General features: G+C 29.9%; 3 protein-coding genes across 3 annotated transcripts; 1 reads left to right on the top strand and 2 right to left on the bottom strand.

The window, feature by feature from the left end:
* Window positions 1-4,964: 4,964 nt before the first annotated feature.
* LOC129286892 (transcription factor DYT1) lies at window positions 4,965-6,217 on the top strand. Its single transcript, XM_054922983.1, has 4 exons — window positions 4,965-5,401; window positions 5,505-5,702; window positions 5,799-5,975; window positions 6,082-6,217. Exons 1-4 carry the CDS (start codon window positions 5,138-5,140, stop codon window positions 6,151-6,153), a joined length of 711 nt encoding a protein of 236 aa, XP_054778958.1. The 5' UTR covers window positions 4,965-5,137; the 3' UTR covers window positions 6,154-6,217.
* Window positions 6,218-6,472: 255 nt separating this feature from the next.
* Window positions 6,473-7,729, bottom strand: LOC129286893 (uncharacterized). The gene is made up of 2 exons (XM_054922984.1): window positions 7,179-7,729; window positions 6,473-6,708 (listed from the first exon to the last, which is right to left on the bottom strand). Exons 1-2 carry the CDS (start codon window positions 7,609-7,611, stop codon window positions 6,662-6,664), a joined length of 480 nt encoding a protein of 159 aa, XP_054778959.1. The 5' UTR covers window positions 7,612-7,729; the 3' UTR covers window positions 6,473-6,661.
* Window positions 7,730-17,399: 9,670 nt separating this feature from the next.
* On the bottom strand, window positions 17,400-20,020 carry LOC129285279 (DAG protein, chloroplastic). Its single transcript, XM_054920882.1, has 5 exons — window positions 19,593-20,020; window positions 18,367-18,464; window positions 18,204-18,269; window positions 17,924-18,106; window positions 17,400-17,707 (listed from the first exon to the last, which is right to left on the bottom strand). Exons 1-4 carry the CDS (start codon window positions 19,928-19,930, stop codon window positions 17,946-17,948), a joined length of 663 nt encoding a protein of 220 aa, XP_054776857.1. The 5' UTR covers window positions 19,931-20,020; the 3' UTR covers window positions 17,400-17,707; window positions 17,924-17,945.
* Between the last annotated feature and the right edge of the window lie 52,069 nt (window positions 20,021-72,089).

Below are 72,089 nucleotides of genomic sequence, written 5' to 3' on the forward strand. Positions count from 1 at the left end.
GAAATTTGTTGATGCTTCAGATTTGGTAAAAGATGCTAGGACTTTGTTCTCGTTGTTCTATGAAGTGATTGAGTAGGTTGGTCCCAAGAACATTGTTCACGTAGTGACTAATAATGCTACAAATAATGTAGCATGTGGTAAGTTGATTAAGGAAAAATATAAAAATATTTATTGATCACCTTGTGCTGCTCATTGTTGGAACCTTACTTTAAAAGACATAAAAAGCTTCGACAATGTGTCAGTACTTGCAACTAAAGCATTAAAGATAATTGTTTTTGTTTATAATCATATGATCTTCTTGTCATGGCTTAGGAAAAGACCAAGTTGGAAAGAAATTGTACATCCTAGTGTAACAAGATTTGCATAGCATATATATGCATAAGCATAACTTGCAAGCTTTGGTGACTGATAAGCACTTTATAGATCATAAATTGTTAAAGACTCAAGCTAGAATAATTGTTACTGCCATCATATTAGATAATGACTTTTGGGGTGATTGCTTAGAAATTGTGAAGGTTGTGTCTGCTTTTATAAAATTGTTGAGAATTATGGATTTAGATGAGAAGCCTTCTTTGCCTTATGTTTATGAAGGCATGCAAAGGGCAAAAAACGCAATCAAGGCAACATTCAATAATAAGAAAGATTATTACAAGCTTTACACAAACATTATTCAAGCTCGATGGGATAAGCACTTTAAGATAAATATTCATGCAACGGCATATTTGTTGAATCCTGCATTCTTGTATGATGAGAGCTTTATTCACAAGAAAAGGTTAATGGATGCAATGCTTGACGTGTTTGAGTCCAATGAAAGTGAAGAAATTGATTATATTGTGATGATGAAGCAGTTGAGTTTGTATCATGATCGTAAAGAGTCTTTTGACAAAACTTCATGTCAGAGAGCAGCCCAAAAATTAGATCCTTATGAGTATTCATATTTATTATTTAACATGTCCATGGTAATTCTAGTTATTATATGATTAACACCTAACTAGATGTTTTTTATTTGCAGATGAATGGTGGTCATTATATGGAGGTTCTGTTCTAGAATTGCAAACTCTTATAATGCGCATTCTTAGCCAAACTTCTTCTTCTTCTTGCTGTGAAAGAAATTGGAGTTTTTTTGAATGCATACATACCAAAAGATGAAATAGATTACAACATCAAAGATTGAATGATTTGATTTTTACAAATTATAATTTGCGATTGAAGCATAAGTAAAAAATTAGAGTTTTGAATGGCAATGCTTTTATATGTGATGTTTCTTTTCTTTTCTTCTTATTAGTTTTTCCTCTACACCATTAAAAGTGCTCACTTATATGTGATATTTGTTGCAGTGAAGGGGTGGAAGTTTGATGCTGTATCTAGGCATTTTTTCCCCTCTATCTATCAATCAAAATGCTTACTTTCACATGATATTTAGAGGATTTGAACCTTGAGTTATTGATGTTGTTGGATAATGCTTACTTTCATGTGATATTGTCATTTTTTACTTCTTCCCTCTCCATTTCAACTACATCGATTGATGTAATTAAGCATCATCTAAACATTTCATAAAAAAAAAAAGTTGAATGTGTTTATTTTTAATGGCATGGATAGATTATTGTTATCTTAAAATTTAATATGTGGTTTTATGTGCTATTATGGGGAGATGGGTAGCATAACAAATTCAAAATGCATGATACACGGGGAAGGGATTACATGTGCATGTACATATTCACATGTTTTGCACGCATCTTAGTTTCATGCAACTTTTACATAATCTAAAGCAACTTTTAGTAATGCTGTATTTTTATTATTGTTTATCATATTTAATTGCTTTATTTTTTTTCAAGGAGTCAATTGAGGAAAAATAAAAGTTATGATCCCATTGATTATAAATCAATTGACAAAGTTGACTTTTGGGTGGCTGAAGAAGAGGAAGAGCCAGCTCTTGAGTTTGATTCTCAAGATGTTGCAAATCTTGAAAGTGCCATTCACAATGAAACCATAGCTACTCCATCAACCCTTGAGAGGGATTATGAAGGTTTATTAAATCTACCATCATGTCTAATACAAGTATATGAATTTCTTTTTTAAAATGCCATGCATTAGTATTAATTTTTGTTTATTGTAGGTGATGAATATATGAATGTTCTAGAGTCCCCACCTTTGCCTGATGTTGCTAGTGGTTCTGGTTTTTCTCATTCAACTCCTAATGTCTCAATGCCCGGAGATTTGAATGAGGTTAATGATGATTTTGGTGTTAATGAATATAGTTTTAGACTTTTAGACTTTTTAATGATTGAAGGGTTATAATTGTCAGGAATTAAGGATTGATATTTAAAGTTTTGTATTTTGTTATTATTGAACTTTTGAGTGGTTGGATTTGATTGACTTTTTTATAATTAATATCTTTTTATTTAAATTGTATTATTTTAATCATGACCGGTTTGTCACCGGTTCAACCTCCAGTTGAACTACTAACTCGTGACCTAGTGTCGTGATCGGTTCAATGACCGGTTCGGTTTTATATACCTTTCTTTATAATGTCACACAAGGTAGAGTGTGTGCAAGAAGTGATGTGGATCTTTAACTAGCAAACCATGAAATTTAGAAAGTGCATTAATCAAATAGTTTTTCATGTCAAAAGAAACATGATGTGGAGGCACAAAAATAATACCATAAGGATTGGCATTTCAATTAGGAGTAGTGAGTTTTTTTATGCTCCTATCTTCCCTAGGTTGATGTTACCCTAAAACCTTATGATTAATTTGTGCATCATCCTCATGATTTAGCCCATTTCTATTAGGTTGCTCAAGATTATTTTATACAAGAGGTTCTGTTAATATTTTTACAAAAAGTTTAAATTCTTTGTTGTTGTGAAAAAATATTTACATACACTTGAAAAAAAATGAAAAAATTTCTTACATTGAGGTTTAAGATATGTGTGTTTTGATACATATCCAGTGCCAGCTACTCTCATTTTTAAGGTGTGACATTACTGTACATAATGACTCTCTTTTTGGAATAGATTTCTGTTATATATAGATTCATTTGGGACATTTGTATAAACATCTTATAGTTATTTTTTTTTATATGGCTATATCACGCAATCATATTCGAACTTTACCTGATTTAATTATTGGCAGATGTTTTTGCATTCACCAAAACAAAAACCAAAAAAAAAAAAATATTTTACTCATTCTTTTATACACACGAACACACACACAATCTTTTAGTTATTCTTACAACTAAGTAAAGAGTGCACCAACATAAGCCGTCTTAAATATACTAATTGGGCTTCATAGAAGAAATGTCCTTTCTCCGATGCTGTTCTGCTCTGCCAAACCAAACAGCATATCTTCATTGTTCATGGTGTCCTTTTTCTTGCTTCCCTTTGCTCGCCTTTTAAATATTCGTGTAATCATTACATATCCATATGTACCAATGAACGTGAAATTAATATCTAAATTAGTTATATATCTGATTTGAAAACGAAAAGTTACAAGAAAATGTTACATTTTGTGGCTGCATAATTATGTTCTTTAATCACTATGCCCATTTCAACGTAACACATCAAAATGAAGAGCTAGACAATTTTTCATATTCTATAATATAACAAATGGATATTTATGTATTGATTTTATAATTTTACAACTCTATTATAATGAATTTGTAACTTTTATTTTAAATTTTAATAAAAAATAATTTTTTTTATTCTTCAATCATATTAAAATTTAAAAAACAAGTTATAAATTCATCACAATACATTTAAAAAATTGAAATATTAAGTTACAAATTTTTAAAGCTTAACACTGGAAATTTAATTTAAATTAATTGATCCCTTTAAAACCTCTTTGTCATTTTCCCCTTTCTAAGTACATCATATAAGTTTGAACTCTTAAGTAACTTTATGTAACTTTATGTAATATTTTTTAATTTTTAATACTTCATTATTCAGCCTAATACAAAAAAATATAATATAAAAATATGATTATGTATAATGTGATTTACTTTGAACTCTATATTAATGTGTTTTAGTACACAAAATCTATTTTAAGTTTTGGGGAAAAAAAACAAAAAAAGGAGAAAGAAACAAAAAGAAGCCTGACATTTCTGCTTCTCCAACCACCTCGCCCATTTGTGCTATTGCAGTCAACAAGACCGACTGCCAAAGTACTCCAAGGAATCAAACCAAAAATACAGAATAAAGTTTATTTTTTTTATTAAAACATTTTTGTAATTTCTCTAACATTTGGTAGTTCTTTTCTTTTTGTTATATTATGAGAGGTTTAATTCTTTTTTTTATCAACTGAATTCTGAATTGAAAATTCAATTTGAATTTTTTAAAAAATACGATTTTTTTAAAAAAATGCAATTTCTTAAAATGTTTCAGAATAATGTTAAAATAGAGAAAGAGTTGAGAAAGCTCTGCTAATTAGACCCACCTAACAATGCTTAATAACAACTAATTGTGTTTGTAAGGGAAAACAAAATTTTCAGAAAAAGAGAAAGACCAACCACTTTCATTTATATGACTTGACCATATTTAATCTCAACTTTTTTTTTTGGTATCTAACAATAAAATTAAATTATGTTCTAGCATTGTTGAGACTAATTAAGGATGATTTTGCCAAATACATCTGCTTTAATATGAATTTAAACTTAAGACCTCATGTTTAAACAAACCCATCCTACTAGAACCAATGTCTGCTAGTTAATCTCAGATTTTAATAAATATCTTTTGCCACTCTACCCAATATATATATATATATATATATACCTGTATTACTGATATATTTATTTTAATAAAAAATATTAATAGTCCAAAAAAATAAAACTCTCAATCAAATTCAGTGTAATAACATCTTATAACAGAATAACCATATTTATAACAAAACTTTGATTCTGTTATGAAATATTCCAGCATGTTGCAACCACAATAGAATGGCCAATCTAGACTCTCTCTCCCCCCCCCCCCTCTTCTCATAACAAACTCACTGTCTCTCTCTCTCTGTGACATGATGCTTTTGTGAGAAGTACTTAACTACTTATATAGGTTCCAATCACTCTTCAATTTACAAGTTTTCTTGCTTCCTCTTCCTCCTCCTCCATCTCCATTCCCTTCTGCTCATATCCATTATTCTCAGCAAATATGGATTATGCAGAAGAGAATGGGTTCTGTACTACTTTTGAAGATTTTTGTGACCTTAACAACAACGAAGGAGGCAGCATCAGAAGAAGCATGATCCGGAAGAGAAGATATGGAGATAATGATAATAATAATAATCATGATGATGAAGAAAATGACGATGGCACAAGATTCAAATCCAAGAACCTCCAGACTGAGAGGAAGAGGAGAGAGAAGCTCAGCAGTAGACTCTTGATGCTGCGATCTTTAGTCCCAATCATCACAAATGCAACAACCAAACCCTAATTGTTTCTTCTCTACAATGATTTGGCTTTTGATTACTGATTCTAAACAATCTGATGATTTTCTTTTTTCTTTTTTTTTTTTTTAGATGACCAGAGCTTGCATAATTGATGATGCCATCACCTACATCAAGAAAATGCAAACCCAGGTGGAGAGTCTCACTCAGGAGCTTCAAACAATGGAAGCAAAGGCGAATTCGCAGCCCCTGAAAACAGAAAATCAGCTGAAAATAGATGAATCGGAGGAGGAAGAGGAGGAGGAAGACATGAAGAAATGTGGTACTCAGGTTTATCTATCTGCAGAATTCCAAGCTCTGATTATGAACTTCATCAAATCATTTCCTTTTTTTTCTGTGCAATGATTCAGTGATTTTGATGCATAGGTAGAGGTGAAGGTGACTCAAATTGATGTGAACAAGCTGTGGATGAAGATCATCATTGAGCAGAGAAGAGGAAGAGTGAAGAAATTGATTGAAGCCATGAATTCTCTTGGCATCGATCTCTTAGACATCAATGTCACCACCATAAAAGGAGCTTTCCTCATCACCACCTCCATTCAGGTAAATCCATCATAACTGATTCATCTTATCATATTACTCTTACATATATATATATATATATATGTATACATTTCAGAAACTGATTTTGTGTGAAATAATTGTTCAGGAAAACAATGGTGAAAGGATTGGAGCAAAGGAAACTCAGGAGTTAATGCTTGATGTTATTAGGACTATATAGTATTCTCAGTTAGTATCTCATGAGTTCGATTCTTTTTTGTTACCTCTTCTCTCTGAGTTTGAATTAGAAGTAGAATTTAAGAGGAACATAACATACATCAGTTTTGAATGAAGCAGAAATTTATATATAAGAATACATTAGTTCATATATAGCAGTATGATCAAGAGTACATTTTTTGCAGTAAAAAGGTAAAGGGATTGAATCTATATATATATATGTATGTATGTATGTATGTATGTATATATATAGAGAGAGAGTGAGAGAATAGAGAAAAGATAATATAAAAGAAGTAGCATTCCTCGAAGATCAGATCAGAATAAAAAACAAGAAACAAAATTGCAGGAAGATTTTTGTTTTCCTCTCAGCCGTTTCCTTACACACTCACAAACCTAATTAGATCTATATCCACTTTACTCCATGAAATTACTAATAAGAAGCCAAAACAAAACAAAAAACAAAGAAAGAAGGAAAAAAGAAAATAATTTTATTGAAATGAACAAACAAACTTTCATCTCTGATCTTGGAATCCAATGCTCTTTCTTCTGAAGAAATTGCCTGCATGTCACATTCAGAACAGAATTTCACAAATACAATTCGGATCAGTAGCAGAAGGAGACCGAACAAAAGGAAAGTAACAGCTTAGCCACTGTTTGGCAACCAGGAAAATGAGAAGGAAATTGTCTAACCAAAGCCCAGAACTGAAAACATAGCTCACTAGCTTAAAAATTCAAAACAAACATAGAGAAGGAAAAGTAACCCAGCAGCCAAACCACTGCTTGGTAGTCAGAAAAATCATGGAATGAGAAGAAAATGTTCAGCCAAAACCCAGAACTGAAAACATAACTCACTAGCTTAAAAATTTAAAACAAACACAGAAGGAAAAGTAACCGAGCAGCCAAGCCATTGTTTGCCAGCCAGTAAAAATCACAGAATGCGAAGAAAATGTTCAACCAAACCGCAGAACTGGAAACATAGCTCACTAGCATAAAAATTCAAAACAAACACAGAGAAAGATGGATTTTTACCTTGAGATCTGCAAATGGGGGGATCTTCAAAGAGGGACAAAGAGAATTGTTTAAAAGCGAGGCCAATATCAAAGAGAATGAGACCAGACGAAGGATCATTGACTATAATATCCTTCACAGGAAGCCACAAGAAAAGCTCTTCCTGTGAGAGACCTTCTAACCCCTTAAGCTGTCCGAAGCTGAGGTTGGCTCTCACCACACTTTCAAAGAACACTCTGTTCTCAAACTTGGCCATGCATGGACGATCTAGATGAACCTCTAAACGCCCCGTTTCGTCGAATTTGTAGGACTTGACGCTTTCTGGGAATAGTCCAGATGGTAAGCCATAGTTCCGAAGAAGGTCATGCATAGAAGAAGAAGAAGACGAAATTGTGTAAGGAAGAAGAACAAGAAGAAACATGGTGAGAAGAAAAGATCTGGGTTTTGCAGGCATTGTGAAGAAATTAAGCAGAGATGAAGTCGAAGACGGGGAGGGAGGGAGAGAGAGAGGGGAAAGTGGGTGGTGATTGAGGTTTAAAGTGAGGTTTTCGATTGGCTTTAAGGTTTGGAGTTTGAATACTGTGTATGCGTTTTAGAACACAAAAAGTGGGAAACAGGGGGGATTGTTGGTAAAATTTCAAGGTTCCGGACTGGCATGGAGGTGTATGAAATGACCAAATCACCCTTAAAAGTTCCAGAATTGCAAGTAAGAATCAAACTAAATAATATATAGATTTATTAATAAAGTTTGAGACAAGTTACAGGCATTCAATAACATAAACAATACGATTTGTTAATAATTTTATATTATATATAGATTTATTAATTGTTAATAAATATATCAATTGTCTTTGATATAAGTAAATTATACAATTATTATTATATATCTAACATTTGGAAAAAATAAAAGTATATAGATAAAAATAAAAAATGCATTTTTTGTGTTTAAATTTGGATAAATTAGTCCACTAACAAAAAAAAAATCCTTTACCCAAAAAATATGAAATAAATTTTTAAAAATTTAAAAATATAGTTGGTTTATCATTGAAAATTTGAAAAGTTATGAGGAATTTATCGATATATCAATGACAAATATGATAAACTAGCGATAATATAAAATATAATAAATGTTACATTATATATTTTATTTAATTTTATAACATGGGTTATATCTGTAACAACCCCTTAAATTTTGTATATCCCATCCTATGTAGTTGCTAATTTCATTTATTATGTTACTCTGTTTCTGAATGTATCACTTCATAAATTTATACTTATTAGTTTTTAAAATTTTTTCCTTTTAATATAATAGATAAATGATTATCAGTGAGCTCAATTGTTGAAGAGACTACGTTAAAATAAAGTTCCGTAAATTTGACTTTACTTCAACGTTAGATTTTTAATTTTTGTATTACCAGCTATTTCTTGAAACATCGTACGGCATTAAGTGATGAAAAAGAATCTAACCGTAGAATAAGACAAAGGAATTTGAATATATAAAGTTGGAACAAAGTAAACTACGTTGTATTTTTAATGAATTAATTATATAAGAATGGTATTTGTTGTTGAACACAACTTTGCCTTTACGATTTGTGATTATGATTTTATTTTAAGAAACAAAGATTTGAATGTCTTGATCTTGTCTTTTGGCGCTTTGGCCTTAAGCTGCATTACTATGATTGCGCTGCTTTTATACTCTTTCCAGCATGAACCTAAACCTATGTGATGATGCGTCGAAATTTCTAGACACCAATTATTATTTGATTTTTTTTTTTTGGGTTTGTTCATTTTTTATTCTTTTTGGATTGAAAAACAAAATAGGTAAATTAGGTAAATTATTTCTTTTTGTTTGCTTATTGCTCTATAAACTTTTGTACCTCCCTCCAATTTTTCCTTGGGGTATTATCAAATCTCAAATAATATCAAAACTAGGTTTATAATTTTTCCTTGTTTTTGCAATTCAGTTGTCCCAAAATTAGTTCGATTCTAAGCCTTTTGCCTTGTGATTTATTTTTTTAAAAATCATTTAGAATTTTTTGTCCAGTGATTTATTTCTGTGAGAATTATTCTTGAGTTTTTAATTAAATAATTCATCTCTAAGAATTATTCTATGAGAACATGATCTTATTAGGATTTTTGTAATTTCTTGTTTTGTACATATAGCATTTATTATAATTATTGTAGATTGATTTGAAATTTTTTAAGATATTTTATTTTGTTCTATATAAACCTTCATATAATATACGGATGAACAAAGCATTCTTTACCCCAATAATTATTTCACCCTTGATATTAAGTATGAGATTAGATTTAAACATTATTAGGTCTAATTGAAAGTCGTATATACATATATCTAATTTTAAGGTTTCATGCTTTAACAACCACAGTCCTTTCAATTAGGATCAAAACTTATTAGTCACCCTCACTCTAATCACTTAAGTTCAAGATATTCAAAATTAAATTAGTTATTAAACTGGTCAATATATTGAGTTGTAATTAAACCGTATCAAATCAGTCTTTTTATTACAAGTCAAGATATTAGTTTAACAGTTTAATCGGATAAGTTAATCCAGTTTTTCATACTATAATTGAGTTTCAAAAAGTTGCTGTGGCCATGTAGCTTTTTTTTCCCCCTTAGTATTTCACGAAAGGAAGAAAGAAAATAATTGAGGTTGGATAAAAGGGAAGGTTTATAAGTGGATAACGTAATTGCGTGTCCTATAATGCCAACACATGCATTCATTGATTTCTTCATTAACCAGGAATTTTGCGCAGTTAATGATACTTATTGGAATTTTTTAAATTTCATTCATTCTATATTAAATTTAATTATTTTTCTTTCAATTTAATCATTACTTTTTTAAAACTATTCAAACAAATTTGTAAAAATGCAAGTAATGAATAATATAAATGAAATTTAAATTATTTTTTTGATATATGAAAGTGTAAGCGAGTTGAGTCTCAAGATTCTTGAGAAGTAAGACATGTCTCAAAATATAAAGAATATTCAAGAATCTTTTGAAATTTCGTAAGGCTTTAATTTTTGTTGGAATGTAAAATTATTTAAAATTAATGTTTATTCAAATTTCATGGAGGCTTTATCATTTATTGATAGTTGTAGCTATTAAGATAACTATCTCCTCTCTACAATTACCAAAAATATCAAAAATCTCACCATAAAAGACTAAGTAGTTACTTTTAACCACAACTATAGTGCCCTGATCTATTAGCTCAAAAGACATCATGTGAAGATTTTGACATTTTTATCTTTGATAACCCTCCCCCAACTATAGAAGTTTTATGGTTTTAAACATAACTAAATTTTAGTCTCCTTGTATGGTTTTTCTTGTGACCTTATATTCAAATAAAAAAGTTCAAAGAATACTTACAAAGTACTACTCTTGTCTTTAATATAAAATGAAGATAACTAACTTCACATTTATTAAGAAATATAGTTTTATGTTTAAAAGTTTTTAAAATATTTAACTTTTCAATTTTATCTGATTTTACAATTAATAACAATAATAAATTGTATTCTAGGGATTCATCTAACACTAAATAAACAAGTGGTAAAATAAAAAAAACATTAATTAATCTAACTTTTCTTATATTAAGGAGAAAAAATTTTAAACTTTATCTTACATTGAGGACCAAAGGAAATATTTACAAGTAAGAAATTTAAATTAAATTAGTTAAATAAAAAAGAAAAAATAATAAAGGACATCAATAAACTAATATTTATTAAAAAGGATTTAAAAATCATAATCATATTGGATACAAAAATATTTAATTTACGAATATATCCTCATCATAAATAATTAATCAATATCATTATGCCTTGCGCCTTGGACTACTATCAAAGAGTCCATTTCCCTCTACCCTTCTATGACCCATCCACCAAGCCTAATCAACTCGAACCTTATTACCTCAATGAGGCTTTCATTTGTTGGAGACAATAAATTAAATTAGATATTATACCATGTTTAGTATGATTAAAGTAGTTTTTTTTTAAAAAAATTAGAATAGGAAAATGAAGTAAAGCCGGAATGAGAAAAGAAATGAATTGTTTTAAAAGCAAGTTTTGCATCAAGGCCATATTGGTCTAAATGATTAGATTCCACTCATTTTGGATAGAGCTGATAATTCGAGTGAGTATAGTTTATTTGGGCTGAACTCAATATAGGCCAAAATTATTCAAATCAAGCTTAAAATATCTAAATATATAAAAAAAGTTCATATAGTCAAGCTCAATTGTAATATCTTAGCCCCTCTCATATAGTCAAGCCCAATCCTAATATCTTAACGCCTCCCATATAGTCAAGCCCAACGAGAATTATTATTATTTTTTGAGTTATTTTTAATTTTTACCTTGAGAAATTAACATTTTTCAACCAACATGCAATTATCACATGCCTTTTTCTTTGAAAAAATGACAATAAAATCCTTTCAAATTAAATAAATGATAATATGATCTATCAAAATGTCATAATTCTACTGAAGTCTCTAGAGACTTCTATGTCAATAAATTTTAAAGTGAAAAGATTATTTTACCTTTATTGAGAATAATAAACTCCAATAACTTTTATTTTATAAATCACACGAGTTGAACATGAAGTCACAATTTTCCACATATAATTTATGTTATTTAAAAATAAGTCTCAAAATAATAAATCCTAATCACAACATTTGAGTAAGGAATAATAATTTTTATTCTATGAATCGTAAAAGTTGAATAAGAAATTACAACTTGTCAAGTTAATTTTTATTATTAAAAAATAAATCTTCAAATAACAAAACAAGCCCCAATTATAATTTTTGTTTAAGGAATAACATCTTTTATTCAAAGAATCATAAGAATTGAACAAAAAATTATAACTTGTCAATAAGGGTAAAATGGTCTTTTTAATTTAAAATTTATTAACATAGAAATATTTAAAGACTTTAGTAAAATTACAACATTTTTAGGGACCAAATTGTTAGTTCTATAATTTGAGAGATTTTATTATCATTTTTCCTTTTTCTTTTCTACCTTTATTACAATGAGACCAAGCATTGAAAAGTAAAAATAATAGCACATGAAATAAAATCTTGTGTTTTAATATTTTTAAAAAATATTTAAAACAAATAGTTATTAGAGTATGGGAGAGTGTTTGTGAGTACCAAGTGAAAGATGAAGTAAAGATTAATTTCATTTTATTAATAATAAAAAAATTTAGGTATATGGGCTAAACTCATTTAAGTTTTGGCTTGGTCCAGATTTTTTCGAGCTTGTTTAGGCAATCCAAGTAAGCCTAAAGTAAATAAAATTTTCTAAACATCCAAGCCTATTCTTAATATTTTTTGAGTTTATTCAGACTAGCTTATAAGACTTAGCCCAAATTACCGGTTCTAATTTTAGTGGAATTTAATGTTGGATAGGCTGACACCTAAAATAAGAGGTGAATTAAGTGTTTATTTTTCTAGAAAACTTGAAGGAGAAGAAAATAGATGCAAGAAGTTCAGAGAATAGACATAAGAGATTTATCCTGATTCAATCCAAAACTTAGCCTACGTCTAGTCCTTAAGATTATACTTGAGATTTTCAACTAAAACCACAAGTTTAAATAGGTGCTTGCAACTTCAATACAACTCACAAGACTTGACTAGTCTTATACAAACAATCCAACTTTGCTATACTCAGCAAATTGTTATAAATCACTTGAAAAATAGTTTGTCAAGATTTCAGATTGTTTAATGAAGCAAAGCTGTTGGTAACATTTCTTACATGCAACCAGACGATTCACACTTGAAATGAAGCTAACCATGTTCCAAACATGCATATGTGACAATTCAAACGTAAACACCATGGTGACTCACGCGTGTTTTGAAGGAAAAGAATATGCAAACAATTTTGTGTGACAAAACAAGCATACAGCCTATAGGTTTTCATGCATGAATTGGTTGGCAGAATGCCAAAGCTAATTTTGTGTGACGAACCACGCGTTGGACCAACTCACTATCACACATGGAATGGCTAGTTACAAAACTCAATCCATTCGGAAAGATAGATCATGCGTAAAACACTCTACCACACATGCATGAAATGGATAGGTACAAAACTAGGCCATTCCGAGAAACATATCACATGTGGTACTCATGCATTCAAGCATAGATTGCATGATTGAAAAGATTTAGAACAATAAGTGACAAATTACACAAGTGTACGAGATGAAACAGGCTTGAAATGACTTAGAATTAACTTAGGCTAAATTTGTTAAAAAGACTAAGTGACAAAACACGTGTGAATATATTCCATTTCAGGCATACAATGACACTTCACAATATGCAAGGAAATACAAAGTGACAATTCAAGCATGCATACACAAGGTTAATTTGTGTGAATTGGAGTACAGAAGCTTTATCAAGGCATTATACAAATACAAGTGATAAATCATGTATGGATCACTGCTAATTCAAGCATGGAATGTTAGTTAATGTGCCTAAGGTGTAACTTGCATGAATTGAAATACAGAAACTTTATCAAAGCATCACACAAACATAGGTGATTGATTACACATGGATTATTGCTGCTTCAGGCATGAAACGTCAATTAGTGCGCCTAAGGCAACAAATCATGCGTGGGACCATACTGAATCACACATGAATCATCAGAAGAGAAAAGCTCAACTTCTATGATCTAATTTAAGCTTGAATTGACTAAAATAAGTCCTAATATGCACAAATAAAACTTATGAACTTAAGATGATGCATTCACTTTAAAGATTGATAAATGTAATTAAGCTTTTGAAGTTTTCACATTAAATCTAAAGAAAAATAAATAACTTATCTTATAATTTTTTTTTCTCTTGATTCTTCATATTCTTTAGATTTTATCTTCATCCATGAATCTTTATGTATTTGCACACATAAGACACACCTTTTATCTTAGTTTTGTAATAATCAAAACATATAATTCCACATCTAATTCCATTGAAAACTTGATTGTTGCATACCAAACAAGCAAACAATTATGCACACAGAAATTCATTTCCAATTCCCTTTCCCTTTCCCTGCCGCCTATTCATTCATACGTAGCAAGCGGGAGATAGGTTTCTCTGAAATTTGTGAATTGGTATCTTCTATGATTATTCGTGACTTTTAGAAAAGCGTGCTTCATTTGGCAATGTGTGATTTAAGCATCAAGCAATATGATTGTAATCTAGAATTTGATTCATAAATATAATACTAACTCTCTTTCAAAATAATTGCCTTTTAAGGGTATTTCACATAGATTAAAAGATGTAATTAATTAAAATGTTAAAATATGATATAGTATTTTACTAAATTTGCCCCTCATTTACTGCACACCGATTAAAAATTGTCACTACCAATACTTCAATGCTTTTAAGGATAAAATATTTAAAGTATCATTAAATAAGTATTCAAAGGTAAGCAAATTTTAATCAATTTACATAGTTCTAAAAAAAGTTAATTAGACATAATGGTTATTTCTGAAACTAAAAAATGTAAACTGAAATGTCCTCGTAATTTATTTTTAGCACGTGCAGGAATTGAGTTTGTTTTATGAAAATAAGCTCTAATTTTATTAAGAGAAATTTAAAGAATATTTTTTAAAACGAAGGAGCATATAATAAGATTAAAATAAGGGTGTTGTGTTGCGAAGTTTAGTATAAATAGACTTAAATGTTTTTTAAATTATCAAGAATATATTGTACTACTTATTGTGTTATCCCAATAAATATCAGCATTTTTTTCTTATCCCAACATTGGTCTCCAAACTCCTCTTAGATACTAAACTTCTTATGGAAGCTTTTATTATTGTATTTGGCACATTATGAAAAGGGTTAATGAGCATCCTAGATCTTAAACTATTACTTAAATAACATTTTGAATCTTAAACTTTTAAAATGAGCAAAAACGATTCTCAACTTATAAAGTTTGAGCATATTATCTCACACCATTTATCCGTTATGTAGCCAGGCTAGTATGTCACATGTCAAGGGGGATTAGTATCACATCAACTTTTAACTAAACTCCACAAAGTTAAAAATAACAACAATTATATGTAACTTGACAGTAGGAGGTAATTTATTCAAAATGTATAAGTTAAGGAAAGTTTTTTCTCGTTTTAAGAGTTCAGGATTCAAGATACTCATTAATCCTTATAAGACATATGAATTTTTTTTTTTGGTGAATTAAAATTTAGGTGAGTTAACCTATAAACTTACCGAGATCAGGACATGCTTTCAGGCTCAAACAAGTTTATAGATGTACTTATAGATTATTCACCAATAAGATTCTTATATCAATAATGGGATTTGATCCCACAATCTTATAAGTTATGGGTTAACTTCTTACTAACTAGACCAACCTTAATTAAAAACATGAATAATTTGAATTTCACGTAAGATTGTTCAGAAATGAAGGTGGAAGAGTAATTTATTTGCATTCCTAATACATGTCAAACTAAGCTTTCATCTTTTTAGTTATCATAAAATTCGATTTATGCTAGTAGTTGGGATACGAATATATATATATATATATATATAGAGAGAGAGAGAGAGAGAGAGAGAGAGAGAGGAAATGAACTAATCTTTGGGAGGCTACGTTATAATGTTTTACATGATAGATCAAAATTTCAAAAAGTGTTTGATGATTAAATTAAAAAATTGAGACACGAAAGCCTGGGCAATTTTTTCTTGTCACAAAAAACTGGTATGAAATAGAGAAAATTAGTGTCAACTTGCGCTCACAAATTAAAATTCAAGTATTTTTAGCCACAAGTGTGAAAAAACAAATCAATTGTTCGTATATTTACAGAACCAACTAAAATTTATAGATTTTCCACGAGCCCGAATTGATAGCTTCACTATACTAAATTACCAGCATTAAATGTAATGAAAGCGCCAGGTCCAAAAAAAAAAAAGTTATGAGCGAGAACAAAAATTCAGTGATGTGAAAGGACTTGGATTCCGTGAGAGGCAAGGGGCAGCATGAGCCCATTATGGCCATTCATTCACAATTAAACACATACGCCAAATTGCATAAACCAAAGCACACAATTTTTTTAAAAAAAAAAAATTTGTAAGCTGCAAATAGATTACTGCAATAGACTCCTACAATTTCTAGCTAAATTTAGGGGTGAGCATTGGTTCAGTTTGGTGCTAAATTTTTCAAAAATCTTTAACCGAATTATATAAAATGTTTGGACCCAATCGAATTGAAATGCTTGATTAAACCAAAATAAAACAAAATTGGTTTACAATTATTCGCTTTGTTTGGTCTATTCAGTTAATAGGCTCTAATTTAGTGCATCTAACCGCATAAAATTAACAAAACATTCAAAAATTGCAAAGCATTCAAAAAGAAAGATATTCAACAAGTCACTATTACAACGCATTCAGAAATTGAAGAAATCAAAGGTGACAATCAAGACTTGAAAAACCCAAAACATTCAAACACAAAAAAGTAGAATAAAAAAAATCAGCCAGGTACAAAGAAACCCATAACAAAAGCCCAAATGACAGATCAAAGAGTTGTAAAGGCAGTAAAGTCTAGAGTTGAAGCACAACAACTTGATGAAAAAGAGATGGGCAAGATGGATGGAGCAGAGTCTACAAGAAGCGAGAGATGTGGTGAGTTAATCATCATTAAACTAACAGGGATCAATAGTATTGGAGAAGGAGATCACGTTGGCAAGGGCGCAAGAGATCACGATGACCTGGAGGAAGGGACTTGTCGATAACATTAAGAGTAAATGTCAACTACAGAGGGGTGAACACTAAAGAAAGCTAAAGAGCAAGGGAGGGAGGTCATTGAGCAAGGGGAGAACAAATAAAAGGAAGTACAAACAGGAGGAGTAAGGATTAGGGTTTTATCTTATTTAGTTTATTTATTTTTTAAGTATAAAATTAAAAAGAATATAATAAAATAAAGTAATTATCAAACTATATATATATATATATATAATTATTTAGTTAGTTTGATCTATTCAATTTTAAACTTTACTAATCGAATTGAATTGATCAACCAATATGTTCCTTAAACAAAACACCAAATAAACTAGAATAGACAAAATTTGATTTAATTCAATTTGCTATTTAATTTTGATTTGATTATACTCACCCCTAACCAAATTTGCCTCTTATTGAATCCAAATCCTAAGTTTAATAATCCAGGGATGAATATTTGGCTATATGGGACAGGCCCATTAATTTCACAGTTTCAATCAGTCACTCTAAGTTCTTAAAACACCCATAAAGCTGGATATAATACACTTTTAGTTCTTACACAAATTGGCTGGTGATAATGAATTTCATATTCTGACAGATACTAACTGAACATGCCCCATTCATATCACACTGTCTAAAACCAAATCTGTCAAGATAACTCCTGAAGCTACTCACAAAGCTTGAAAGAACACAAGGCATCTCAAGGGACTCCCAACATAGTTATGCATATGAGCGGCACGTGATGCAGGAAAGATGTATGATAAAAGCCCACTCTCAGCAAATTTCATTTGGGTTTACCATTTTAACAAAATTGTTGACCTGCAACAACAACAAGAAGAACTAATTGCAGCAGCAGCTCTTGATTTAAAATCTTGAATAATAACAACGAAATAAAAAACATGAAAGCTTCCTGTAATATAGGATATCAAACAAAGATGCAAACTGCAGCATTCATTTTAGCTATCAATTTGATTTAGTTATCCGTCGCAAGAAGTAACTAACCAAACAGAGGACTGTAGAACAGAAAAGCAGTACCTCGTGTAGAGCGCTTAGAGTCTCATTCTGAGCTAGCTGCCTCTTGCCTTGGTCTTCTGCGTTCTGGTGGTGGGCCATCTCTCCTTCTCTCATACCTTCTACTCTCACTTCTTGATCCACTACGTTTTGGTTGATAAGTAGGGTACTTGCATGGAATGATCTCACCATTTATATACTTGTCCCCTAAAATTAACATTAAGCATTTAAACATAGCCTTAAGATTATCGGGATGCAGTATGGAACAGATAGATAGTTGGCTTCGAACTAAATAACTACTTACCTCCATAGTCCTTATTTTTAACATCTATGTAGGAGTCTGGCAACACCCAAAGAACCCCAGGCAAACCTAGAAGCAGAAATGCACAAGTGAGACAAAATGAAAGTAATAGCACCGAAGTCGCTAAAAAAATGATAAACAAGACAATCCAAGGATGAGACTTTACCCTTAAATTTCTCAGATGTTGCTTCATCAACAGTGCACTGAAACCCAGTGTAAGTGGTGGTACTAAATGCATACATGTTCTTCTTAGCTTCTTCCATGCTGATACAAAAACGCCAAGATGTAGTAAATTAGCAGTAACACTCAGGCTGACAAGAATTAGAAATACAACCTTCCATCATGAAAGTTTATGTTTTTTTAGCACGGAAGTCACATAAGCAATCATGCCCATGATAACTGTTCCACTGTTCTCTAAATGGGTAAATTCATACAATGGAATGGATATGCGTATACTTGCATACTATACTGTTTGTTTTGTTTTGTGTATATATAAGAATGATACCGAAATTTCTGTTGTAAATTGTTCACAAAAATCGCATTCATAGACATTTTCATCTGCTTTTAATCCTTCACGGAAACTCTATTTTCTTGTTTTGTATGCGATCCTCATTTTAAGATCATTTTTTCAGCCTTCTGCCCCAAACACCTCAAAACAGATAAAAACTACCAAAAGATACAAGCCCAATTTCTAAAGTCTATGTAACTTGTCGTTATATACTATATAGAACATAAACTCTATCAATTTCGATCAGGAGAAAAGGTGTTAAATATAGGTGTTTGCTATTAGATTCACCTAATTGTAATACGTGCACAAACCTTTTTCAACAGTCAATGGTGTGCGCTGAAAAATAGCCACATAACAAACATTGCCTAAGTTATTTCCTGGTAATAATTAGCCATAAGAACAGTAATAAATCCTTCAAAATGATTTATCTATTCTTCACATGAATCCAGCTGCTTTATTTCAAAAATTTCACTCAAAAATTAATTGAGTCACGGTGCCTCGGTTTATTGAGCCTGAGACACACCATATGCCAAAATGAAGATAAAATGAAGGCCAAATCCCATTCTTACCTCAATGGAAACAAAGGTATGTCAACTAACGTCAGACCAACTAGCACTAATTCCAGCTTTCACAACCAACCCAACTAGCAGCTCTCATACAGTGCAAGAACATAGCTAGTCAGGCACTCAAATCTCAGAAATTGTTCATTATTAACCCAAACACTAAAATTCAAGAAACCGCCAGGAAAAACAAATGACAAACGAGCTCACATGTGAAGACCAACTCAGATAAAAAATCCTGCCCTTAAGTCACATATTTCCATAACGCAATCAAAGAAGAGGACATTCATAAAAGGTCGAGGAGAAGGAAATGGTCGAACGAACCTGCCGAGAACAGTGGCGAGAGTATTGAGGTATGTGTCAATCATCTGTTCCCTAGTAGGAGCAGGGTCCTTAGGGAACTCCATCACAATCAGCCAATGGTTGTAGTCACAACCAGGAAGCATAATAGTCTCCCTCTGTTCACCGCTACCGCTCCTCTTCGCCGAATAATCCCCATCGACGGCCGCCCGAATCAGCGTCCGGGCACGGGCACGGGTTGTATTCGAATGCGGAATCCTCCATCCGAATCGAAGACTGGTCACAGTGCTGAAGACTGAGGTTTTAGGGTGAGAATGAAGGGTTAGGGTTTTATGGGAGAAGGACAAAGGCAGTGTCGCCATTAGAGATCAGGAGACGATAGCGGAGAGGAATGGAGAGACAATGTGTTTGTGTCGTGCTCTGCTTGATAAATGATAAGGTTCAGACTTGGGAGAGGTTAGATTTGAGATACTTTATTGACCTCGCTGAGCCGATTCACACGACGTCGTCTCCTTGGCTTTCTACCCTGATATTTAGGTCAGATTTTTAATGCATAAACGATATTCTCTCCGTTTTAAAGGATTAGATATTAAAAAATATAAAATATTTTTAATTTTTTTAAGATATAAATATTATTTTTTTAACAGTACCTCTATTAAATAATTTACTTTATATATATATATATTATTATATATATTTTAAAGTGAAACACATTATCAAATAGGGTAAATATAGAAAGATATGGTTAGTTTGAAGAGTATATCTTAATTTTTAAATTTTACTCTTTTGATCTTATTTATAAGTCATTTTCCAACATGTTTCATTAGTATAAAAAAAACCTCAAAACTTATTAATTTTGTTTTAAAATTTAATAATTTTTTAACTTTATCTTTATTAAATATACACACTTTAATAACATATTTTTTATCTCTAACATTTAATGAAAGGTTAAAAAGAAAATTTATGATAAAATTTAATAACGTGACTTATGAATAAAATAAAAAAAATTTCTCTCTCTGTTCTATAAATAAGACCAGAGAGAGTGGTTTGATCACTTTCATTCTAAATTTCAATATAAATTTTTGAATTGTAATTTATTCGTTGAATTTTTAAATAATATAAAACATATAAAATTAGAACATAAAATATGTATTTATTATAAGGTCTATTTGGTTAGCTACTTTTAACTCTTGAGCTGTAACATTTTACTTTTTAAATGTGGAATGTTGTTTGACTGTTTTGTAAATAAACAATTGAACTTTTGGGAGGTGTATTCAAAAACCAATTAAAAGTGGATTTACAAATATGATCATAGTTTTGAGTTCGTGTATTTTTCCAAGGAGCTCTCAAAGCTACTTATTTCGGCGGGAATTATTTCTTCCAATTACAAGAGTAACTATCATTCATGTCAACTTGAGTTTGAATTTTTTTAATCTATTCTAGTTCAAGTTTATGACTTTGTCATAAAAATAAAAACATCACACACATTCTCTCTAAGAGGGTTTGAATTTTTTTTACTTCTGTTCACATCTATCATATCCTTATCTTGTCCCATAAAATTTTTACTCTCTCTCTCTCTTAATTTAAAAAAAAAAATCTCTTTTAAACTTGAACATCATACATTTGAGTATGCCTCAGTGTGCAAATAAAATTTTCAACTATTTAATTATTATTTGTACTAAGTAATATAAGAATAAAAATAGGCTATGTGGATAATATTGATGACAAGGGTATTGCTAATCATTGTCAATTGATATTTAGGACCCTGTTTGTAAATTTAAATTTAAGAAATTTAGGAACTAAAATATCTTTTAAGGGACATAGCCTAAATTAGAAAAATGTCAGGTACATTATTGAAGTGCTCTCTCAGATCCTATATATAGGTCCTAGATAGCTAATTCATGCAAATTAAAAAAGTAGTTAAATAAGTTTTTGTTCAAAAAAAAAAAAAGATGGGTTGGTTGCCCTAAACTACTCCTCCTTTTAGTTATTCACGTTAGAAATCGCCAGTTTTGATTTCACACATTAATATGTGTACAATCAATAGATATAGTCAAGGAAGATGTCTTACATGTTTTGTGTGATTGCCATGTTGCTTATGAGTGCAATGTTTTTTTATCTAGTCTCGGGTGTAATGGCTCAATTGGAATCTCATGCAACGGGGACAAGACTGGGGGTAGAATGGTGTGTTTGGTTTATACATCTATGTTGACAATTGTAGTTAAACAGAAATGCATGGGTGTTTTAGAGTAAATGCATCGATGCAAAAGGCAACTATAGCTCAGGTTAGTGCATTTCTGAAGGGGTCATAATTAACGTTAGATGGTGATTCCACCGGGAGTACCCTCGACAACAGTGGTTAGCTCCACCATATGGAATCTTGAAGTTTAATGTTGATGGTTTCTATTCAGAAGAAGAATGTTTTGCAATAACTTGTGATATCTAGTATTTGATTAAAGAAATTGTAAACTAGAATGAATATAAGGTTTAGAAGTATAGGAAATTTGAACGTGAAGTGGTCAAACCCTCTACACTGCTAAATAAACAATATTAAATATAAGTCAGACTTTGATAGGCTCTACTAATAAAATCTTTTTACTGTATGAAATTGTTAAAATAATAATTTATTAAAATAAAAACTAAATACTAAAATGAATCGTTTTATTGAATTTATTAAAATGATATTTTAAAACTAAATATTTATTCTTCACAGCCGACTCCTCTTCTCTTCTATATACTAATGAATAAATCCATGAGCTAACAATTCAATAGGACTAAGCCCGTGTGAATGGATTAGTTCAAACTCACTAGTCATGAGAAGTCACTTGGCCAAAGGTGCTACACTCACTTTCAAACCATGGATTCCTCCAATTCTTTAAGGATGTCACAAGTCTCTAGAGAGATTCAAAAAGTCTTACAATGCACCCAGTCTAGGGTGTAACATTCCAAATTATTACCCTTCGAGTTAATTAAGTTAATAACATTTTAAGAAAGTTTAAGGGTATTTAAATATATTGAAAAATGATTTATAATCAATTAGGGCTTGGAAGAATATAAGAAATGAACTTCCTTTGTAATCAAAGACTTTCAAAGTGAAAATGTTAATATTTTTGAGTAATTCTTTTGCATTAGAAATTAGACATCTCAAACTTTCTATAAAGTCCTAATTCATAATTTTTAGAGATTTGTGTAATTAATTATGAATTTTTAAAATTAGGTCAATGAAACTGTACCGTTGGCTATGGCGAGGTGCAATTTTTGGTCACAGCAAACAGCACGTTTTCAGACTTAAATTTTCTATTGCAAATCAAAATGATAGAATTGAGTTTTTGAGAGGTTTAGGATGATTTTTAAAAAGTTCTACTAGAGTTTTGGAGTTCCTAATACTAAGATATGAATTCTAGCTCCTAATTACTCAAGGTAAAACTTCTAATCTTCCTGCTACTCTCTAATCTTCTCTTCAAGCTAGTTTATGTTTGGATTAAGCTTAGGTTTTCATTTTTGTAAGTACCCAATCACTGGGTCCAAATTCTAAAGTAATTATGAGGTTAAATAAGTTTAGTTTAGGTAATTGTGATGATAGTTATTGTAATGGGATGCTTAAATTCGAAAACCCTAGGCTTGAAAGGAGATTTTTATGATGATTTGAAGAGATAGAGACAAGATAAATTATATATAAGTGGCATGATGATTATGGTGATTAAGTTTGAGCTAATGAAAGTTGAAAATAGGATTGATTATTGTTGTATTGCTAATTAGTGTCTCAAGCCTTAATCACAATTAAGAGCTAATTAATGACAATTAGTCCTTAATAATGTTTGATGATGATAAATTATAGATTGACTATCTTTGAAAGTATTTGGGCTTATCAGAGGCTCTCTCAGAATTCAAGTTTTACTCTTAGTAGTAACCCAAGAGTCTACATAGTCAAGAATTTAATTATGGTATATCATTAGTTTTGCAATTGTGGATTATGAATTAGTATTAATATTATGTATTGAACTATATGAGTTTGTTGTAGGGCTTTTTGGCCTTAAATTAATACATAGGTAAGAAGCATGCCTCTTTGTGATAAATTTGTAGTAATTATATTTATGTGAATGCTATGTGATATTGATATATGAAATGTTAAGCCTAGATTGGCCATAAGATAAATGTGTTCATATGATGAGTAGTTGTAATTGATTATGTTAGAAGAGTTGTAATAAGCATGCATATTTGTGATGAAATGCTTGATGACTATGTTTATATAGATGTTATATGGTATTTGAAATATGAATTGTGGGCCTAGGCTGGCTATGAGTTGATCAAATGGCGATCTATTGTAAATTATATTGTTGTGTGAATTGTGATAAGCATGAAATTCTAAAAATTATGAGGATGATAAATTATTATGCTATGCATGAGTTTAGATTCGCATATGTTGATTGAACTTGTATGATAGTAATGGGTGGGAATTTATGTAACGTGCCAAAAATTTAACCTCCAACAATTAAGTAATTAAGCATCATTAATAAGATTTACATGGTGTGTGGTCAGAGGAGACTAATAAGTGTTTTTAGTCAGAATTTTAGGTATAATTTGGGTCCAAAGTGAAATTAGGTCACTCGGTGATCAAAAAGTAGAGAAAAATAAGTATAAAAGCCTCTGTGTCACATGTTGCGACGTGTGCATGGTGCACTGTAGTGCACAATGTAATGACTCAAAGTTTTAAGCAAAAAAAATTATAATTAAATATTTTGATTTGTATTTTAGTAATTTTTGGAGTAGAAGCTACAAGAAGAAATGGTGGCTTAGTAATATCTGTTGTGAGTATTTAAATTCTGATTGTAATAATTTAGGAATTTCATTGGAATCATAAATTATGATATGAATTTCTAAATGTATGATTACTAACCTATGGAACCAATATTCAAAGAGAAATTGGCTATTCAATGGAAAAAATGTTGGCCAATCATCCTCAACATGCGGGTTCGACACTTCTCCACTTCCTATGGACATTTTATTTCTTCTTTAGCTCAACAAAATTACCAAAATATCCTAAAAAATAATAAAATAAAAAAATTGAAGATCAAAAGAACGCAGGCATATATATAAAGCTACATCTCTCTGTCTCTCCTTTTCACTTCCATTAAATTTCTCTAGAATTAGTGACAAAGCCCAATCTCATTCAACGTTCTTCCTTTTCCTCTTCATTCTTCTGTCACCAATAACCATGGTGGTGTTGTTCGCCACTGTGGTGGTTCCTTAAGGTCATGATTTTATCCTCCATTCTTTGCCTTGCATCATCCTATTCGTGCTCTAATTTATCTTCACTGTTTCTGTTTGCATCACTGGTGGAACTTTGGGAGTCAGGTTGCCGAAACTAGGTCACTCTCTCAAGACCTTCTTCTTGGATCAATGCTGGAATCTTCCTTCTCTATCAACCTCATGTGGGTACAATAGACCCTTCTTCTTTTTCCTTTATTCGGGTCACTCGATTCTTCTTCCTCTACTGTGTTCAAGTTGTCAAAATCTTCTTCTCCCTTAGTTCTGCTTTGTTGCTGATCCAACGTGATGCTAGGTTTAAATCTTCCCCCCTTGTCACTTTGTGTGTATTTTTATGTGGCTAGAACTGTACTTTTCCCTTGTTATTTATTCTGCTCCTGTGCATACCTAAGTTAACAGGGGTTTTAAATTAAATAAAGATAGTTTAGGTTGATTTTTTGTTTTCTTGAATTTAAGTTGATTCTTATTGCAGAATTTGATTGGAAAAATATAATGAACCCTATAGTTAAATGGGATATTGTTGGGATGATATTTAAAAAAGAAGAGTTTAGAATTAGAAGCTATCAAGAATTGGGAGTTACGTTGGGAAAAAAAAAACTTGTGTATGATCATGATTGAAGGTTATTTGGATTGTAATTTGAGAATTACAGAAATTAGTTTATAAGTTATAATTAGGATTTCAAATGGCTTACTAAATCTTTGATGATATGAGTGAGACAAAATTTTGAACTATTTAGACAACCAAGAGTGATGAAGGTATCATTGATTACATTATAAAGTAAGTTAATTACCTTCTATGATAGAGCTTGAGAAAATCAAGAGGTTGGCTTAATGGTGTATAAATTAGTATTTGAACATGTTAAGTGAAATTATGAAATTTGTTGGACCTTAAAGCATATGGGAACAAGAAAGAAATTTGTTATACTTGATAACATTTATGATATTTAATTAAAGGTATTGTAAGATCAATTGTGACTGTGTAAGATAAGGAATAGTACTGTTTTGAATAAAGTATACTTTGTGAAGAATTATTGAAAAGCCTTAATGATAAATCACTTGTTGGTTACTAAGGGAAGGAGGTATGATTGAGATGAATATAATATTGTAGATGGGAGGAAGGAATAAGGAATATGATTTTTAAATATGGTTGGTGGGTTAAGGATTAATAAGGGTTGAAAGAACTTTGATATGTTTTAGATTTTGTATTGGGTTCAAGAATGTTAGTTAGAGATATGTGAATTAGAGCTTTTGTTGAAGAAAGTTATTTGTTCTTCTGGTTTAGATAATAGAGTAGCTGGAGGGAAATTGAAAGGTGTTTAGAAAGAGTACATTATTATTGTGGGAGCTTATCAGGTAAGTAGATAATGTCCCAACTGATTTTTACAATCAAAATTTCCTTTACAAAAATATTATGTTTTTCTGTGAATCATTTTAATAGAAATAATGCGATTATTGGATATTTGTTGACTAAAATTACTTTATTTTGAGAAATTAGCTCTATCAAATTTGAAATGTTATTTGATTAATTAAAATAAGTTTGAACTTTGATTATGAGATTTTTATTCTTTCAAATATTGGATTGATACAGAGAATGATTTATGCGAGTTCGACTTTGAAAATGAAAACTTCATTCATTATTGATAATTTTCTCATATATTTGAAATTGAATTTGAAAGGGACTTACTATAGAGCATTGGTTGCTAGTGGCAATTCTATTAGCCCTTGGCATGCCATAATTATAACTGCTAGTTCAACTTTTATGAGCATCGCACTCACGTTTGTTGTTCATGGGTCTAATTCCCACGTTTGATTTCATGACTCTAAGCTGCGTTTGGTTAGCATTACCCTCATAGACTATGTGTCCACATTTGTTTTGTAGCTTATACTGCATTTAGTTATTTATTCTTATGGATTGTGTGTCCACATTTGTAATATCCTCCTCCTTCTAACCCATAATTAAAGCCCAAATCCCAAATAATTAAGAAAATGAGCCAATAGTAATTATTAAATATAGAATTTTCATTGGTTAACAAAATGGGGACCCCAAGATTATAAATCTAAAGTCAAATCAAGTCTTGCAAAAAGGCAAAACAAAGTTCGCAAATATACGGAAGCAAGGGATTATCACATAAGTGGTTACATAGGTGTAAAAATGTGGAACAAGAAAAATTTTGAAAAATTAAAAGTTGTGCGTCGCGGCTCGTTGAACATATGCCACGGCGTGTTCGCCTCTATGACACATGTCGCGACTCGTGACGCCATGTGCCACGGCGTAAATGCACGAACTTTGACAATGAGTTCTGCTATTAATTTGATAGTTTTAGGGCTAACTCTGACGCGCCCCAAATCTCTGTCTGACGTTCGAATGGCTTGAACTAGGAGTTTACAGAAAGCTTTTTCTAGGCTCTAATTAATGGCATTGGTTTCAGGCTCAAAATATTTTTTAAAAAAAAATTGGACACCCTTTTCAAAACTTACACTACTATAATCAATTTCACAATTTTGGATGTCCAAAACACATATCAAGGACCGTAAGTCATGAACAAACATATGGCCACATACATATCATCAAAACTAAATCGTGCAATGCACCATAACATAAGGAATATTTTCAGATCAAATTTTTACTACTCAAACCCTTAACTCAAAATCATAGAAAGGGGGAGTTTACCACAATTTTCATCAAAATTTCCCAAATCATCACATAATGTTCACTACTCTCACTTACATTAGTATTTTGGCCCTATTAACATAACACATAATAATCAACTCTCCCTCTAAGGCCTAAAATACCATGACAATTTACCTTTCTCTTAATGCAAGTAAGTAACAAAAAGGGAAATCCTAGTTGGCAATCGAAATTGTCATACACATAAATTACCTAAAATAAAGAGGCCTATTACAAATTGATCGTGATCCTAAGCCTTGGGTTGTTTTCCTCTGTCCACACTTCTTAAGCTATTCCTTAAAATATTGAAGATAATGGGGTGAGTATAATTACTTAGTAACCAAGGTCCGACTAGCCCATACTAATGCATAACAATTAGTTTAAATGCATGTGGCAGTAAATATTATTTCTTTAAGCCATAAGAAACATTTGAAATAAGAATTCACAGCTTAGCTCACATAATGGCATTCACTTGGAAAAACAATGCTTTTAGCATCCTTCATATAAATAAAATTACTCATATAATTTATTGACAAGCCTAATGGCAAAAATTATTACTCAACTCAACATATCCACATTATGGACTCAATATAGACAACAAGTGCCTTTTCTCACTATATGCATGATCACGCCTCTCTTATATCCTCTTTATTCCTCTGACATGAAACCGTGGGCTATAACTCAATGAGATAGTCTATATTCTTTAACTTCCCTAACCTAAACACTTGTGAGGGGATTACCCAGCTAAGGCATACCTAACTCACTTATATATCACAGTTTCTCCCATTTCTCACACTATGGGGTGTCATACACTCTAGACTAGCTTCCTCATTGAACCGATGGATAGCTAGCTAGGTTCGAGTGTCTCATTGAACCAATGGGATAATCCCTCATTGAACAAGTGGGACGATATGAATAAAATCGATCTAGGCTATCTATCACACGGATGGGGCCTTACCATATGGATTTATCATCTACTCTACTTTCTAGGCAAACTCCCACCTCTCTAGATCATGCCATAGACATTCATGTGATAATTTACACATATACAATTCATTGAACTTCACATTATACAATCATTAGACTTCTCAACACATTTCATGGAACTTCAAAAACAAACAAGTTATTGAACTCCAAAACCACAATCATTATACCTCACACTTTTAAAATCATTGAACTTTCCTATTTTCATTGTACTGTACACTTTTAAAATCATTAAACTTCCCTATTTTTCAAATATCATTGAACTCCTTAAATAAAGATTCATTTTGCTTCTCAATTTGTAGAAATCATTGCACTCCCAATGAACATTGATATGAAAATCCACCGCTATTGTTCTCAAGGAATTTTGCATCATAAGGCACAATACTCACAAATTGATCTAGTGGATTTCTTCATAAATTAAGCTATACTTGCATTTCTTTTATTTTACACATTTCAAATGATAATTCATAAATCAATAAACTAATAGACACACAAGCATAAGATAGAATTTCCCTAATTACCTCAAACCTTTAAGAGGTCAAAGGTTTCACCCCTCAACTATTTGCTCCTGAAGCTTTCAAGAAGTTTGAATGGTACCAATGGTAATTACACTACAAGCATTTACCATGCAAAACATCAATATCTATTTTGAGCTATTTTTCACTAACATTTCATCATTTCTTAATACTCAAGCTTTACTCTAAACTCATGTAGAAGTACCCATAAGGTTTCTTAGCTTCCTTTAACTCTCATTTATAACATTAAACTCTTAAATGGGCATTAATGAAGCCACATTATTCCCAACCACCAATTATGAAAATTTCAAACATTTAATGTCCTCCAACCACCAATCATCATAAAATCATAAATATTAAGTTTATTTAGCTTAATCTACCCTTATTAACTCTATTTAACTTAATGGGTTTGAACCCATAACTTCTATGAATTGAAAATCACCATTAGAAATCAAACTCTAACATCTGCCATTAAGAAAATGAAAGAAGAGAGGAAGATTTAAGCTAGGAAGCTTATCTTGGGTGTTTATGAGCTCCAAATTACTCCTAACAATCAGTTTTTTCAAGCCCTAGCTCAGCTTTTTCGCCACTCCTTCATTCTCTTTTGTTTTCTCTCCATTTTCACTTCAGATTCGTAACTTAATACTATAAAATTCTAGCCATGTGCTGCAGTGCACGGCACAGAGAGCTTTTTCCAGGCGTGATGGCATGCATGAGCCATGGCAGGCCAACCACATGCCACAGTGCGTGGCATAAAATCAGTCCCTTCAAAAATTCTTCCTCTTTTATCCCCGGGTGACCTGATTCTCCTTCAGACCCACGTTTAGAATTGAAATCGAGATCAAACGCACCCATTAGGCCTTTTAGCCACACACCTCAAAGATTCACTTTACTAATCTATTTAAGCTTAATTAATCTGGATTTAAAATTGAGGATGTTACAACATTTGTCTTCGTGGCATAAGCCGTGTTTAGTTATTTACCCTCATGGACTAATCATTTAAGTTTAAAGATTATGAAATATTTTATATGAATTTGTTGTGTCTTTAATTTATATAATCACTGTCATTTGTTCATTTTATCCTTTTAAATTTTATTAACATTGGGACATTATTCACTGGGAAGCATTTGTTTGGTCTCAGATAGGATAATCAATGCTGTATGTCCTGTTGACCTTTGAAGAGTATATTGTTGGATTGATTAAAAGATATTTTAAGGATACCTTTTGATGTAAATATTTAAGTACGGGTTATATTTAAATTATAATTAATTGTCCCACATTAGCTATGGATAGGATTATGATCTGTAATATATTTGCTTGTTTGTTGTGGAGGAGTATAACTCCACATTTTTTATGTGAGTTATATATGTTGTTGTATAGACTTCAGAAAATTCTATTTATAAGGGAAGTTTTGCTAAACTTTGTACTAATAGTTTAAAATTATTTGTATGAAAATATTGCAATGATTTCCAATTGTATTTCAATTAAAATATCAAATTATAGATTTCTTAATTAAGGCTTAAGGGATGTATGTTTTTGCATATATCCCATGCCGATTACCCTTTATTTTTAGGATATAACACACAGGACCACAAGGCGAGAGACTGTCTTCTCTGTATCACATACTGTGGCATGTGGGGACATGCGTTGCGGTAAATAGTGCAAATTCTATAAAAATAAGTTGTGAATTGATGTGAAAAACAGAAGGGAAAGAAAAGGGAAATGAAGGAACTCATATTTGCTTTACTAGGGCATGATTTAGGGGAGGATTTGAGAAGGTTTGGAGCTTCAAATCATCTAATGTAAGATTCCTAAACCCTTTTTCTCCCTTTCTCTTCGACTTTCTCAAATATTTGAGTTAGGATTTGAATGAGGATGATAATTTCGATCCAAAAGGTTATGAGTCTGAACCCATTGATTCAAATGGAGTTAATGGAAATTTTTTAGATTATTTAAACTTAGTATCAATGATTTTAGTGGTTTTTGGATGGTGAGTTCCATAAATGTCTGAAAATGGACATTAAATCTGTAACTGTGATGGTTGTTGAGGTATTAATGGCAATGTGGCTATTCAATGAAATTATATAATGGTAGAGAGAGTGAATAACCCAATGGATAGAATCAAACTCATACAAAGTGGGCATTGGGCAATTTATAAGTGGAGAAATAAGAGTTGAATGTTTGTATTTGGCAATGTTAATGGAGATTAACTTGGTTAATTTTAAATTAAGCTCTTGGACACCAATTTAGTTTGGAAATTCAAGCTTGAAAGCTATAAAATTAAGGGGTAAACCTTTAACCTCTCAAAAGTTTGAGGTAACTAGGGAAACTTTGCTTTAGGTAGTTATATGTTAATTGTGATGTGATGTAATGTGAATTGTGTGTTTATCATGCGAATTATGACTTGTGAAATTGGGTAACATGCATTGAAACTTGGCGTCCATGTAAATTACGTGATGTGTATTAAACATGCAAAAATGATTGCGAAATGAGTTTTAAAGTGGCAAATGTGATGTTCAAAAAGAATTTCTCTTTACAATGTGTTTTGAATGAATAGTTGGTAATAAACATGAGGAAAATAAGTATAAGAGGTTAATAATAATGTGTTTATGTGACATAAGTGGAAATAAGACTTGATTCTCACTTGGGTAGTGCATGATCATGAACCCAATGTGTGATTATGATATTCAATAAACAAAAATGTGAAAATGAGTGAGCAATGTCTATGGCATGATCAGTGGGTGAGAGTTCGCCTAGGGATATGGAGTAGAGAAAAATTCATATGGTATTTAAGTTGCCGTTCGATGCACATAGGTATAGTCTTTTCCTATAATTTATCAAGGGATAGTCTTATAGTTTGTCAAGGGACTAGAACCTAGCTTTCTCCACCAGTTTATCGAAAAGAATAGCTTAGGGAATATAACACCTCAGAGATTTGAGAGTGGGGGAAGCTATGGTTTGAGAGTGAGTACTGTGATCTTTGGCCTGGACATACCTCACAATTAGTGAGCCTAGGTAGTCTAGTCACACAAATGAAGCCCTATTCAGTGTTATAGCCTACGAATTTAGTCAGAGTAAATAAGAAGGGTATAAGGTTGGTTAATCATTGCCTATCTAAGTATATGACGTATCACACAATTTGAGTTATGGCAAGTCATGTGATACACTGGATCATGGTTACATATTTGAGTGTCTTGTAATTATGTACCTAACATGTGTGAGATTAAAATGTATTGACTGAATTAGTAAGTTATGATATGTGCTCAAGCATGTTTTAAGAACTTGATTTCATATACATGTTTTTTATTTACAATGGATATGTAACTGCATAGGGTAGGTTTTACCTTGATTACTGAGTAACTAAACTCACTCCTTTCATTTAACACTTTACAAGATTTAGCTCTAGTGCAGAGAGGAAGAAGGCTCAAGAGGCTAGGAATTAGTTCATTTCTATTGTATGTCTCTAGTTTACATTTATTTTGTGTAATAAAATATTGTTTTCAATTCTAGGTTGCATATAGTTGTACTTACACTATTTTATTGTTACAATTATTTGAAATATGTTTTGAGCCCTAAGTAATTGTGTAAGATGAGAAATATATGTTGATATGGCCAAAATATTAATGTAAGTATAGAAATGATGTTTTAAACATGTCATGATTGATTTATGAGTAAATGCAATGAAATTACTTCCCTATTCTATTTTTGGCAAAAATGGGGTTGAGGGGTAATATTGTGTTAAATTAGTATTTAAGTGCTTGTAATGTGTTGTATTGATAGTCCTAAGTTTAATGGATATGGTCTAGATGTTAGGAATAGCTTTTGCCACTTGCTATGGGTTTTGGACACCCCTTTTGTATGAAAGTTTTAAAAGTGCTAAAAATATGTTTGGGTGTCCAACTTATTGGTGTGACTTGTTTTGAAAGTGAAACCCATGCCATTAGCTAGTTTATGGAAAGAGCTTTCTGTAAACACCTAGATAATGTCATTTGAACGTCGGATGGAGAATCAGGATGCATTGAAAGTTTCTTGATTCTGTTGTCAATTAATTGCCATTTGTGTGCAACACGCTGCAGTACATGACATAGAAAGCAACATGCCACGACGCAGCATGCACAAGCCATGGCACATTGCCCTGTCTCACAGCAAACATGTTATTTTTTAACTGATTTTGATTTCTTTTACTCTTTCAAAGTATCCCATGCTTTTGTAACTTAATTTTGCTCTGATATAAGAGATTATGATTAATTTAAACTTATTTTGATTAAGAAAACTTGGGATCCCTTAACTTTGAATTAAACTTGATAATCTCCTTTATGGGTTAATCCTTTGATTATCATGAGTTTTCTTGGATAATTGTGGTCAATAGTAAGGGATTTTTACAATTTACCCTAGCATAATAGATGAATCATGATAGAAAATCCATATGGCGTGGCCTCTACTGAGTTTACACACAATGGTTAGCATATTTCATTACTATATGTATTATTAGTATATCTTATCATTTACATGTAACCTCGTTTGTAGATTGAGGCATTTTTATTAGAGGCCTCATATGTTCTTTTAATTTAATGCCAAATGTGAAAGTTTGTAATTAAGTTATGATTGTAAAATGAATTAACATGTTGAAGAGTTAATCATGCATAGTTTGATTGTGATTTATGTTATTTATGGTTGTGGTGACTAGTGACTAGTTTTAGAGGAGAGACACTTGGTTGATAATTTATAAGTATGACAAGTATGTTATAGCCCTAAGTATTCTAGTATCCTTATTTGGTATTGAATAAAGTTGTAATGTGAAGCCATTAGTTAGATTTCTTAATTATTTGCATGTGAGAAGCTTAGATCACCTCAATCAAAGGTTTGTGCAATTTATTAGGTGGTTTAGAAGTTAGGATTTTATGTTGCTTAATTTTATGCTATTAGGTTTCCATCGCGGCAGATGTGTTATTCGTCGTGATAGTGTATGGTGTAAGCTGTGGTGAAGAAGGCTATTAGCCATAGTGGGTAGTCTATATCACAAGCCACAATGGAATTTCTCTTTTGGTGGTTAGTTATGGCAGATGTGCTATAGGTTGTGGCAGATGCACCCAAACTTCCATAATGTATATTTTTCCCCTGTTTGAATCTATTTTAAATGCTCAACCAATTCTCTATGTTTTTTCAAACTCTTTTACTTTGATTTTAAGCATATTCAAGAATGGATTCTTTTAAGTGCACTTTTAAATAATTTTTGGGATCCCAATCTTCAAAAATAGTTTTAGGGACTTAGTTTAATTAATCTTAACCACAATTGATCCTCAATTGCAAGGTTTGTTTAATTAACTTAATGTTAATGATGTAAGTCTTTAAACAAGGTTTAAGCAACCTATGCTTACACCTTTTTCTATGTGAGAATGGAATGGGAAAGAATGAGATGTCTAAAAAAAAGATGAAATTGACGTCTTGACTCTCTTGAGGTTTAGTTTGGTCGTTTTGGACTTCTTTTATTTGGCCAACTTTAAGTAATTGAGTATGTCTATATAGGTGCCAGTTGCAAGTTGCATCCAACTATGTGTAATGTTGAATTAATTTTGGGCTTAGTTTGGTTTGTTTATTAGGTTTATATTTATTTTTAAAATCATATTGGATTAGGTATTTCAATATTTGAGTTGAGATTGAGATAGATATTTTATAAATAAATAGTATTTTTTACTTAGACATGATTTTGCTTTAGTTTAAGTTTCTAGCGCTTAAAACCAAAACTTGGACTAAATCAATCGATTAATATGTCATAAAAACTGAAGTAGACTTGATTTTTGATTTTTTTAGTACTTTTTGGTCTAGGTCAAGTTAGTTTGGTTCTTTCAATTTTTCTTAGTTTTAAACACCCTTAGCTATAGATATTCAATTTGCAGTTCCCTCATCACCCAGCCCTCAATCCACTCTACCCATAACTCTACTATCTGTTGTTAACCTACACCTCATGGTTACTGGTGGTGAGGCAAGCATTGTTAAGTCAAAACACCCTTTTATTGGTCTAATCCAAGCAGGAATTGGCAGTTGAACCCAAACCTGTTTCACTAAAAGATGCATTAGCGAAACCTTCATGGTTAGAAGCTACGAAGGTTCAATTTGATGCCTTGTTAAGAAATGGTACTTTATATCTTGTTGTAACATTCTAATTTAAATCTTAATAGTTAATTTGAATTAACAAAAATTTTGAAGAATATTTAGAGCTAACTAAATTAGTAGGAGATGATTATTAGATTTAATTTGAAATATAATTCTAAATTAAGATTTTTAAATATTATTATTATTATTGTTATTGTTATTATTAGTAGTAGTAGTAGTAGGAAAGAAGAAAAAGAAATATAAAAGAAAGAGAGGTTGATAAATTAAATAAAAGAGGAAGAAGAAAAGGGGGTAGGGGGAAATAAATATATATCCATTGGTGTTTGCATGTGTTAGTGTGTAAGTGCATATACATATTATAAAGATGAAAGAGGAAGTAAGATTGTGGGACCCACAATCAATTAAAATAACATAGCCCTCTTCCCTTTTTCATTTTCCCTTCCCTTTTTCATTTCCTCTCCGTGCACCAATAGAGAGAGTGAGAGTGTTAGTTCGTCGATGATAGGGAAGCTGATTTAGAACATAAGGCTTCCTAATAGAATATTTTTGGTGTGATTTTAAATTTTTCAAAACTATGTAAGTACTCTAAAAATTTTTAGTCATCTATCCTCTTTAATTTCTAATTTGATGATAATGAAAAATTTAGGGTTTGAAAAGGGGATAAATTTATAATGAATAAATGTGGTTGTTGATATTATTAGTAGTATAATAATAAATATTCTAGAATATTAATCTGTTGATGAAATTTGGATTTGAGGCTTATAAATTAAACCTAGATCTCTATGGGTAGATTTTTATTAAATATGAACATATAAGTTGATTTGTTGATGTTTAGATAATTATTTAATATGAAAAATATATTATTATGGCTATAAAATGATGATTCTAGACTTGAGACTAAATTTTTTATTTTTGATTATTTTTAGTTGTGAATTTATTGAATAAAAATAAAAATTTTGATAATAGAAAATGGTTTAAAAGTTGATTTTAGTTTATTGATGTTTATTGACTATTAAAAGAAGAGCTAGGGATTTTATTTTAACTCTAGACTTGTATTAATGATGGGATTAGAAATTATGTTATACTCTCTAATTCTATTATTATAGTTATTTTATTAGTTTAATAATTGAAACTAATATTTATTAGATTGTGTTATTGGTGAAAGTTGTAGTAGAAGAGAAATTGTAAAGAATAATTTAGTAAAAAAAGCCACGAAGCAACCATACTTTAATTTATGATTAGTGTTGCTTCATGTTAATTGTGTAATTATTGAGAAAATTGTGAATTGTTGTTGAGAAATTATTGTGTTATGTTTATGGAAAACTTGTGAGATTATAAATATGTGTTTTCAAGTATTTTTGCCAAGTGGGATTCCATGTTGTAATATTGTTGAAAATGAAAAAATTATGAAGATTTTAATTTTGTATAATTATACAATGTTGATATGTAATTGTTTGATTCTTGTGGGAAGTGTTGGGAGACTTCTTCTTCTTCTTCTTCTTCTTCTTCTTGTTATATTTTTGTGCCACATGATAAGCCCCTATTGGAGGCCCAATAGGCGGCTTGTAAGGGCTCAGGCTAATCTATCTTTGGTCGGGTAATCTAGTATTGAGTGAGGGCTACGGCTTGAGGTTAATAGAGAGAGATAAGGATGGTTATTTGTCATACATTACAATATCTCTTGTATTTTGTTGGAATTATATGATTGTTATTTTTTTTCACTTAAAAAGCACACATTTAACTGTTTGCATACATTATCATAAATCGGTATTGGTTATTAAGACTTTTGAGTCTCAATGTATGGTTAACAAGTTTTTAGAGGGAAGTTACGAGTAATGTGTGGAGGAGTCCCTGAAGCATAGTTGTGTAGATTCATTGTTTCTTTTGAGTATTTTTAATTTATGATTTTCAATGTATCATATTGCCAATGCTAGAACTTTTTATTTATTAACAATTATATAAATGTAATGATATAATTATGCCCTTCAAACTATTTCTGCTTTTAATACACCCTAGATGACTGTAATTTTGATGTTTGATTTATTTTGGATGGTTTGAAATGTTATGATTATGGGATCATATAATTGACTTGTTTTGAAAATTGATTAAATTATCTATTTTGATTGTTGGTTTATGGTTTGTACTTATTGAGAGTATAAGATTGAAAAAAAATGTGATTTTGACTTAATGGCATGTGGGAGGTTAAAATTTATTTGAGATGTTATATTATGTAAGCTTGAGCCAATTATTAGATGCTTTTTATATTGTATTTATTTATATAAATTATGTTGGATAGCTATAACCCAACTATGATTGTAGATGTGTATTAGTAGTATCAGACTTTGTTTTGTGTTATTTGAAAATGTTGATAGGTGATTATAAGATTTTAAAACGCATAACTATTTTTATTTTTCTTATTCTATTGTGTTTATCATATTCTCAATTTTAAAGGAATTTTTTGGGCTTTTCACGGTTATATTTTTTAATGCCTAGGATCCCAAACTATGAAAATAACAATATAAGGAGTTTAAATTTTTACTTATCATAATAATACTTATTTATCTAGCTTAATTTTTTTTAACTATGGTAGTCATTTTAAAAGGTGAAGTATTTTATAAAATTACATTTTATGAATTCCTACCATGGTAATGTTTCAAGTTATATAATTGTTTCAAAACATATATATAGAATTAGTTGACCTCTGTTTATTATAATAAATACTTTTCTATCATAGTTAAGTTAATTGTCTTGAAAAATTTTAAGGTGTTACACTTGTCTATTATACAAGCAAAGAAAGTGTTGTAGGTTGTAAATGGGTCTTTTAAAACAATACAATGTTGATGGAAGTTTTTGAAAGGGTAAAACAAGGATGTTAGGTCAAGGTTTCCAACAAAAAATCTTGGTGTGATCTATTATGAAACCTTCAATATAATAGTTAAAGCTTTAATCATTCATCTAATTCTAACTATAGTAGTAGCAAAAAGATGGTTCATTAATCAAATGTATATCAACATTGCTTTCTTTAATAGTACACTAAATGAAGTAGTATATATGCAGCAACCTAAAAGTTTTGTGGACAAATCCGAGCCTCATTGTATATGCAAGTTAAGAAAGGCTTTGATAGTCTATATCAAGCCTTGAGGGTGTTGTTTAATAAACTAAAGGACACCATACTATATTAGGATTTCAAAAATACCAAATGTGATTCTTCTCTTTTCTAGATTGAATAAGTAGGATGCATTCTAGTTGTCTTGGTGTATGTAGATAACATATTAGTGATAGGTAATAACCCTAAATGGATTAAGGCTTTTATTAAAGAGTTGATTAGTGTTTTTGCACTAAAGAACATGGGCCAACTTCATTATTTTATGGGCATAGAAGCTAAACGTGATTGTGGTGGACTATATTTATGTCAAACAAAGTATATTGCATATATTTTGAATTATCGCATGTTACATTCAACATGATGTCCAACTCCTATGGTTTTAGTGAAAATATTGTCTCTATATGTTAAAGAGAAACTCTTTGATTCTACTCAGTAATTTAATGTAGTGGAAACATTATAATGTTACTTAAACTTGCCTAGACATAGCTTTTATTGTTAACAAACTCAATCAATTCCTTCATTCTTCCAACATCATTCATTAGTAGGAAATTAATCGTGTTCTTCATTATCTGAAAGGCACATCAACTCATCGCTTGCACTTCCTGAGTTTAAGATCTTGACATTATTAATTATTTTGATACAAGTTGGGCATCTTGTCTAGATGACAAAATCCATTGTAGGTTATTGCGTTTTTTTTTGGTAACTGCTTAGTTTCATAGAATTGAAGAAAGCAACAAGTAGTTTCCCACTCTAGTACAAAGTCTAAGTATTGAGCTCTTACTGACTTGGCTACTAAACTAGTTTGGCTTCAGTCATTACTTTGTGAATTGGAGTTTCCTTTACTTATATTCTTCAAATTTGATGTGACAATAATAGTGATCAAACAATTACAAGCAATCCTGTCTTCCATGCAAGATCAAAGTATAATGAGTTGGACGCCCATTACATAAGAGAACTAGTCCTTGCTAAACATGTTATTATCAATTATGTTCCATCTATAGTACAATTAATAGACTGCATGACAAAGCTACTGTCGCATACTAAGTTTTGGTCTCTCAAAAGCAAGCTTGGAGTTTTATCTTCACCTATTCACTTGGGGGGGATGTTAGATAACTTATGTATAAGTACACATGTCATCTTTAACTTAAGCAAGATTGTTTTGTGTCATGTGTTTGGTTAGAGTAATCAATTTCTATTGTAACTATCTTCAACAAGTGGATGTAATCACTTCATTAATAATATGACATAGGCTCTCAATTAATTAACTAAATAAGCCGTTTTCTTCAGAACTTTACTTTCTAACTCTAATCTTCTAGCCACTTGTCTTGAATAACCTTGAACTAGAAAGAACTTGTTCATGTCTTGGATAACCTTGAATAACCATCTTGAACAACCTTGAATGAGCATCTTCTTAAAATTTTATCTTTATTTATGTTGTGGATCTAATTATTTTTTAATCTTTCTCCCACTTTAGAGTAGAGCTTCTCATTATTTTATTTTTCTTTCAATTTATGGTTCTGATTTGATTTGTGGATGAGAGGGTCTTGTTTTTTTCTAAGTTATGGGTTTTGTCGATCTTGTTATGGATATTGGATTTCAACTGAAAAGAGAGAGAAGGAGGAAGAATGAACACGGATAGGGTGAAAAAGTTGGTGGTGATAGGTTGTGAAGTCTTAGTGGAGTTGGGAGGAGTTGCAGGCGAAAAAAAAAGGAAAAGATAAAAAAATGCAAGTTTGGTAGATTGGTCCAGTAGCCCAATAGATCACATCTAGCTCGATCTTGGTCTTGGGTTTAATCAGACTGGACCAGACCTTAGACTAGATAATCTAGCTCGAAGTACTTTTAAACCAAACTTCAAGTTGATGCTTGGTCTTTGTGTAGTCCTACCTTCTCTGTGTGAATCAAATGTTCTCTAAATCCAAGTCTTCAAGGTTGGAGAAAGGAATTGTAATAAGTTGAGACTGAAACTCCCTTGTTTCACAAAATAATACAAAAAATCTAGAGCATGATAATTAATAACAAAGTAGATTAACATAACACACACACCTCTGCAACACAACTGGTGCAGTCGAAAGCCTCTGAAGGATGTATATAACTATACATATACATATATATATATATATATAGCGTGTATGGTGTGTATGGTGTGTGTGTTGTGTATGTTGCGGAATTGTTCTCAGATGAAAAAGCTTCTCAGTATCATCCTTTAGTGCGCGCGCGCTCATAACATGGTGGTTTACCACTAAGAGATGATGACAATGAATCCCAATATTAGCTTTCGTGGAACCCAATCCCACTAAAATAGATGAATATGATAACAATGAATCCCAATATAATTTTGGGCATGAGAACATACTAGATTGGACCGGGCCTTAATCAGCAAGGGATGATTCTTGAAACCAGTATTGGCCCAATTGAAATCTAATAACCCTTTTGGCCCAAATAAAAACTAACTGGGTAACATTTGATGGCCTATATAACTGAGCCCAATGTTTCACCATCCAGCAATTGTTTATTTTGCAAGCAGAATGGCCTAGGTTTTTTCAGGATAAAATATTCTGACGTCCTTTTTATTTTACTTTAATTACAGATATTTCTCTTTTAATTTTGAAATGTACAGAAATTTCTCCTAGTATACATAGTTACAAAGCATAAATTATATTTAATTGATCAAACTATAAAGATTTGATTAAAATAAAATAAATTATAAAGATCTAATTTAAAATTGAAAAAAAAAATTATAAGAACTTGGATATTAATTTTCTCTATATATTTTGTATATATAGCATCAACTGATTCAATTAAATAATTATATATGTTCTTTAAGAATACTAATTGTTCAGTTAAAATAAATTTTTACAGTAATTTAACTAAATTTTTCAAGGAAAATTTTCCTTCTTAAACTATAGAGATTTATAAGAACATGACTGGAAAATTTTCTTCCTTTTTTGTAATCATTATATCTTTTTCTGGAATTTTCTGAATTAACTAATAGTTAAAGTTAACATTTTGACAGAGTACCCAATTCACCATTTTAAAAGTTAACTTTAACCCTTAAAACAACTCTCGATATTAACCTGGTGGACAAAGCAAACAAAGAACCCAACAAATATACTTTTGTGTATATGTACGTATCTATGTAGGTACCATCCAATTAAAATTGAGTCAGGACATATTTGTGTAACCCTATTATTTTGTTTGAATTATATAGGGTAAAAAGGGGCGAATATATGTGTCATATTTATTCACATTCAATAATTCCGCAACAAAATAATATTGCAAACATGCAAGTTTTCTTTTTTGGGGGTCAAATGTGCATGATTTTAAGTGTAACCAGATTGACCTGCAAGTTTGATTGTAATCAGATTTTAGTTGATGGATTGTGAAATTTTATTTCATGTGTTGACCCACAAGTTGAATGTGGATTATGACTCAAAGTGTTTTGAAGTAGTGCAAGATATTTTATCTGCCTTTGAATCTAGCAAGTGTGCTCAGTTCTCTTTGGTAGCTTGCTAGGAAAATGAAGCTGCTAACATTTTAACAATGATGAGCTCTAAAAATATTTGTTCTCCTATATGGCTTTTTAAAGCTACATCTTCTTTGTTGCTTGTTGGCAAATAGTAATATTTCTATTGTTTCTGATTATTGTTCTCATATTGGATTAAAATAAGAATTGGTTGATATTGCGTTCTTTGTTTTAGATTGTTGTTTGGTTTCTTTTTTTGGATTGTTTTTTCTTGTTTTCAGTAAGCTGTGTGATACGTTGTATTTAGTTTTTTTTTTAAGTGTTTGTTGCCTTTGGCTATTGGTGTTTGTAATTTTTTTTTTGAGATTAATAAAATTGGTGCTTTTTTGGGGAAAAAAGTATAACTTGCTTATAGTTTTATTTTCAAAACCTCGTGAGGTTATACAGTTGACTCAAGCAAAAGAAGAGTAGCTCAGAAAATAAATGTGTCCAAATTAATACAGCCAAAAATATATACTTTTTTTAATTGGAGACTCAGATTAAATATCTAGATTAGGTGGAACAAGAGAGGCAAGAACATACAACTCAATCCTTGAAAATGAAGGAACCTTCCCAACTTTGCAAGTCAATATAATTTAAATAATGAAAATGAAAGGGTACTTTCAATTTTAAAAAATACAAGATATTTAGTTAATCAATCTTTTTTTTTTGGCCCGAAAAATGTGTAATATATTTGTAGTTAAACAAAACTTCATTGGCTAAACTTGATTAAATGCATAATTTAAGGAAGAAGAAACAGTACCAAACAAAAGGAAACATACAACAAACCCAGTTTTATTACCTCCAAGATTAGTTTAAGATTATTTTTTTTTCTTTTGGAATAGTCAGCAGAAAGCTATCAGCAATAATTAAGATTATTTTTCTTATAAAATTCCTCCATTCTTGTCCACTTATTACTGTTTGTTTTAGGCAAATTTACATTTTTTTTATTAAGTTTGTATGAGACAATATATACTATGGATATGCAGGAGCAGTTTAACCGTCACGGAGACACGGACGGTGCAAAAGTCCAATTAAAAAATAAAAAATAAAATCTTGAAATTGTCTAAGATAATCCTCACATTTATCACACTTCTTTCTTTTATCATTTTAAGGGATATATTTTATCATTTGGTCGCTGAGTTTCTTTTACGTTTTAGTGTGTAAATTTAAGAAATTTTCGTTTATTAATATATATGCGGTAAGTTTAATATATTTTACTATCATTGCTTCAATATTGAACTTTGTTAGTGGATTATATATAGTAATACATGAGTTTCATGTAGTGGTTCTGGAAATACAAAGAAACAAGAAAAAGTGAAGCACCTAGCAATCTAGTCAAAGTCACTAGTTAGCGATAGAATTAGTGACAAAAAATTTATATCATTAAACAATAATAAATTATTTCAACTTTGTGACAAAATGCATTTCATTGATCCATCGCAAATGTTAGGTCTACCAAAACATTACCATTGCCACCTCACCAATAACTTCTAACTCATATTCCACTCATTTAAAAATATAAGATATTTTTTAAGAAATTACATGTTTAAAAATGTACGGCATTTTTAGTCTTTCGAGGTATAATAATTTTCTTTTTTCAAAAGTACCCCTATTGATGAATGACTTTATATTTATTATAGGGTGTTTAATAGAAGTAAATAGAAAAAGATAAAATTAGTTTCAAAGTAGGTAATTACTTTATTGAAAGGTAAGATTTAATTAAAAATGTTTTATATTTTTAATCGGAAGGAGTATATTAACTTCAAACAACAACTTGAAATATGCCTTAGCACAATTCAAGGCCATGAACTCACACTTTCACAGTATCCTTATGTCCAACATTGTTACTAGTTGAGTTGAAAAAGATCTTTAATTTTTAATTAAAAATTAAATATATAAAATTTAACAGACCCCCTACACACAACATATATATCAATAAATATATTATTTGAATATACTTATTTATTTAATGTTATTAATTATTATGTGATAAATTAATTATATATATATGATAGTTATTTCTATTATATTATTTTTTAAAAAATTATTTTTGATAGGAAATTTAATATTAAATTGGACTATTATTTTATTATCATTATATACTATATTATAATTTTTTTCATATAATATATAATGTACAATATTTTTAAAATTATTTCTTTAAAAGTATTTTTATTTTTAAATAACAATAATTAAGTATACAGTTAATAATAATAATAATAATAATAATAATTAATATATGAATAAGTTAAAAAATAAATTATAATTATTAAATTATTTATATATAGCATAATAATAAATTATATATAAATATTTATTATAAATTATAAAATTAAATTCAAAAATAATTTGTGGTGTAATTATGATGGAAAGGTTTGTGATGGAATCCTCCATTGCAAATTCTACCACAAACTTGAAATAAGGTATCTTAAAAATTAATGGGGTAAATTTTTGTTGGTAACTTTTATCACTAAATTATTTCTGATAGTTTAGCAATAAAATAATAATATAATTTTTAGTTATGTATCATCTTGTCTCTAAATTTGATTAGTAAATTAATGACAAAATTAGCGATGAATTCATGACAGATTAGTGATGAAAATTTATTCCCCTACTGCTTTACTCCTTTTTTTTTTTTTGGGTAGTGTAGACATGTTCTCTTGTGGGTACTACATGGAATTAAAGATATGTCGCACTGTTAATGACTTATGAATAATAGAACTTATTACTATAAATTTTATATCTTATATTAATTATTTCTATATATTGCACAAAAACACATCACTGTAAAAGGACTTAATTGGATGAAAACTCAACTAGATGGGGAAAAACACACAGGGAGAGAAGAGGGGAGGGGGAGTTTTAGTTAAAATCACTGCTAAAGTCAACATTTTTAAAGCAATTTTAACACTTTGATGTTTCATTTCAATTTAATGTATTATTTTTTTAAAATTAGATCAGCTTGGAGTCGTAAGTAGGATCGAACTTGTGACCTCCAGCTTATTGGGGCCACTAGACTGTAAGCACTATTAAAAAAATAGAATTTAGCAAGGAATTGTATTTCTCTACTATCATTCAAAATCTGATAATTTTAGTGACGGATTAGTCTCTCACTAATCCCTTGTCAAATATACTTATATTTAAAAATGGTGATGCCATATCATTTGCGATGTGTGCGTCAACTTGTAATATGTCGCTAATAATCTTGTGCCTTGTCAATTGCAAGTCACCTATCATCTCGTGCCCTATCACGTATGACAACTCATGATATATTATCATCCACCTCGTAACATATCACTTGCTCCTTACTATGTCACATATTCATCATGTTTATGTCAAGGCCAAGATTCAAACCCTTGATCTTTTACCTTTCTAGCCTGATACTCTCTTTTTTATCAATTAAACTGAAAAGCACTTACAATTATTGTATGAAAAATTAAATATATATTATTCAACTACAGAAATATATCAAATAATATATTATAAAAAGAAACATATATATTAAATTTTATTTTCAATCATTAATATGTTAAGAATATTTATATTTTATTTAAATTATTCTTTATATAGTATTTTTAATAAAATATTATTTTCTTAACAAAAATGAACTTAAAGTAAAGAAAATATTGAATAATTTTATTATGAATATTTTAATTAATTTTCAAATATAATTTTTATTTTTAAATAAAAATAATTAAATATATAATTAAAAATTATTCCCAAAAGTTAAATTTTTTTGTAATAATTAACTAAGGATATAATCTCTCACTAATTATCTTACTATACAGAGAGATTAATAGTCTTTCACTATTTTTTCACTAATTATCTTATTTTACATATGGATTGATAGTCTCTCATTATTTTGCTCATTAATTATCTTATTTTAGAGAGAAATTGATAGTTTCTTATTATTTTCCTTGCTAATTTTAACTTGAGCTATGAAATTAATACTCCTCACTAATTTTCTCACAAATTTGGTATTTTAGAGAGAAATAAACAATTCCTCATTAATTTACATTTTTCTAGTAGCAAGGTCATTGGATTCATCTTAATTTTATTGGATGTCCCCCAAAGCATAACAATTTCATTACTTAACAATCAATATGAAACTCTTGTTGAAATGGTAACTGATTTTTGAGCATATTACTTGTTACTAAGTTGAAATTAAATTTGGACATGCTAATAGCAACACAACTTTGTTGTGCTTTTGAAAAGGCCAGCTTGTAGCCATGGATGATTTTTTTTTTAAGCAAATTCTTTATCAATAAAGTTTACAAATTAAAGGTAAGGTAACGTTTTTGAGAATTACTTTTCTATATGTTCCTTCTTTCTCTATAATTATAAGGGGTTTCATTTTTTCCCTTAAATTATACTCTCAAGTACACCAAGTGTCCTAAACTCCATTTCGGTACATTTTTCCCTTAAACATTTAAAAAGGGATCATTCTTACCCTGCTATTAACTTGGTGAATGTTGACCATTAATTGTTGTGCTGGAAAGGATTTGTTGACTTTTTTCCTATGTGTAATGCCATGTGGATGTCTTTTGCCAGCTCATCACCTTGATCCCCACCTTCTCTCCCCTGCCCCCCCTCATCTTCTACTTCTCTAGTAAACATATAAGACAGAATCTAATCTAAAAACCCATGGAACTCAAATTTCTACAACATCGTCGTCACCATTGACCTGCCGATAAAGAAGACTCAAAATTATTAAAAAAAAAAAAACTCATCACCGTTGAAGTCTGAGTACGTACCCTGTTGATTCAAGCAAGCAGTAAAAAATTAAGAGAACTAGCACCATAAAATCAAACCCACAGCGACCATCATCAAAAAACAAAAATCAAGATCCAAATTGAGATATGAAAATAACAAGTATTATAAGCAAAAAAAATTTAGAAAATCAACAAAACCAACCATAGTCAGACTCAGAAAAAAGTCAAACCCCAAGGTGGATGACAAAAATCAAACCTAGCAACCTAGAAAGAACAAATCAATTAACAACTTACTCCCTCCATCTCTATATATAAAATATTTTTTAGAATCATTTTTTATTCTTAAACATAAAGGGTTGTTAGCATATTTTTTAATGAATGGATCATCATATCTTTATTAAATTGAAAAGAGAAAAAATAAATACTTTCATTAATAAATACTCTCATTAATTTATTGTAGAAAAAATATATTCATTTGTTATTTACAATAATTAGAGACAAAATTGAAATGTTGGTTTTGATTAGATAACTAACTTTTATTGATTTACACAATTCAATTAAAAATATTTATATATAGGAATGGATAAAGTATAACATAAAATCATCATCAAAGGATAGGCAGTCATTTCCCTCATTAGATATGCAACAAGGTGATGGCTTAGGGGTCATTGGCGAAGAGGCTGTTGTCGCCCTTCGTGGCAATTCATTCAGATTGAATGATAGGCCATTGGACACCCTTGGACCATTGAATGACTTGACAGTGCTGCTCACACGGCATGCTTGTGGTTGGCCGATTCACTTGAACAGCAGGATCAAACTTTGACAACCCATGATGATGATGGTCTTTGAAATCCCTGTGACTATTACACAACGGAATCTAAGATAAGCCCGATTTAGGGTTCGTCAAAGGGAAATTTGTTGGTAGACGAAGCTCAAAGGTCCTTGACGTTAGTTCATCATTGAGGTGGAAGCTTCGTGATTACGGGCGGTTCATTGAGGTCCTTGACAGAGGAACCTTGAAGGTCGGTGGACGCTAGGAGTGAAGAGAGATAGAGGGCAGGATGGTGAGGGGTGCGCGCGCGTGTATAGAGAGAGAGAGAGAGAGAGAGAGAGAGAGAGAGAGAGAGAGAGAGAGAGTGATGAGGTGGAATTGATGGAGAGGAATTTTTTTAAAGTTGGCATACAAGGCATGCCACATAAGCAAGATTAAAAAAAAAAAACACATCAGATTACACCTAGATCATTTTGCGGGTCCCACACTGTTATTTAACAGACATTTCTTCCCCCCTAATGACAAGGCCTTAATTGATCAGTTTTTAAATGTTTAGGGAAAAATATACCAAAATAGAGTTTAGGATATCGGGTACAAGAGTAAAAATTGAATTTTAACCCTAATTTTAAAAGTTACTTATTTAATTGGTGACACATCAATTGAGAAGACTTGGGAAGGAAGTGTGAAGTGGCTATATAAGATGGAAAAGTGATGATATTATATTGTACGTGAAGGTTGGATCTGTTTTTAACCCTAATCTTAATTATGACACAAATTACCTATTATATCTAGAATATAACATCTGTAGGATAAGTAATGACAAATAGAAATGAAATAGAATAAGTAGGTCCAACTCTTGTTGCTTTTCTCAACTACACTCAATCAATCTAATGTGAAACAATCACACTAACGCTTGGAACCATTGAGATTAAAAATTGACTAATTAGACCAACCACAATTGTGTTGAGCAAAAGGAATTTAATATCTTTAAACTATGTCCTATAAATACTTGAATTTGAATCGATTTGTAGTCTCCATTACTATATATATATATATAGTCTAAAGTATACGTTTAGCCTCTTAACTTTATATAAGGTTTCAATTTAATACTTTAATTTTATAAAGTATTTTTTAGTCCTTTAATCCTAATATCGTTAGTTTTAAATGATTATTTTTTGTGTCAATCATTATTATTTTTAAAAAATTAAACTTAATATGTCAATATTTAATAATATTTTATTAATATTTGAAAGTTTAATGTAAAAATTTGTTAAGATAAAACTAATAATATTAGAGTTAAATGACTAAAAAGATATTTTATAAAGTTAAGGGACTAAAATAAAATATTGTGTAAAGTTAAAGGACTAAATGTTCATTGGAAAAATTGATTATTTGGTCCTTGTAGTTTTGACTCAGTTCCTTAACTTTGACTCATCATAATTTAATCTTTGAACTTTTGATTTGATTATAAATTAGTCCCTCAAATTTGCTTCTTGCAATTTAGTCCTAAAGTTTTAATTTCTTAAATATTGGTCCCTATATTTTAAAAAAATAAAATTATAAAAATTAAAAATATTTTAAAATTATAATATTTATAATATTTATAAATATTAAAAGGGTTTAAAAATTTAAAATATTAGTAATAAATTTTAAAATATTTTGAATTTTTATAATTTTATTTTTTAAAATATAAGAACTGATATTTAAAAGGTTAAAACTTCAAGGACTAAATAGTAAGAGATAAAGTTTTGAGATTAATTTACAAACAAATTAAAATTTTAGGGACTGAGTTATAACGAGTTAAAGTTGAGGGACTAAATTATAATTGGGTTAAAACTACAAGGATAAATGATTAGTTTTTTTGTCTTTATTTTAGCTTATATATATATAGGATATGGTTATTTTGAGAATTGGAATTTTTTTTTGACAACAGGAGTTTAAAAAAAAAATTGTCACCCCATGATGTAGTGATGATCTCATTCAGCTATATTACCAAAAAGTGCACGGTGCTTAAATTGTGAATGAGCCTTGTTGATAGAAATAATAGAAAAGAAGAACAAGGCTTGAAATGGTGGTCCTAGCGATAAGACAATACTTGTGTTTTTGTCAAAGTAAAATGAATAGGATCAATTATGCTATGTATTTTTTTTCCCATGAAACAATTTTTTTTTAAAGATGTGGATCGTTAAAAAATAAATTCAGTAAGAACTAGTAAAAGTTCATCCCAACTGACCATCCATATAGCTCAGAGGTCAATATATGGATAAATGGACTGCCATGATAAAAATGACAAAAACTTATAAATTATATGAATAGATAAGTACAAATTCAAGGGGGAATCACAATTAAGTCCTAAATGAGTAAATCAACGAAAGTCAGGTCCCTAGCAAAATTTTTTACAAAATAAATTATAAATATTAATTTAAATAGTTACTAACAGAAATTATTGTTACAATTTAAGCATTATATTTAATACTTAAATACTTGTATATAATTAAAATGTTGAGATTTATAATTATTTAAATTGATATTTTTAATTTATTTTTTGAAAAAAATTATCAAGGACTTCACTAATTTAATATTCTGGGAGCTAACTGTCATTCTCTCCCTAAATTCAAAATCAACATTATAATTTGAATGTCAAAAGGATGGAAATTCATCTACAAGGGACTTGAAGGAGGAGAAAATAGATTTGAAATGGGTTTCAAAATGGAGTGTGGTGGGGCCCTCCATAGCTATGTTTGGACTGGAGGGAAGGAATGTGTTCATTAAAAACGAACAAGGGTCAACGTCTCCACCGTCAACTGTGTGGACTATAAGCAATAACGTGTTGATTAGTTTGGTGACAATTAGTTTTGTCTACAAGCTGATCATTAGATTTGAAGCCCTCTCTCTCTCTCTCTCAATTAGAGAATGTGGAGATCTCCGCGTGTGAAATGTAAACGCTTGTCACGTTGTCTATCTCATTCGAGTCAAAATAATCCTATATCAAGTGAAAACAAACCCTAATTTCTGCTTTATATAAACTAATAATCATGAGAGTTAAACATGTGTAGATTAGGTTTCTGCTTTATTTGATATCCAAATTAATTAATTTTTAAGTTCTCGTGGGGTATCAGATATTGTATAAAAATTGAATAAATAAATAAATATAGGCAACATACTAATTATTTTTACTTTGAGGCCGGGTTTACTATAGCCTGAAAGACATTAGTCTCTTGATTTAATTAATTATGGTAATTAATCACTTTGACAAACGTTGTGAAAAATTAATTTATTTTTCTGTGAACTTTAATCTATGGGATGATTCATGAGGAAGTTTAAGTAAACTTGAATTTTAAAACAAACTACTCTCATAATCATTGAAGATTTGATATTATGCGTCATCATCAAACTGAAATAAATTGTAGGGAAAAAAAGTTTCTTCTCTTCACACATTGAAAGCTTCCTCGAGCCAAGAGCCTAGGGATGGATTGAATCCAAAGTCAACATGCTGACTTTGAGAATTTAACTTACCTTTTTTAAAATCAATTCAAACGTATAATGATTGAAGACAAAATTATAGGGGATAATTTATTCTCACAGTTTACAACTCGTATATCCTATACCTATATAAATATATACTAGATGCGAAGTTTATCTACACTCTTTTAGTTAAAATCTCATTACGCATAAAGGAATGTAATTAAGTTATCCCAATTGCTAATCACTTTGTCAGAATTAAGCATTAGATCAGATAAATATGATTTAAATTAACACTTATAGATCAGAAGCAAAACTAGGGTTATGAAAATGATTTTATAATCAAAGAAATATTCCGAAACTTACAGATGTGTTGGCATCAAATGACTACAAATGAAGGGATTTTTTTTGAAATTCCTCTAATAACTATATATGTTTGAACTAATACATAAAAAAATCAATTTAAATTATAATTGCTAATTAATTATGAAAGTTTTGGACTGTTACCCCAAACTGGTGTAATCCGATTTACAGATTATTTTTAATAATATCTCATTGAGGGAAAATTAAAGTGAAAATTGGTTGTAGTTAACAGCCTTTGAGCCTAATAGGTGCAGTTTATAATGTAAAAAATAACGAAGAAAAATTAATCATTTGGTCCTTATAGTTTTGATCTAGTTGTAACTTAATTCCTCAACTTTAACTCATTATAACTCAGTCCCTAAAGTTTTGACTCAGTTATAAATCAGTCCCTGAACTTTACCTCTTACAATTTAGTCCTTGAAGTTTCAACTTCTTAAATATCGGTCTCTATATTTTAAAAAATTTAATTATAAAGATTAAAAATATTTTAAACTTTAATATTTATAATATTTATAAAGATTAAAAGGATTAAATAATTTAAAATATTAGTAATAAAATTTAAAATATTTTTAATCTTTATAAATTTATTTTTTTAAATAGAGACCAATATTTAAGAAGTTGAAACTTCAGGAACTAAATTACAAGAGGCAAAGTTTAGGGACTAATTTACAACTGAGTTAAAATTTCAGGGATTGAGTTATAATAAGTCAAAGTTTAGGGATTGAGTTATAATTAAGTCAAAACTATAAGGACCAAAATATTAATTTTTTCAAATAGAAATATTATAAAAAAATATTAATCCTAGAAAAAGTTAATGCATAGGACGGAAAGATAAAAAGCAGGTTCAACATTAAAATTAATATATTATTATATAGTCATTGTTTGGCGTCGCACGCCAAATCTAATCCTCAATTAAATAATGTCGATCCATACTTGCATTTTGACATCCTCCCTCCGTTATATTACATTAGTCTTTTTAGGAAAAGTTTTTTTTTTTGTTTTGCATATCATGAGTCATTAAAGCACCATTTAGTGATACTTTTTCTATTTCACTCCCATTTAATCTAATAATTTAATTTATTTATCACAATTAAATATTCTTGTCATACTATACATATTATTCTAATATAATTAAATGAGTGATAAATTTATAAAAATATTTCATATTTTTATATATTTATTGTATTTTTTAATCAACTTATATTAGTCTTAAAAGATATATACAAATATAATGAAAGGGAGGAATTAGATAACAACATTTAATTACCACTTGTTGAAGTGGAAAAAATGTGTGTGGTGATCGCATTGTCAATATTAAAATAAAAGAGTTTAATCATTAAATTTGACCCGTGGTCATGAAGAAAAGTTGCTCTCGAATTGTTAAGTGGGTCCAGTTAAGTTTAAATTGTGTATACATATAATACAATTTTAGAGTGTTAATTGGTTAAGAATGAGGGGGATTCAACACCCCATATCCATCCTTGGTTGAATTTTCAAAAAGTGCATTTGTTATTATGGAAAACAACAAAATTGCTGCTCTTTTTTTTAACCGTCGTTTTATATAATAGAAGACAAATTTCTCGTAAATTGTATTTATTATACAAATATCTAGTGTATGGTCAGTAACAGAGAGAACAGTTTTTATCATTTGATTTTTTTTTAATCTTCAACAATTTAAAAATATTTTCATCAAATTTATACTTCTACAAAGAAGACCTACAATACCTTTCTCGGCCTTTTGACTGTAAGATCAAGTGAAAAAGACCTACAGAAGTGAGGTGAACGCAACGACGTTGAATGGAGGGAGCGATGGGTGTCGTTGGAATCAGTCGAGCGAAGGCGATACTCAAAAAGTCGGAGCAGAGAGGCTATGAATCTGAAGCTTGAATGGAAGGGAAGGGCGAAGGGAGGTACTGAGGTTGCCTAAGGGATTTATGCAAAGAATAATTAGGGATTTTGACATTTTGTGTGTGTGCCTTTGGACGGTGGCATCTCCCTTACGTCACTAATTGAGTGGAAAAAAAAAGTGGGCTAGCTGGATTAAAAAAAGGGCAAATTTCTCCAGTTGACTCGCCAAATTTAACTCATTTTACCAACTCTAATGTTTAGAAAAGGAAACTTGGATGAAGAATAATTTATAACTTGCTTTCTGGATCTTGCTAAGTATTCCACTTACCTCGAGAAGCATGAAGACAATAAGTGGATGGCTAAGAGTTTATTGGAAAAGGCCAAATGAAATTAGAGCTGAGGAAGCAAATGGATTAATTTTAGATCAAGATCTTTGAAGAGGGCATGAACATTTGCATTGTGGCAAGAAGTAAGAGGGACACTAAGAGGTAGAAGAAGAGAGTCTCACAGTACAGCAGACCCTCCTTCCTCGTGGGGCATACTAGGGGAGTTGGCAAGAGGAATACTTAAAGAGTTTTGGGAGCTTGGGTAGCTCAAGGAAGAGAAGAGGCTCATTCCAGAAGGACTAAGGGAAAAAGTGGACCATCTTTGAAAATTCATGCAAATGCAAAATTCTCAAAAGAAGAGCTTGGCTAAGTAGAATGCATCAGCAATTTTACTATGAGGGATAAAGTCAGCTATCTTTGAAAACCTATCAACAATAACTAAAATAGAGTTATGCTATCAAGTAGCGCGGGATAATCCTATGGCAAAGTTAGATCTTTTTAGGGTGCATCAAGGAGTGTACCAACCAGTATTATATTTCCTAGCCATGGATGTAACATCTAAAATTTGTATTAGAGGATTCATATTTAACAGGAATTGTATTAGATACTTAAATAGAGAGTTTAGAGTAGAAAACTAGCCCCTATTGGTGTTCGGCAATGAATAAGACACAAAGGATTGTGTTTGATTGTGGACAAAGCTTGAAGGGTCAGAGTTGTGCTCTCCCACGTTCGACCATGAATAGGGAGTGTGGCATATATGCATATACACGGATTAATTCATATAGGGGTGCGAGACAGCCATAAGTGGTGTTTGTCTAGTGGCAAACATAAGCAAAAGGAACACATCCGACATCAGGCATAGCTTCAAGAGGTGTTTTAAATAAATAAATAAATAAAAAGCAGAACCGAAGGGAAGAAAAGAAATTTTGAAGGAATTATGGCTTCTCTTTGCTAGGACACAAGAATTTGTCCATTTGGAAGCAATTTGGAGTCCTCTAACCATCTTGTAACTGATCTACCTCTCTCCTCTACTCATTAGACTATGAAATGTTCACATTTGAGGATTTGAAATTTTAGAGTTTGTATGGATTTCGAATTTGGAGTTTTCCTACTAATTAAATTTTCATTTTATGACCCAGAAGTGTTAACCTATCCTAGTTTCAAGGTGACTTTGTTGTTGATTAAATTATGATTTAATGGGTTAGAAATATTTATGGGAGGTTGAATTCGAATTTAAATGGTTTGGAATATTGAGTAGGTTGAAAACATGTGAATTGAGGTAATTGGATAATGAATCCTAAATTGGAGGATTGTGAATTTTGGGAAAGATTGTGAATGAGTGACAATTTAATTGATTGGAAGGGATTATTGGAGATTTAGATTTGGGTAGAATTGATAGGAATTTGAATAGAGTAACACTAGATGATAGTTTATGAAAATTGGGAGTATTTAGGGTCAATTACATAGATCTATTAAACAGGGAATTTTAAGTAATGTGTATTATTATCAATTAAAATATAGATTAATTATTGTTTAGCGTTGTTAGGCACATGTTGCAAGTGAGTTATTTTAGTTTGGAAAAGAGATAACAATGATTTATTCTTTCATATATTAGAAAATATGTTGTTTTTAAATTATTGTGTATGTGTGTGTAGTTATGATAGGAATGTTGTGGCCACTAAGGGCTTGTTTTATTGCTTTGGACTAGACTAGAATATAATATTATTTTGTCTCTTTTCAAGCATGCTAGTCTTTATTGAAATATGACTGTTTTAAGAAATGTGATTTTGTATATAATTACTTTAATTCTTTCAAATATGCTTGTGGGTATTCAAACTACATGAAATATGTTTTATTTTCTTCAAGCATGCTCGGTTCTTTTTGGAATAATGTGATGCACTAATAGGGTGTAACATCCTAAAATTTTAATCAGAATTAATTGAGCTAAATAAGGGTAACATTATAAGTTTGGGCTTAATTATATTAAAGGGTGATTAGTGGATGGCTATTTGGTTAATTGGAACCTAATTGAGGTTTAGAATTAGACCTAAGGGGAATTGGCTCACAATTGTTCCCAATGTAATGGACTAGATTCAAGCTTAAGTGACTATGTCATTTGCCACGATGAATGATCCATGTAACATGTAAAAATTTTAATATGGGATTACTTAGATAATGAAGGGTAAATTTGTAAGTTGGTAAGTTAATTATGTCAATAATGTTTTTGAATGATTAATGAGCTCAATTAAGTTTTTGCCATCCTTAACATTGGGCTAGGAAGTAGATTGGGCCACCTGGGCCTAATTAGAGGGGGAAATTCAAACTTGAGACTGGTAGATGGCACCTTGTGCCATGATGGATTCATGACAATTAAGTTAAATTTGACACTAGCTCAAGCTAGAAAAGAGAAAAGAGAATATGAAGAACAAAAAGCTTGCGCCTTAGGTCTATTGGGGTTTATGATTTTTGAACTCTTGGAGGTGTTTTAAGGTTAGCAAGAGCTCCAAGTAAGTCTTAAACATATCTCTCTCCCTCTCTTCTTTGTTTTCTACATGATAGGGTAGAGCGAGATGATGATTTTGCCTCTTTAAGTGTGTTGGTTAAACCCATTGGCTTTAATGGAGCCATTGTGAGTTGTTTAATGTTTATAAACCTAGGATTGGTATTTTTATATAGTTATATGGATGGATTCTCAAATTTGAACAAATCCTAAGCTTAAAATTGATGATTGGGAGCATTGTAGGATAGGTAATGGGTTTATTTAGCCTAATGTAGTGTTTATGAAGTTAATAGTAGGTTGTGAATTTGTAAGTTATGCTAAAGCTGAGAGTTATAAGGTTGGATTGGCTATATGTGGTTAGGAATGCCCATATTTGGGTTGAATATTGATATATTAGTGTTGTTAAATTGTATATTGACTTGTTTGGATCTCTTTGAGCAAGAAGAGGTTCTAGTTGATAAACCCATGAATACCTATCTTAGTAACAAAAAGGTTGAAGTAACCAAATAATGTAATCATTTTATTTGCTTGTTTGGATTGTTTGTGAGTGTTTGTGAAATGATAAATAATATTTTGCTATGAAGTTGTGTTTTGATTTGGAAAATTATATGTAAAGTGGGTAATAGGTTTTTAGAATGTGTATGTATATATATTTGTGTATATATATATATATATGCATCATGAAATTGATTCAAAAAAGAATTGTTAGAAAATTATGATTATAAAATTGAACTTGTGTTGAGAAAATGTGTATGTTGTGAATGGCATTGAGATTTTCATTTTTAGAATGACCATTGTGAAAAGGTGGAAGTTCACCTTAGGGGGTTAGTTTAAATCCATATAGTACTTGCCGATACCATGTGTGGCCCCAGTGATTTGTTTATTATTATGACAACCCTATTATCACCCTCAAGGGTGTAATATCCTGAATTTTAACCTCTTAGCTAATTAAAGTAATAATCAAATTTGATTAAGTAAAGTTAACTTAAAAGAGGTTTGGAGAGGATTAAGGGGGACCTTTCAGGCTTGGGTATAGCCTTAGGAAGGGATCTAGGAATAAATTTGGGCTATATAGGCTTATGAGAGGGAGAAAATGTAAAGTAGGAGTTCTATGCCATGAGCTATGACATGCGCATGGTTTGTCGCAGTGTAAAAGACTGTGAAAGAGAGGGAGAGCCTTTCTGTACCATTTATCATGGCATACGGTCATTGAATGGCGTGAGAGAGGCACTCTATGCCATAATTACGGTGCATGACTTAAATTGTGCCACACGTCGTGGTGTAGCATGCATATATTGATGCATGGCTAAAATTCTACAAAAAAGAGGCAACGTCGGTTCATAAAATTAAAAGAGGGAATGTGAGAAAAACGAAGAGGAATTACCATACTCTACTATGTTTCATTTCTAAGAAAAACGGAAGTATTTTGAAGCTATTAAACCCTAACAGTAAGTCTCCTAGCCTCTCTTTCTTCCTACCCACCATTATTTTTAAGTTTATAGTTAGGGTTTCTTAATAAGGATTATTTTTGGTTCATATAAGTTATAGCTCCAAATTCATTATCTTAAATGGAGCTAATATGAGTTGTTTAAGTATTTAAACCAATGATTGAGAGTTTTACACACTTTTGGTTAGTGAGCCTCATTTATGCCTAAAATTTACACATTTAATGTGAGTTATGTGGGTTATTGGGAGACATTGAAGACCCTATAAGCATTTAATGAGGCTATTAGAAGCTAAAAAGAGTTAATACGCCTAATGGATAAGCCTAAATGTGAGAAATAAGAGCTTTAGGTATTTCAAAAATGGAAAATGAGAACTTGAAATGTGTAAACAGTGATGTTGAAGATTGTGAATTTAATTAATTGTAGATTAATTATTCTTGTACCATATTTGGCTTGAAGAGAAAGCTTGGAAGTGAAATTTATTGAAGGGTAAACCTTTGACCTCTCAAAAGTTTGAGGTAATAAGGAAAACTTATTTTGGATAGTCATTTGTTAATTGAGTTATAATATAAAAACAGATTCATTTACATGAATGATTGAAATTGTGATTGTAAATGCATGCTAAAATCCTATAAGAATTTATTAACCTTACTTTGACTAGAAACGTGGAGTTGACTTTGGAATGAATTGTAAACTACAATTATATGTGGGAATGAGAAGTTAACGAGTTGGCATGATAATATGGGGGATGTGATGATTGTGTGATGTAAAGAAATTTGTGCTTGAGTAAAGTGAAAGTTGTATATGATAAGGGACAATAATTGTTGATGCTCAAATGTGTTAATTGATTAAATGATTTAAAAATAATAAGCTTGTTATTGTAAATTACAAGCACATATAAATGTGTGTATGAGTATGAGACATATCATGATCATTTGGTAAGAGATTTAGGGAGAGAAGTAGAAAAAATTCATATGGTATTAGATAGCCACCTTTCGGTGCACGAAGGCTAGCCTTATCCTATTATTTGTTGAGGGATTATCTCATAGTTTGTCATGGGACTTGAACTTAGCTATTTCTACCTATTTGTTGAAGAGACTAGCTTAGGGTTTATGATACCTTAGGGATTCGAGAAAGGGGGAAGCTATGATCCGTGAGTGTAGTAATCTTTGACTGAGTCACTCCTCACAATTGGTGAGTTTGGGTAGTTCATTCACACAAACAGAGGCCTAATTAATTGTGTAGCCCACAGTTTTAGTTGAAGGAAATAAGAAGGGTATAAGGAGGAATCAGTCGTGCATATTTGTATCTGACATGTCACACGATTGATGAGTTTATAGCAAGTCATAATAGTCATTGTGCCATTGTCACATGATTGTCTATATTATAACAATGCACATTAAGATTGTGGATTAGGCTATTGTCACATAGTTGTCTATATTATGTAATGTGCCTTGTGATCTTATTTGTCGAAAATGAAAATAAGATAAATTGTGAAATTATTATTTGTTATGTGTGATCATCATTTTTGAGTATTCAACTCTTATCCAAATGTTTTTATCAATTGATATGTAACAACATAAGATAGATGTTTCTTGGTTACTGAGTAGTTATATTCACCCCTCTTTCTTAACATTTTATAGGCTTTAGCTTAGGTATGGATAGGAAAAAGGCTCTGAAGGCTTAGAAATTTGTGTATTCCTACTATAAAGCCTGCCCACCTCATTTATTTTGTGTAATAGATAGGATATTACCAATTGAGTGTTGCATTCTTTTATTATACTTGTACTATGTTTTTATGCATGATGATATGATTGTATTTTGAACCTTGAGACTATTGTAAAAGTAACTGAATGATTTAGGTAGGGCCAAAATACTAGTACAAGTATAAGAAACATTATTACATTATTGTATGTGGAGTTGGGTGATTTATATAAAGCTAAACCTCTCCCTTTTGTTTTTGAAGTTAAAGGGGTTAAAGAGTGAAAATGATAAATTATTGTGATTGAATGCTTGTAGTGTGTTGCATAGGTAGTCATAAGTCTGTTGAGGATGATCCATTTAAAGGGACAATGCGTGAAAGCAATCTTATTGAAGATGGTGCAACTATATGAGACATGATCACAATGAAATTTTTTAGACTTTAAAGAGGAGAAAAAGAATTAAAGAGAAGATTAAGAAATTAAATTAGGCTATCAAGGTAGAAAAAGTTCAAAAGAAGTCAAGGAAAAGGAAAAGGAAAAGATTGATTTAATTTTGTGATGATCAATTTTCTACTATTTGTGTTTTATTTGTGATTTATGTGTTTTAATTTTCTTAATTACAATTGGTTTATCTTCTAATTATTTATCACTTGTATAATAGGTAAATGGCTCCCAAAATGCCACCCAAGAGACCTAGTGAGCCCATTCTAACAAATAACCTATAGGATGATCCTTCTAGTGCCACTAGTTTGCCTCCTAACCTACTAACTAGTAATCACCTCTTTATAACTACTAGTTAGCCTATGACTAAAAATGCTCAAGAAATTGTAGCTACATCAATTATAAAAGGCTTAGTATTGATGGGTGAGGTGAAAAGGAGACGGTTGGTTGTTAAAAAATATTCTCTTCAATAAAATTCAAAAGGTTAACCAATTAGGACTAACAAGCATAAATCTTCTAGCTACATTAGGGCTGTAACCAATGGGCATTTGGGTTTATTGATTGATAATTGGCATGATGTAGATTCAACCTTGATGGATTTCATATAGGATGAAGTTGAGATAATATATGTATTTATAATATTAATAAGTTTATTATATTGTCTTATAAATTTTCTAACTTATGACTTGATTGTGTTGATTGAATAGTCGACATAGCATCAATCGGAGGCATTTTGTCATGGAAGTAGCATATAAGGCACATTGAGCTTTTAGATATTTTGTAAGAGCAAAATACATAACTCATACTACTTGGCATATTAGTCTTATAATCCTTAAGCTGATAAGACCTCTTATCAAACAAAAGTACTGGGATGCTTTTGTTACCAGGAATCTTGACAAATCATTCTTTCTTAGGATTATGATATTTTGTATAATAATTATACACAAATTGATCTCTAGAGTCATGATATTTGTTTTTGTAGGAATTGAGCCAAAAGAATAAAGAGTTGAGGGAAAAAACTTTTTTCCCCTTTCTAAAAGGGAACTTAAGGTATTCAAGGATTGAGACTTTTTTATATTAGGTTGAATCTATAAAGATGGCAACTATGTAGGTGAACATGTTCGAGAACTTACTGAAAAGGTTATAAGTACTATCATTCTAAAATTTAGACATGTTAATAATTGTTATGTTAGTAACTTACATTATCCAAATTATGATGAACAAAGTGCCATCTTAGAAAAAATTTTTGAAGGAAAGCTTTCTTAAGATGAAGATGTCTTTGAAAAGACACCGAAAAATCATGATCACCCAGATCATGTTAAGGGTATTGGCATAAGGGTCATAAAGAAACATACGTTGGGTGAAAAGAAGACTCCAAAAAGTATGCATTCTTTAGCTAAGTTTAATACCCTAAAGCAATAAGTAGAAGCATAACAAAAAATGAATGAGGCACTACTCAAAGACAATGAGATGGGCAAATCAACCATAGAACACCTTAGCCCTAACAAGATAGACAGCTACATTGTGGCCTAATTGTCTAGTTAAATTCTTGAGGTATACATTATTTTTTTTATTCCTTAACTTTAGTTCATAATTATTTCATTACTTATACTTATGTTTATTTAGGGCAAGCACGACTAAATTTTCTTGGCAAACAACCCTGGTCAGACAAAAATACAGCAAAAGGCTATCTGTTTAATATTCGTAGGGAAAACACCATACACAATGTGTCAATGCTAGCAGACTATTTACGAGAGTTGATTCTTGAACCTATTAATGCCAACCACCCTCTACTCATTCCTACCTTAGAAGCATTCATTGTTGGAGAAGTAGGTGGCAACTTTATTGCATGGCCTAGATTTTGCTTTGGTATTGAAGACAAAGCATGAAATTGAGCATAAGTATGGTAGTTACCTATTTATATACATGTTACCTATATTAGTTGCCAACTATATAATTGGTGCATAGTCCAAGGGAAAGGGCATCACTAGACAATAGGGTCAATTATTCAAGGTTGAGATAGTCGTGCTGGATCAATTGCCAAAAGCTTACTAGAGTGCGCTTGAGTAATGATTAACTAATGGTGTTAGTATGCGAACATTACATAGGGAGTATGGATGGAATATGTTATTGATGGATGTTATAGGGACTGTCAAATTCTTATCTTCTTGTCACATGATACTCTTTTACTTGGTGCACAATTGATTGTTCTTGTAAGGCCTTGTTCCTTTTGTTTGGAAATTGTGGAATATTAGGTACTTCTTTTTAAGGAATTGAGTCTAAATCTATAAACAATACAATTTAATATGAGTGAATCTTCAAATTAGATTCCAATTGGCTGTTTAGGTTAGAAGGGAGGCATAAGGAAAGGTCTAGGCTTTGTATCACTTGTTGCTTACTTAAAATGGTTTTTAATTCTGTTATTTTGTAGTGAAAATATTATTCCCATTATTATGAAATGAGTTGCAAAATAGAATGTGAAGTTAAGTGCGTGCGTTGTGTAAGAGAGAGAGAGATTGTGTGTGCGTGTATTTTATAGTTTGTTAAAGTTTGAAAATAATTTTCTAGTATAAATTAAAATATCCATTTGTTATTAGGGAAAATTTTATTAAAGGACCAAGGATATGACATGATTACATATGAGATTAAAATAAATGTGAAATTTCATTGCAAGAATTTAGGCCTAAATTGAAATCATAATGCAAGGCAAAATGACTAAAATAACTTTCTTGAGTTAAAATCTTTACCTTACATGTTAATTCTCTATAGTTACTTGTTAAAATCGTTACTTTTACATGTATTAATTAACATGTAAAGTAAATATTTTAACAAGTAACTATAAGAAATTAATAGTAACATTATGCATTTAATAAGTACAATAATTAAGTTAACAAGTTATCAAATAAAGTCATGGAATTAACATTTAAAATAAAAATTTTAATAAGTAACCATAAGGAATTACTCCATCCGTTCAAAAATGTAAGACATTTTTTGAGGAGTTGAATGTTCAAAAATGTAAGCCATTTTTTGTCTTTCAAAATATAATCATTGTCTTTTTTTTCAAAAGTACCCCTATTAATGAATTACTTTATATTTATTATAGGGTGTTTAATAGAGATAAATATAAAAACATATGGTTAATTTGAAAGTAGGTAACTATTTTACTAGGGGTAAAATTCAGTTAAAAATGTCTTACATTTTTAACAGAGAGAATAACATAGAAAGTAACTATAAAAAATTAACATGTAAAGTAAAGATTCTAACAAGTAAATATAGGGCATTAAAATGTAAAATAAATATTTTAACTCAAAAATGTTATTTCAATCATTTTGCCTTACATTTTAATTTCAGTTTAAGCCTAAATTCCTGCAGTGAAATTTTAGATTTATTTGACTAATCTTAAGTTAAAAAGGTCAATTATATTTCTTAAAATACTTGTTAGTTACTTGAATATATACTTCAATTTAATTCCACATATTTTTTTCTTAAAATACATTGATAAAAAAATCGAAATCAAACTGAAATGCTCCATACAAAAATAAAAAGAAGCATCATTAATGCAATATAATTTCAATAATATTTTAGAAAAAAGTATGATTTTACTCTATCTATATAAAAATATGAGGCACTTTTTTCTAAGATTAGATTTTAAAAAATATATGGTTATGGCACTTGTAGTTTTTCAACATATAATTAATGAATTTTTAAAAAATTATCTTCAATAAATAATTCACATAACCTTTCATCTTTACATGAAACAATATATTAAATAAGAGAAAATATATATATATATATATATATATATATTTTTAATTTAAAGACAATTAACTCCTTATTTAAAGATATTATAATTCAATTATAATTACAAATATTTTATATTTTTGAAAGGGCAGTGTATGATTGTTAGAGTCGTTAAATCGATTGTGCCGAGCTCATTTAAATTGGCTTTAAAATACTGGAAACATATAAAAAAGAGCTTACACAGTCAAATTCGACCTTAATTTTTAGGTTTATTCGGACTTAATTGAATACTTAAATTGTTAAATATTATTTTTCTTTATTTTCACTTTATATCTTATTTTAATATTATTTTATTAATAATAAAAAGAAATTAAGGTATTTGGATTAAATTTATTTAATTTTTTTTTGAGTCCTAAAATTTTTTGAGTTTATTTCAATTGAGCCTCACTATGCCTCTTGATTATTACTCCCTCCAGTCTCATTTATAACGTACATTTTAAAAAATTTATTTGATCTATTTATAAGTCATGATGTGACTTTTTAGATAATATTTAAAAATGTTTTTAAAATTATTTTTCATAAATTTTATATTGATATTAATAAAGTTGATAAAAATAATTTATAAAGAATACTGAAAGAGTATTGTCTGTCATTATGAAGATGGCGCGTGTTTATCGAATGACATGCTTGCATCAGATATTCAAACACGTGACTCCATTGTTTGCTACTTTGGCTTCCATTTCCTCTGAACTTTTTACCGTCTCTTGCATCCTTCATTATGACTTAAGAGTGATGACCTCTGTGTCCACAATTTTGTCACCTTGCACACCTCAGTATTACGCATGCATGACGTCACCATAGTATGTCTACGTATCCTCTCCTTTTATGTATGTAGTGTGGACAAATACTTGCACATTGATTGACGTGTGTGTATATATATAAGATAATAAATTTTTTAATCCCCTTAAATTTGTCTTAATCATCAATTTAATTCCAAAAATTTAATATTTGTCAATCAAAACTCTATAATTTGATAACCATACATAATTAATTTTAATAGTGTTGTTTTCTCATCAAACCTTAAAGACTAATTGTTTATGATTATAAAAATTTAACAACTTGATTCATAAAAATTAAATTTTAAGTACCAAATTGATATTTGAGATAAATTTAAAGGACCAAACTTTTTCTGCCATGAAGACAAAAAATTTCTTACCCATATATATATATATATATATATTAAAATATTGGGGTCTCAAGAAAAGATTGCATTTCAGAACTAATTATTATCATGCCTTATAATTAAGTTATTAGTTACCTAATTGATTTTTATTCTCAAATTTATTTGTTACGCTGTTACGTATGTAAGGATTGAAATAACACAAACTCAAATTCACAATTCTTTTCTATTTTGTTTACAAGGTAAGGTCAAATATCATTGCACTTAAGATAGAGAAATAGATGAAAAATGACTTATAAAAAAATAGATGAAAAATGAAATTTTAATGAGTTCAAATGTTTTTATAAAAAAAGGGACGGGCATGATTGAAAAATTTAATAAAGAGAATATGTGAGACAGAATAAAGTAGAAACAATTAATTAAAATTTTTTAACTTCACTTATCTGTGTTTTTTTTTTTAATGAACTCATTAAAATTTTTCTTTCGACTCTTATCCTCTCCAATCAAATAAGGATGAGGTTTATTTAACTTAAATGTGATGTGAAAAACATATTAAGATGCAACTTAATTCTCTGACGTAGTATTAATTTGCCCAAACACAAAAAAAAATCAATATATATATACACACACACACACACATATACACATTGGGAGGGGGCTCTTATAGAAAAGAAATTCACCCGTAAGGTTACCATAGATAATAATAATTCTATACAGTGATCATTCAATTAGTTTGGATGGGAGGAGGTAAATACTCCCCAAGTTCTTCATGACTAGTGATGGAATAAAAAAAATTTAAAGAGTAAAAACATTCATGAACTTTTCTCCATAAATATCTAGTATCCTTAAGTGATGGAGGGTCCCAAAATACCCCTAACATTGATGAAGTGATGCAAAAGTATCCAAATAGTTAAATTTGACTAATATTACTGCTCTATTGTTGACTTAAGGATGTAATAAGCTCTCATATAAAAACTTAATGCATATTTTTGCACTTTCTTTTTGCTTTCTTTTTTTAATGAACAAAGTTAGTTAACAGATATTAGTCAAATTTAATGATTTGAACACTTTTTACACCAACTTCATTGATATCATGGGTACTTTTCATCCTCCTTCACTTAAGGATATTGGGTGTTCTTAGAGGAAAAGCTCAAGGGTGTTTTTACCCTTTTAAACCAAACTTAAAAAAATATTCCTTATCCATTTTAATTTTGTTAGCAGCAATGGATAAAATTATAGTATAAGCCGTGCCCAAGGACACTATTTTTTTAGAGCTATTCCACACATGTCAAATTGATTGTACGGTTACTTCTCAAGATTAAACAGACTTTCTTCCTACACAATGGACATGGAGATAGAACAATGAAAATTAACTAAATATAAACTCAAGCAGCATAACAATATTTTTGTTGACCAACCAAACAGCATAACAGTATAAAGGAGGAGGAAAGAAAAAGCTTGAAATTGAAACTCTGGAGTCAAGCATTGAACACACTGCACACTTCAAAATATATTGGCGCGAACCCCGGTCCCCCGGTAAACGTTGGGCGGCCATAACGCTTATTAATTCACCAGTTTTGGAAAATCAAAGCACATAAAGTCTTGCAGTTTCTGGACATTGGCAAAGTAAAAAGCCTTTAAGAAATCCATTTAAGGATTAGAGAAGGATAAAGGCCAAGTACCAACCATACCACACACTTCGGAATATATAAGCACGGACCTCAGGTGAACGTTGGTGGCCATAACTCCAATTAATTTACCGGTTTCAAAAAATCAAAGCAGATAAAGTCTCGATTTCTGAACATTGGCCAAGTGAAAACTGAAAAGCCTTTAAGGATTCAGTTTAAGGATTAAAAAACGATTAATGCAAGTTAACAAGAAATAAAATCGCCACACCGTTTCTGCTACCCTCTCAAATTTGAAATGGCCAAATAAGCTAATTTAAATAAATTAATATGTTTAAGCATGCTTTTTGTCATTTAAGTTTATATAAGATTTCATTTTGGTACTTTAATTTTGTATAGTATCTTTTTAATCTTTTAACCTTAACACTATTAGTTTCATCAACAAAAAATTTCTACGTTAAATCTCAAATGTAACATGTTAAGCTTAACTTTTAAAAATAACAAGGATTGATATAAAAAATAATCATTTAAAATAATGGTGTTAAGGTTAGATGATTGAAAAATACTTTATAAAATTAATGAATCAAACTAAAATTTTATATAAAGGTAGAAGACTAAAAATATATTTTAACCAATTAATATTTATTTTTGTAAAAAATAATTCCAGTAGAAAAATGCCCAATACCATGTTTCATTCACATGCAAGAGGTGAATCATTTGTTTGCAACCAAGATTGCCAAATGTTGACTTATTATTGCATACATGAACCCACTTCTTCTTCAAATCAATTCACTAACTCATTTTCACTCCTTAGCATTTATATTATTGTAATCTCCTCAAGTAGGCAATGCAGGACTTTGTTCTTTTGATACACTACACATAAGTTCAACACAAACAAATTTATCGTCTGTTATCATGCTATATGTTATTTGCTACAATCACGAGATAAAGCTTAAATATTTTGAAACTTCAATAATGTGACACCATAACAAACTATAAAGAACTTGTATTTTTCAATTAGAATCGAGCTATAAATATTTATGAACTATATTGAATCCAAATCCATACATGATGCAATGAATGAAATAATATAATGGACCTTTTTCCAATATAAAAATGAGGTGAATTGGGTGGGTTCTCAAGATAAGAATGCTTATAGTCTTGTAAAAGTTCTTGAGATTACCTGTGATCAATAATGACTTCGTATCAACAACACGCAATTGTGAAATACGAATTATATTCTTATTAATTATTTGATTAACAATTTTTAATTATGATTAAGTAGAATATTAGCGCACGTAAGAAATACCTTTTTTTTTACCAGAACTTGAGAAATACTTTGAAGAGTATTCAAATTAAAAGCGGTATAATAATAATTAATATGCAACTTAATTTACTATCGCCATACTAATTTACATGCATATGGGATTCCTATTTTGTCTTAAAGATCTTTTTTTTTTTCGATAAATTGTCTTAAAGATCTTTTACTATCTAGTTTAATCCGTAGCCTATTATCACGTCCCTATATATACTCAGTGAAAGAGATAATGGCAATTAAGGATTCTATAAGAAAACTAATTTCAAATAAAAATTTTCAAATTGTAAATATAAAAGTTTGAATAGTAAATTTTCAAATTTTAGTCGCATGTAGATCCTTATTAATTTTACATTAATTCTTTTATAGGATCCTTAATCTTTACATTTTAATAAATCTTAAATTAAATAATGTAACGTGAAAACAGACTACAAATATAAAGAAGGGATATAAATTTATTTATTTTTTTTATAGTTGAGCTCCAAAAAATTATGAGATATATTGAACTCAATGCGCATGTACAACAAACAAAACTCACAAAAGTTTAAGGAGTTAAATTATATACCCGGCCAGGTGCGGAACCAGAGTTTAATTTTGAGGGGGCCAAACTTTTTAAGTTAATGAATATTATTAATGTAAGTAACTAAGTATTACGTATCTAATAAATTATATAGAATTCTTTTAGCCAAATAAATTATATATAATTAGATGCGATTGAATAGTAAGATTGAAGAGAGGACGGAAAATTTGTTTGGCATACATAAGAAAATCTTAAAAATGATTTGTTATTTTAAATGATTTAATTTAAAAAGCTAAAGAAACAATAGACTAATTTGTATATGGAAATATTATGCATATTCCTTTTTTATCAATAAAAAGTTAATACTACTTATCCCAAATTAGATAAGACATTTTAAAAAAAATAAAGTTTTGTTAAATATAATTTCTCAATATTGTCATTTCTATATTTTTTCTCTTTAATACTTTTTCTCAAATAGAATATTAAATAAAGAGCATTTTTAGACATTTATATTTTTTTTGAAAAATAAGATTATAAGGTATATTTAATAAGTTTTACTCGTACATATAATTTTATCTAAAAATATTTTATAAATTAATATAAAAGGAATATTAATCAATAAAAATATTTTAACCAACCAAAAATTTATTTTATAATATATAAGATATATCACATACAATGGGTATATTCTAAGGGGCAAGGTTGGTTTTTTAACTATATTATATACACCAAAGGGGTGCGACGGCCTGGTCCCCCACCACTAACGTGGTTCCACCTCTTCATTCAAGAAGTTCTGAGATTTTAAATTTACTTTTAATATAATATTCACTTTTATTTTTTAAAAACAATGCGATATCATTCCTAACGTTAATAAAAATTAATTTTAATCATTAATTAATCATAAAATTATAAAAAACTTAAAAATTACAAAAAACCTAAAAAGTTACAAATAAGTACCCTTATAAACTTAGTCAATTAATACTCCTTTTTTATAGGGGTAATTTTTTGTAATTTTTTTTTGGTTCTTCTGTAATTTTTAAAGATATTTTCTGTAATTTTTTAGTCAATTAATGGCAAAGTTAACATTTACTAATAATAAGGGGCAGCATTATACTATTTTTAAAAGTTTAAGGAAAATATTAATTGTCTAAAAAATGAGTTTAGAATCCCTCAACACTCTTGAACCTATAATCTAAGAATCAAATTACCCTTTAACCCATGTTTAAATTATTTTTAGTTTTTAATTTGTTCATTAGGGTCAAAATAAATTTCATCATTCAAAGAATAACGCTTATATAATTGAAAGTTATACGCCAATATGTGATTTTCACATGTTGAGATCAACTTGAACCATACATTTTTTAGGACACACACACATATATATATTGCATTAATATGGACTATATATAATATACGTACCTTTTTTTTTAAAAAAAAGGAGTGATTAAATAGGTATGAATAGATGTGAGCATGTGAGAGAGATGAGGATGAGGAATGGATCCGGAAATGTCATTTCAATGTTGAAGAGAACATTATGAAGCAAATGAAGACGAAGAGAAACTCCAGAAGGTTTTGGACAGCGATGACATGAACACAAGAAAGTCATGGTTTTGTTAATTGATGTGGTCACTTCTTTATAAACTCTCTTGAAAACACAATATGTACTTTTTAAGTACTAACCTTTATTTTTTCTTAGATTGGTCAAGACATGATAAATCAAGTTTAACGGTTCAGAATTTATAGAGTAAGGAAAGAATTCAGTTGATGAAGTCCATAAAATTTAATTTGGGAATAAAGCAACCTTTAGTCATTTATGTTTAGGAGTTCTATTAATTTGGTCCCTTAGGGCCTGTTTGATTTTTTTCTCATTTTTTATTTTAAACAATTATTTTGTAATACAATTTTTAAAATTATTTTTCAAAACAAAAAAAATAAAAATCTATTTGGTTATGTCAATTAAAAAATAATTTAAAAGTTAAAAAATAAATTGATAGTGATAGTTATAGATAATGAATGGTAACGATTAATAATAAAAATTGATCAAAGTAACTATAATTTTTTATAATCAAATTTAGTGTATTTTAAAAATAAAAAATAAAATAAAATAACTTGAAGTTGTTTCTACTTTTTTGTTTTTTAAAAATTTTAAAAACAATTAAATAAAAAACATTTATCCAAACAAGTTTTTATTTTGTTGTTTTTTAAATTAAAAATAAAAAAATTGGCCCTTAATTTTTATTATTTCAATCTTTAATGTTTACTTTAGCTATTGAGTTATTCTCAAAGTTTTGTAAAAAGAAAATAGTTCAAAAAAAAGGTTGAAGTGAAAATTAGACTGACAATGTAGAATATACATGTGAATTAAATAAAACATATTAGATAAATCTAGGAGAGAGGGCCTCTCCACTTTCTTTCCATCCATTTTTCTCCATTTCTCAATCATCATCATTTATTTAATTTATAATTAAATAAATTTATTTAATAAAATAAAATTAATGGTGATAATTAAAAAATGAAGAGAGGAAAGGAAAAAGAAGCAGAGTGACTTATCTCATGTAAATTGAACCTTATGTATACAGAAAATTTTCACTGAAAAACTCACCTACCAAAGTCAGGTACATAACTTGCGTCAGATCCTGATATAGTTGGGGCAAAGCTCTAGTGAACAACCAAAACAATGATGATGACGATGATGATGATGATGATAAAAGATAAAATAATAAATAACAGATAAAATAATAAAAAAATTAAACGAAGAGATATAATAATAAAACGAAGGAAATGTTAGGGTCAAAATTTGACTGCTTAAGTGCCTTAAGGGCCCACGTGTCGAGAGCACGCGAGTCCTTAGTGGGTCCCACGTTGACTCTTCTTAGCGCGTTACTTTCAACGCGTGAGAAACGGACTGAAGCTTTTAGATCGCTCCCTCCCACGAAGCTCCGAACTTATAAACCACTTTTCAAACTTTAAATCATGGATTAAAAAAATTAGGTTGCAATATTGACAGAATTTTTACATTATATAGTATATAATATGGATACTTTTAAATAAATTCCATAAAAATTGTGATAATCTAGAATTAGTATTACATTTCTCAATAATTTAATTTTGTTTTTAGGTTGTAATGGTAATTTTAAAATAAATGTAATTTTGAAGTAAAGTATAATGTTCATTATAAAATAATTATAATTTTTCAAATAATGAATGGATTTTGATAAAATTATATTAATTATTGAAAAAATTAGCTCAATGGCCTTAAAAAATATAACTCTCATAAATTGTGAATGAGGTTTTTAAATATGGCCAATTCATAAAATCAATTAGATGTGTTTTCCTTTAGTAACCTCAAAATAAATTTAGGATTAAAATATAATATATTTAATTTAACTAATCTTTAGCTGATTGAATTTTTTTTATTTTTATCAAAAAAATTATATTGTGCATGCTCCATCTCTGATTTATTATCTATGAATATTCTTTTCATTAGATTTTTAGATTTGATTTTCTTAGATCATTATATTCATCTCTTATACAGTGCTTTTCTTCATCAAAATTTTTGATCTAATTTTCCTAGATTACCATTTTCATCGTAGAGCTTTTCCTCTCTTTCCCTCTCTATTCTGCCCAGATATTACGAAGAGGACATTAGACATTGAAAAAGAAACTCCATTACTAATTTGTGATATTATATCATTGATATATGGCTGTATATAAATGATAAATAAATTGATAAGTTTTCACTGATATAGCTTATATATTAGTGATATATAATAGTATATCATTGATATACTATCGTAAATCAATATAACCAGACAATCAAACATAAACTTATTTATAATTGATATACAGTCGTATATCAATTATGTAGTATCGTAAATCAGTAACACAAAAAACACATAATCATTTTCTCAAAAGAAATCAAACAGAATCTCAAGAAACCCTTGCTTGAACTCTGGCTTTTGTAATAAGGTCTGATTAGACTTCTTCACCCTGGATCTGCAGCTTTAGTGTGGCTTTATGTAGAAGCTGCAGTTTCAGACTTCCTCACCTTGCATTTGTGATTTTTCAACCTGAATCTGTAGCTTCCAGTCTACCTCACCTTACATTCTTGTGGTCTTCTAGCTGAATCTCTAACTCCATTTATCCATTAATGTGAGCTATTTTGTTGTCTACTGTCAATTTCTTCATCGTCATGACCAAGAGTACAGTATCGTCTCCACATCTTTGAGTAGGCGAAAGTGAAACCAGTGTAAAAAAGAGGAATCAAGGTATTATAATATTTAAAGATAGTTTTGTCTTTTGTATCAAAGGTAAATTAGAAAATGGCCATTATCTTAATTTAATAAAAGGTGGGTTATTAGTTTTATTTAGTCATATAATGTTGGCTAAATTTGCTAAAGGCCCT

This window comes from Prosopis cineraria, unplaced genomic scaffold (assembly GCF_029017545.1).
Source record: "Prosopis cineraria cultivar Desert tree isolate PC_DT_omini unplaced genomic scaffold, ASM2901754v1 PC11, whole genome shotgun sequence".
Classification (NCBI taxonomy): Eukaryota; Viridiplantae; Streptophyta; class Magnoliopsida; order Fabales; family Fabaceae; genus Prosopis; species Prosopis cineraria.

Coding starts and splice junctions, on each gene's coding strand:
- LOC129286892 (XM_054922983.1), top strand. CDS start 5,138: ATGGATTATGCAGAAGAGAATGGGTTCTGTACTACTTTTGAAGATTTT. Junction 5,703..5,798: donor TGAAGAAATGTGGTACTCAG/GTTTATCTATCT, acceptor TTTGATGCATAG/GTAGAGGTGAAGGTGACTCA. Junction 5,976..6,081: donor TCATCACCACCTCCATTCAG/GTAAATCCATCA, acceptor ATAATTGTTCAG/GAAAACAATGGTGAAAGGAT.
- LOC129286893 (XM_054922984.1), bottom strand. CDS start 7,611: ATGCCTGCAAAACCCAGATCTTTTCTTCTCACCATGTTTCTTCTTGTT. Junction 6,709..7,178: donor CCCCATTTGCAGATCTCAAG/GTAAAAATCCAT, acceptor TGTGACATGCAG/GCAATTTCTTCAGAAGAAAG.
- LOC129285279 (XM_054920882.1), bottom strand. CDS start 19,930: ATGGCGACACTGCCTTTGTCCTTCTCCCATAAAACCCTAACCCTTCAT. Junction 18,465..19,592: donor CTCGCCACTGTTCTCGGCAG/GTTCGTTCGACC, acceptor TTTTTGTATCAG/CATGGAAGAAGCTAAGAAGA. Junction 18,270..18,366: donor AACATCTGAGAAATTTAAGG/GTAAAGTCTCAT, acceptor TTCTGCTTCTAG/GTTTGCCTGGGGTTCTTTGG.